The sequence below is a fragment of the Calypte anna genome, chromosome 1, assembly GCF_003957555.1.
Source record: "Calypte anna isolate BGI_N300 chromosome 1, bCalAnn1_v1.p, whole genome shotgun sequence".
NCBI classification, from domain to species: Eukaryota; Metazoa; Chordata; class Aves; order Apodiformes; family Trochilidae; genus Calypte; species Calypte anna.
Window position 1 is genome coordinate 77569827 of NC_044244.1, and position 66087 is coordinate 77635913.

At 43.1% G+C, this 66087-nt stretch overlaps 2 protein-coding genes across 3 annotated transcripts; both read right to left on the reverse strand.

Annotated features, from left to right (window-relative positions):
• Positions 1 to 22315: 22315 nt before the first annotated feature.
• NFKBIZ (NFKB inhibitor zeta) lies at positions 22316 to 30631 on the reverse strand. 2 transcript variants are annotated; one of them, XM_030469174.1, is made up of 12 exons: positions 30340 to 30631; positions 29751 to 29890; positions 28825 to 28861; positions 28612 to 28715; positions 27718 to 28481; positions 27173 to 27278; positions 26700 to 26846; positions 26291 to 26354; positions 25551 to 25720; positions 24811 to 24921; positions 24529 to 24696; positions 22316 to 23831 (listed from the first exon to the last, which is right to left on the reverse strand). In XM_030469174.1, the coding sequence occupies exons 1-12, from the start codon at positions 30569 to 30571 to the stop codon at positions 23778 to 23780; spliced, it is 2097 nt and encodes a 698-aa protein (XP_030325034.1). In that variant the 5' UTR covers positions 30572 to 30631; the 3' UTR covers positions 22316 to 23777. The 2 variants fall into 2 exon arrangements, with proteins under 2 accessions (XP_030325034.1, XP_030325035.1); XM_030469175.1 differs by having other exon boundaries at positions 30401 to 30499.
• Positions 30632 to 45762: 15131 nt separating this feature from the next.
• On the reverse strand, positions 45763 to 60159 carry NXPE3 (neurexophilin and PC-esterase domain family member 3). Its single transcript, XM_030466277.1, has 4 exons — positions 59386 to 60159; positions 57026 to 57099; positions 51415 to 51621; positions 45763 to 50519 (listed from the first exon to the last, which is right to left on the reverse strand). The coding sequence occupies exons 1-4, from the start codon at positions 59847 to 59849 to the stop codon at positions 49969 to 49971; spliced, it is 1296 nt and encodes a 431-aa protein (XP_030322137.1). The 5' UTR covers positions 59850 to 60159; the 3' UTR covers positions 45763 to 49968.
• Positions 60160 to 66087: the final 5928 nt, after the last annotated feature.

Genomic DNA, 66087 nt, shown 5'->3' on the forward strand with positions numbered 1-66087 from the left:
TGCTGATATGGAGAAATGAGTCAATACAAAAACTAACAAGAAAAAGATATCAATACAAAAATTAACCCAAAGTTGCACACTATGTTTTCAGGGAAGCAAATGTGAAGACCTGAGTTTTAATCATTGTATTTTTGTTCAGCAAATAAATAAGCAGTTTCTTCCCCTTCAGTCTAAAACTTTATGAAACATCATGTCAGACACAGTAGCATCTCTTCCTCAATAATTAACTGTACAAATACATAGATATCATAGAATACTTCAAGTTGGAAGGAACCTTTCAGGTTACCTCATCCAACCCTGCTGCAACGAGTGGGAACATCTTCAACTAGATTAAGTTGCTCAGATATATGTAAGTATATATCAACATACTACCCTAGATATGCATGGAGCTTGGATTTATATACTGTATAATGTTACCTGCTCTTAGTTTCTTTGCCATTCCACCTGTTATCTAGAATCCAGATATGAAACCGATGACATGTCATTTCTGCCAATAACAGCATCCACCATAGAGCACAGAAATGGTTTCTTCATAATTCCTGAGAAGTTGGGGTTTTGTACCCTTGGCCAGATACTACATGCTGTCCAGCAGCAAACACAGACACAGGACATCAGTTCTGTAAATGGAGATGCAGCAAGTGAACAGTACAGAAACTCCTAAGGCTGCTAGGGATTTCTTCTGATAGGCAAAAATCAGCTACATCTACACCAGGGCAAGAGTGGAAATCATTCATAAAAGACAAAAATTTGGTTTAAAAAAGGAAAATAAAGTCAAACCATGTGCTCTCTGACATCTACATGATCATCCATCACTACTGATTTTGTCAGCATGGAAAGAACCTGGGAGAAGATAACATCTGAGTCACTCAAAACACAAGCTCACAAGCTCACCCTGCAAGACACAGCTGGAACTCACACAGCCTGTGATTCACCCTAGCTAAGCTGAATTTCATCTCCATCCAAATTATCCCAGCACACCAAACACAACCATGATGTGCAGCCAGTGGCAGATCCAACATTGTGACGCGATAAAATGGCCTCCATTGCACCAGTCAGCCAGCTCTGATTTCTGATGCACCTTTCTGAAGCCTCTACACAACCTGTACATGACAGCTTTGCTGCATTTTTCCCCCCCAAAAAAAGGAAAGAAGAAGGCCAGCTGACTAAGCAGGAATCCTGCACCTGGGCCCTGGGGAAGAACAAGAGCAGGAGATCCCTGAACCCTTAGAAAGCCAAGTGAGATTGACAGGATGCACAGCATGCTGCCAGACTGCTCCCTGTCATCCTTCCTGGTGACATAGCTAGAGACATCCAAACTCTCAGCCTCTGCATCTCAGCCAACTCTCAGCTTCTCCTGCAAGAGGAGCCCTGAGAAAGACACATTTCACACAGTGTCAGTGTTGAAGGCAGGGAAATACCCATGATGTTCAACAGGAAAATCACCTGCCTACCAAGAGAAGGATGAATTACCTAGTAGTAGCTCACAAACTATGTGAAACCCTAATTTATTGGTAAAATGCAACAAGTGGCCTGGGTGGTTCATCTCCTAACATGCTCTGCTGTTCAGGTGAGTATCCCTGACATCATTTGCAATGTGAAGAAGTGCCAGCTCATCAGCAGCAGGAGGGATGCAGATTCTTGAAGTATGGTCTTACTCTGAAGAGTGACTGCCTTGAAGATACCTTCCCTCTGTGGGCTAAGTCTCTGTGGGGTGAGTCAGAGTGTAGTAGATGCCTTTGGTGACTGAGATATGGTTTTGCATGGCTAGATCTGTGCTGCATTCTGTGTCCTGAGCTCAGAGCACAGCCATGGCTGGGGGGTAAGACCACCAACCCACAGACAGACTCACACCCAATGATCCATGTGACACAGCAAAAGCTATGCCTCATGTACAGAGCCTTTCATTTCCAACTGCTGTGTATTTGAAGTACCTCCTTCTATTGCCTCCAGATGCTTTTTACCTTGTAATATTAAAGACAGAAGCAGCCACAAAAAGCACACCATTAAAATGCAAGAGACCCAATTTCTGCTTTGCACAACTCTAGGAAATCATAATAATACGTCACCAGGATTTCTTAATATGCTAGATGTTTGGTCCTCAAATGAGAGAGGCATCAGGTGAGGAAACAAGCTCACTCATTTTCTTCACCGGGCATGTGCCTTGTCACATAACGATGTCACCATGGATTACAAAATTTACTCTGAAGCATCAGGTTTTTGTCCCTTCCAGACCCACTGCATGTGGCCTGAAACAAGATGTTAGTGTCACAAAAACATGTCACATTAAAGGTCACTCAGCAGAGAAGGGAAAATGAGAGTTCTCTACTACTGTGGTTGGTTTTGACTTGGATGTCCTTCACACTTTTCCCCAGAAGAGGTGGTGGTGGGATTCTCCAGCTGACTTTTGCTGCCAAGGCAAGCCCTGTCTGCCATGCTTTTCCCCAAAGGCAACAGAGCTAAGACAGAGAAAAAAAACCTGTAAATCAGAAAAAAAAAATGCTTGTCAACCCTGTTTTACCACATAACTCAAATACCTGAAAATGCTTTGAAAAAAAAAAAATATTCTTACTTTAAAAGAAAAATCTGTAGACTATCCGTTAAGGCTCAAGGAAAACTTGTCAATGTTTGTAATCCTTTGTGAAGTCCCTGAGTATTTTCTGAGAAAATCTACAGATACATGCTATGTGTCTTTAATGTAGCCAAGTTATGAAAATGGGGAACGCTTCAGGTGTCAAGTCAATAATCTCTGTCTTAAGTAAGTTGCCAGAAACAGACTGTAGCTTGAGAATGCCCTCTTATATTTAATTTAAAAGACTTAATTATAGTTTCTCTCCTTTAGAACTTCTGAAAAGGAAGTAAAAAAGAAAAAAAGGGAAAAAAAAAAAAAAGAGAGAGAGAGGTTGAGAGAGGGACATGGGGGATACCCGATACCCTAAAAACAGAGTCAAGAAAGCATTGGTCCAAATTGCCTTTAGACAAACTAATTATCCTTGGTTCAAGCTAACCCTGGGTTAACACTGGGTTGGCAAGATCAGCACTCTCTATGACACCAGTCAGTCTCCACTTACATATCAGAGTGAGGAAAAAGGAGTGGGGAAAAAACCACCATCCTATGTATGGGAACAGATTTTTCTTAAGAAACCAAGAAATATCTGATTATTTAATCTTTCATCTGGCCTTTCTTTTCTTGGTAGCTGTCTTAGAGGACACATTTATGTTATCCACACTTACACCCTGCACTGGAAGCTTAAAAAAATGAAAGCAAGCTTTGATCAGTTCAGGGAATCAGAGGAAATCCAAAGCCCTCACACAACATTCAACAGCAGGTTCCATGGCAGAGCCAGATGCAGTTGCTGAACATGCAGAATTTCACAGCCAGAGAAATATCACCTCCATATCAGAGCTCAGCTTTGGTCAGAGTTCTGTACATAGTGGGGTGCAGATGAGGGGAAGCCCTGTGAATCACAATGGGCACTTTCCCAAGGGCTTCTCAGGAGATTTACAAGTCTAATCCTAATCTTGGTTTACTCAAGCATGGCCACCAGCAGAGCTGCAGGCATGCCACCCCCTCCTGCTCCACCCTGGCAACCCTCAGGTAATCATCCCAGCTCCAGGCCATTCCTTGTCCCCACACACCTGTGTCCCCAGGCTCCAACCCATCACTTACATCTACCTTCAGTGTCTGGGACCCAGCCCCAGCTTTCATTTCTAGGAGCTGGGGGATGCCCACACATCCCCTCACCACCACTCATGACCCATCTTCACAGTCTGTGAGTCAAGCTTTTTCCAGAAAGGCAAAATCATATTTAGCCTCATTTTGCACATGGTGGAAATCTCTTTGTTGGCTCCAGCAGTTAGCACACTGGTGGACCTCTCTGAAGCACCCAAAATGCTTCAACAGGATTTAACCTCTGCTGCCATCTCCTCAGCAGGCCAGCTTGACCAAATCTGCTTAGCTCTCGGGTGATAATTCAGTATCATGCAAAACTGGGGAGAGAGAAACAAATGAGCTCGAGTCCACTGCTTTACTCAAAGAATGGATGATGATGGTGGCCTGCACAAGGGGCCCACCCTGGGCTATGAAAGGCAGGAGGAGAGGGGGAAAATGCCAAACCAGCACTAGCACACCTACAGAAGAGGGAGGGATGGTACCAGGACCAAATGTGTACTGTTTCATCCACAAACTGATCTCCATCAGTAGGTTTCTGTGTGGGAAGGAAATATTGCTTCAAAATACTGGTCAGAAAAAAAATCACCCCAAGAATTAGGGCAAACAAGGCAGAGTGTACAAAACTTTTTCCCTGAAAACCCCATCAGTGTCATTGATAGAATAAATTGCCATCATCATGAGTTTGCTCAGCTCTCCAGACTGGCACTGACAATTTCATTTTTTCAGCAGAATAGTCGTGTTGTAAATTGTTACACTTAAAATGAGAGCCACAGTCACCAGATTAAAATCCATCTAATTAAAACAAACCTAAGTATTTCACACAATATATATGGTAGGGTGATAGTGTGCCAAACATCAAGATACAGAGGGCTTTGGAGCTTATATTGACGTCAGTTTTTTTGCTTCAATCAACATTTACCTCTTAGGTCAATACATTTTTATGTTTGCCATAACAGAAGCTAGAATCAGCATGCTTATCCCTTTAATTATTTAATTTAACTCTTTCAGTGCTTGAAACAACATTTGCAAGGATAAGGAAAAGCTAAATAGAAGCATGGGGTGGCTTTTCGTGGCCTTTCAGTTAAATCCAGAAAAATACTATTGTTATCTGGAGGCACCCACTGTTATCTGGAAGAATCGCCCTGCTCTTTGCCAGGGCTGGCACAAAATACATAACAATATTGCCAGGAATATTAAATACCAGTAATAGCCCACCTGAATAGCCGGGAGACAAATATTCAGTTATTAAAAGTGATGGTAGAGAATTGCCTCACTAAGCCTGGTAGCTCGCTGTTTACCATGGGCTAGTGCCAAAAGAAGAACACAGTTTTACAGCTTTTTAATGCATTGTCTCCATGCATTGAAAAAGCAGTGTGTTTTCAGATAGCCTACAAAAAGCCCTCAGTTTTAATCAACATGAGGTGTTGGAAGTCTGCAGCTATGATTTGATTCAGCCCTGCTGAGATAAGTAGAAAGAATGCTTGGTTTATGCAAGAAGCAAACTGTTTGCTTCCTGTTACCATGCTCCACTTAACATCATTATCCCATGCCAGCTTGAACAAGGGCAGAAAAAACACCTCCTGGCCAAGGATAGATGGTCCCTGCCACATGTGCCACAGCCACTGGTCACGGGTAAACCACAGCCACAGGTACCAAAGACTTCCCTAGCACAGGGTATAGTTTTGTGTCCACAGCCATTCAAGCTTAAAACAGGATGAGAAGAGTACACAGAAATGGTATAAAAATGAGCAGGCACAAAGTCACGTGCCCTGCCAAAGAAAACCACACACACACTCTTATGGTAGGCTTGTTGGCAGACTCTCTCCCCTGCTTTCTCTCATATGTATATGTATACATGCATATATATGTGTATAAAGTCTTCCTTGCAAGCCTAGAATTGCCAAAAATCCCTTGCACTGGCCTTGCTCCAAACTGTTGACAAGACCAACAGTTATTCTGCTACAGCAATAACAGAGAAGAGAGGAAAAGGCATGATGTAGGTAGAGGGAAAGACAGGAGGGGAAGGCAAAGAGGAGGTTTCACCCTTCAGAGGTACTACACACCTTTGAAGGGCGCAACTGAGAGTTTCTAGACATCTCCCTAATGCAGCCTGTTTGAGTTCCCAGGGTGGGAATGCTATCCCCAGTTTCTCTCTGGGATGTGGGCATGAGGTGTTTCAGTGGCTACCCATGTCCAGGACAGAGTCCCAGAGCCAATAATGGGGTATCTCTCATACAGCACCAGTTCTGTACCCCTCTGTGTTCATTCACATCCCAATTACAGCTCTTCAAAGAAGAAGGGAGGAGGAAGGTTAGTGTGCTCCATTGAACACTGAAAATAAAGATTAAAAGAGAAGTAAAGTTTACTACTAGCACACAAAATACAAACACAGTTTTCCTCACTTTCTAGTAACTCACTCCCTTACATGGCAGCAGACAGACAATTAATAGTGTGGCTTCCGTGTTAAATCATGTTGGGGGCTATGGCTTAAACCCACTTTAAAGAAACTAGGCCAATCATTTTATGAGGCGTGGGAATTGTTAAATTGGGTTATCCCTTCTGCTTCATACAATTGTATGAAGACTGATATTGTGAAGAGGTTTTTAATGAAGGCCTTATATAGCTCTAGGTCAGGACATTTGCATTTGTGAAGATTACATTACATTGAAAGCACAGAAGCAAAAGAGCATGAACAAACAGCAGTGTTTTCATCTTTAAAAAAAAAACCCAACACATTCCCTCCGTGGGAATATGGTACGAAAGACTGGGAAACAATGGTTTCTATTTCCAGCTCTGCTGTCAACTTACAGGAGTCTGACCTTAAGCAAATCATTTTACTCTGGAACCTCATTTATCTGCCTCGGGTGTGTAGAGGCTCATTAGTACCCTTACTAATGAGCTTCATATAATCATATGCAAAGCAGAGCATTTTAGTAGATTTTGGAATACTAAGATTTGTATAGGCCTTTGAAATTCAAGATGACACAGATATGTAAAGATCTCCCTCTTGCTCACTCTGTCTCTCACACAGACACTCTCTTCAGGTGATAAAGACAAATTCCATTTTAAAAATTTCAATTCCCAAGCACAATGTAAACTCAAAGTCCAGTTTTGGATGTCTTATTACCTATTTGAAACAAGAGCACTAACATGCCCAGTTTAAAGATATCCAAACAGCAACGAGTTACTGGAACAGTTGGTCTCAAGCAAGCAATAAAAGCCTAAACAAACTTGAACTTTGGATTACATGCCATGTTGAGTTATTGAATTTGACAGGTTAATTTGTTCATTTCTTTGACCTGATTCATACACTCGCTGTATACTTGCAGAACTCCTCCTGTTCAAGTGCAACTTTCATACTTCTTGCCTTGTTGCAGGCTCAACAGTACAGAAACAGTCACCTCCTCTGAGTGAACAATTGCAAGCCTGTGTTCTATTGAACTAATTGGAACAAGTGGAAAAACAATAGCTTTCATCCCTATAGCCCCAAAGCAAAGAATGACTCTCTTCCCAAAAGAGCATCTTAAGTTTTTGTAGCTATCATAATTTGTCTGATAAATTATTTTACCTTTATCTAAAAATCTTGTCCATCCAATGCCCTTTGAACAAGGCACTTGCAAAAAAAGTACCACGATAAAGGCTCTGACTTATTACTTCTCCTCACTGGAAATAACAGGTGCACAGATTTTGGCTAGGAAAGAGTTAATTTTCTTCATCACAGCTGGTATGGTGCTGTATTTTGGATTTGTGGCCAAAACAGTGTTATTAATCCACTAATGTTTTAGCTACTGCTCAGCAGTGCTTACACAGCATCAAGAGCTTTTTTTGCTTCTCAGGCTGTCCTGCCCATGAGAAGTCTAGGGGTGCACCAAAAGTTGCACCCAAGGGACAGGTGACCCAAGGTGACCCAAGGGATATCCCACACCATGCGGTATCATGCTCAGCAATAAAGGCTGTGGAATATAGAGGAAGGGGGGGATATTCTGAGCTACAGGCTTCATCTCCCCAAGTTACTGTTAGGCTTGATGGAACCTAGCTTTCTGGGAGGTGGCTGAACAACTGCCTGCCATGGGAACCAGTGAATTAATTCCTTGTTTTGCTTTGCATATGTGTGAAGCTTTTGCTTTACCTATTAAACTGTCTTTAACTCAACCCACAAGTTTTTACACTTTCACCCTTCTAGTTCTCTCCTCCATCCCACCAGGAGGTGAGTGAGCAACCAAGATGCCCACCAGGGCTCACAGGCAGCATTAGGCTATTTCTTGCAACCTATTTATGTCTGACATAAGGCTGAAGTACACCAGAGCAAACTGGAATTACTTATACTGCTTTAAAAAGATTGAAGAGCAAGGCTGAACATCTTCCAAAATTGAATTTAACTGCTTAATCAGAAAGTGGAAACAAAAACCAAGGGGGCTCTCTAGGAAGTGTGCCAAAAACTGCTTTACAAGCAAACAGCTTGCACAAAGCCACTTCTCACTTGCCTTCTATGTACAGGGGGTGAAAGGCATACTCCACTGATTTCTACTATATTTGGGTTTAAAACAAGGTTCCCTATGAATATTTCTAAACGTTACAGAATGTTGGAAGTTCTCTACTCCACAACAGGGTGTATTAAATCCAGGAATAAAATAACTCTTGCATGCACATGGCTAATTTGGATATCAGGCACTGAGGCCAGACTCAAGTAATCCCCCTCTTATGCTTTCACAGCCTCTTCCCTCTCCCTCACAAAGCCACCAGGGAAGAACCACAACATTTCATGGACTTGAAACTGCCCCTAACACCAAAAAGACCACCATTTGACAGGAGACGAAATGAGGTCCTTATCTCTGATCAGTCTTCTACTCTTTTTTCATTGAACCTACTTGCATTACTTTGCATTTATCATTGGGTAAGGAAAAGGAAAGAAGATTTAAGGCCCAATTTAAGAGAAGCTAGGTAAGGCAAGGAGGTTGGAAGACTTCAATTAGAGCTTCTTTCCACCACCTGACTAGCTTCACTCACCCTTTGCACTTGGAGTAACCCCTATGAAACATGGGAAAAGCCCTCTACACCTTTCTGCAAAACCTCACCTCTCTCTGCATCCCAGATGAGCCACAAGGCTCCCTCAGGATTGCACCACACTGAGAGAAGGTCTCAGACCATCCCCCAGATCCAGCAGGCTGCAGAACTCTTTGAGCCAGCATCACTCTTACCTTGATGGGACAAGTGATCCCCAGTGCAATCCCTTCCCCATGGAATTTGGGGAAAAGGTGACTGCAGAAGAGTAGATGGCTTTCTCCTTCTGTTGTATTCCTCCCTGCACTGCTGCCCATCCATCCCCATGCTGCAGAGCTCATCTCTCTTAATGGCAGGAGTTATTCATGGCACTAAACCTGACAGTGGAAGGGACCAGGAAAAAAAATAATCCCTTAAAAAAACAATAAACGTATATGGGAAATGTTACTGAGGCCATGTAACATCCGGCAGAGCTGAGGAAGTGGCAATGGGCATGAGGAAGGATGGAGCAAAACCCAGCATCTCAACCCATATCCCTGGAGGAGTCAGAGCTGGGATCCATTCCCATAATTTTCTGACATCCCTCCATCCTGCAAAAGCAGGCATCAGAGCTTGAAACCTTGGAGGGGTCAGTGCCAAGCTCTCTTTGGTGAGAGGGTTTTCCCTAAGGTTAGGGTGCTCTGTTCAGAGGAACAGCCTTCAGGGAAAGAAGGTGGATTTTTTCCCCAACCAGGGGCTAGCAGCTTGTCACAGTGGCCCTTCCCAAAACATCCCCATTTATCATTATTGGTCCCCCCCTCACACCAGCACTCAGAAGAAGCTGTGTGCAACTAATGCATGAACGGTGCTGGAAGAGTCACCTGGGCTACTGCCAAGGGAAACAGACAAGCCCCAGGGCCCAGCACCCGAGGGAGAAAGTGATGCTGGCACCCAGAACCTCAGCAGCCTTTCCCACGGAGGGAGAGGGGAGCTGGCAGAGCCCCTGTTGCTCCCCAGTCTGCCCAGTACTGAGCTACCTGCACGATGCATATTTCTCCTGGAAGAGTACACCCTTGCTGTCTACGTGCCACCAAGACAATCATTGATGTATAAAGAAATGTCAAAAGGAAAATGTGTTTAAGGCATGTCATCCCCCAGCCAGCTGTGCCAGAGACACTCCTCATAACTCTAAACTGAATGTGGACCAAAAAAGAGTGGAGAACACATCTCCCCTTTCCCCACTGCAGAAAAAAAAATGTAATTTTCCTTCCAGACAGGGTTAGGGTAGGGCTATCAGAAGTACCTGCACAGCTTGCAATTACCAACACAGTTGTGTTGGCTGGTTCTGGAGCCAGGGCTGACGATGGGGTGTTTCCTGCCTCTCAGGCCCAGACAACTAGCATGCCCACCCACTCCTACCTGAAGGGAAGGCTTGTTCCCTGCTGGGTGCATGAGCTGGCTCTGCATGCATTTGCATGTCTTCTGATAGCGCCTGGAGAGGCGTTCTTCCAAAACCCTCACAGGAGAGGCACTAGGAGGCTAATGTGACGTTATGATGATGAACACCAAACTCAGTCCCCCGACCTCTATCAGTCCTGCAGACGTCCATCACCATGCATGCCTCCTGAGCTTGCACGCAGCTCTGGGACGGGCTGTGCGTGACAGAACACTTTCCCTTGCAGGACAAACAGAGTGTGTTTGCCTCCCATCCCTCCCCACATATTAGCACACACTTTTGCTCAGACAGTTTTGCGAGCGGGGTCACCAACAGAGAGCACCTTGAGGTCTGAGAGCATACTCCTGGTGCCAGCATCCCAGCCAAGCTTCTGCAAGGCCCTAGGACACAGAGGTACTTTGCTGCTCCTCTGAATGCAGGAAAGGGAGAGGCAAGAGAAGGTTTTAAGTACAATTCTCTGCTCTCCCCACTGCTGAGGATCTCTTCCACTTGCACCAGCGTTCCTACTTCTCCAAAACAAGGTTTAGCTCATCAGGAAGCTGAGGAAAGCTAGAGGGAGAATGGGACATGGGAGAGGAGCAGCAGGGAGAGCCAAGGCCACAGCCTGGCAGGGCAGGGGAAAGCAAGCTGAGCCACGCTTCCAAGAGCTTCCCAGGATCACATCACCTCCCACCTGCTTCCGCCGGCACAGGCAGGGGCCATGCTGCTCATGCTGCCACGGTGCCAAGGAGTATCCCCCCACGCATGCCCCTCCTGCTCCTCATCCAGCACAGTGCATGCCAAGGCAGACAGGCATTGGGCTGCAGCCAGGCACAGATTATTTTGAACTCAATTCTTCCCTCTTCTGCTTGGCAGCCTGGTCTCCACTGTTACAGCTTAGCCATCAATCTCGGCGTCAAAGCCGGTCCTCGCCCCACGGGGTGCCATAAGGCACAAGGGATCTGCAGAAAAGGGTGCCCTACACTAATGCTCTGGGTTTTCCATCAAGCTTGTTGTGTATCATACAATCAAAATGACCAGGTATTTCCAAAACCCAGAAAGGGTAAATACCTGGACCAGGTATTTTTGTGAGGCCCACTTTTCTAGTTAGTATGTCTTGTGAAGAAAAAGAAAAAGACAGCCTTTAACACCACTGGAGAATAGAGTACAGTGGTTGCAGCCTCCACAAGAGCAGAGTGAGAATTTGTCCACCACCACCACGGGTTCCACCAAGCAGTGTTATCAAGTTATGGACCAAAAGAGGCTGGTGGTATTAGACACTGGATATGAGGATGGCTGCAAGATCCACCGAGCTTCTCTGCATTGCCTTCCTCCCGAGGCACCTCCACTTGGAAAGAAGTTTCCAGCCAAGCTGACAGCCTTGGAAGCTGAACTTCTATTTAGCAAGTGAATAGGCCTAACAGAGATTTCCTCACGGCTTTCTGATGAGGACATGACAGTCAGGAACCACACCTAGGGAGGCTCTTTCTGGGCTTGTTGCAGTCTGCAAGGTCTCTGCCAGCCCTGGCCAAGGATGGTGCCTGTTGGGCTGCACTGATCCCTCCACAGCAGCCACCAGGACACTCCCAGGCATCATCAGCCTCCCATTTGCTGACCTACAGCATGGGAAGAGCAGAGCACCATGCTCTTCTCAGGCGCATTTCTTCATAGAGGGACCGATTTCTACATGGGAATTTTGAGAATTGGCTAAGATTTATTCTTAAGTCAACAATTTGTTGTGCAAGCAGCCCTGCAAGATGTAACAGGAGCAGGTAGCTACCGTGGAACTACAAAAGGAGAGTCAGAAAGCTGTGCCCCTTGCTCAAAGATATCACAGCGTTTTTATGACTTATGTCACGACCCTGATGTGTTTCAAAGGGACAAGCCACTGCGCTATATCCTAGTGACCCACGTTAGCACTTTAGTAAGAGGAAGGCCAAAGACAGGCAGATAAGAACATGAGGGGAATGCAAAATAAATAAATAAATGGGGGAGAAAATACAGCTTTCTGTGGGAGACAGTCTCCTCATCACAGGAAGAAGTAGAGGTTTGTTTTAAGTGGGTTTATTTTTTTTTAACATTACAAGTATTTTGTTTTAAAGGAATGGTGTTTCACCTGCAAAACCAGAGTTCATTTTATCTCCACCCACTCCTCATTAATCAACCTCAAAGAGCATTTTTACAATAAAGATATACAATATTAGTTAAACTAATGACTTCCATAGGCAGAATCATTCCCGCAATCTCGCCAAATGCTGGGAGCAAGCAGACAGGTCCTGAGAACTGACAGCACTGACTGGGAAGAAAGTGTCTCTTGAATAAGGATTCCACCACAGAGGACTCCTCAGTCCCAGCAAAAGCCCCCAGCCTCACCAGCTTCCCATCAACAGCATCCATGAGGCACATGACCCAGGCCACAAAAATGTGGCGAAGAAAACACTTCTGGGTGCATAAAGGCATCTCCTGGAAATTTTCCCAGCCAACTTGTGGAAAAGAAATAAAATATTAAAGCAATTGATAGCCCCTGTGTTGAGAGGTAGGTCACAAATCAAGTCAGAGAGGCCATTCTAGATAAAGTCCCACATGCAGGGTGGGCAAGGGGGTGAGCTGCAGGCTCTGGCCAGAATACAGCATAAGGGGAGGAAAAAGGCACAAGGGCTGAGGGACTGCATGAGTGATGGGACCTACTCACAGCAGAGAGAAGCAGGCACTTAACATTGCAGCAATAGGTTGTGATCAGAGCAATTTGAAGAGAAGAATAAGAGGGTAGAAAGGCTCAAGATGTAGGCTCGTGCAAACTGCATGAAGTTCAACAAGGCCAAGTGCAAGATTCTGCACTTGGGCCAAGGTAATCCCATGCATGAATACAGGCTGGTAGGACAAAGGAATGAGGACAGCCCTGAGGAGAAGGACTTAGGTGGTGGACCAGAAGCTTCACATGAGCTGTCAGTGTGCACTTGCAGCTCAGAAAGCCAACTGGGTCCCGGGCTGCATCAAAAGAAGCACAGACAGCAGTTGAGGGAGGGCATTCTCCCCCTCTGCTCTGCTCTTGTGAGGCCCCACCTGGAGTACTGGGTCCAGTTCTGGAGTCCCCAGCACAAGGACACAGAGCTCCTGGAACATGTCCAGAGGAGAGACACTAAAATGATCAGAGGGCTGGAGCACCTCCCCTGTGAAGACAGGCTGAGGAAATTGAGGTTGTTCAGCCTGGAGAAGAGGAGGCTCCAAGGTGAACTTATAGCAGATTTCCAGTATCTGAAGGGAGCCTACAAGAAAGCTGGGGTAGGGCTTTTTGTACTGGTGTGTACTGAGAGGACAAGGGGCAATAGTTTAAAACTTGAAGAGGGAAGATCTAGGTTAGAAATTAGTAAAAAATTGTGTCCTATGAGGGTGTGAGATACTGGTACAGGTTGCCCAGGGAGCTTGGACAGCTGCCCCGTCCCTGAAGTGTTCAAGGCCAGGGTGGATGGGGCTTTGAGCAACCTGGTCTAGTGGGAGGTGTCCCTACCCATGCATGGGAGTTGGAACTAGATGATCCTTAAGGACCCTCCGAGCCCTAGCCATTCCATGATTCTCTGGTATAATAAATAAGTTCTAGGCACGCCAGCAAGTTTTGTCTGTTTCTGGCTTTGATCAGTTTTCCTTCTTCTTCTAGTCCCCCTAAGTTTCAGTTTGCCTTCTCCACAGCCAGCACTTCAATGGTAGCAGACACAATAAGAAATGCATTGGTGATGCCAGAAAGGAAAGCTTAAGCTTAAGCAGTGGGATTTGCACAGGTAGGAAAACAGGGAAAGGAGTAGATGGCCACAACAAGGCTAGGAATGTCCACAACTCTCTGAACTGCAACACAGCACAACATAGAGGGTGGTGACTAGGAAATGAATGCTGTGAGGAGCCTGAGCAGATAACAAAGGCAGATAAATGGGGTGGCAGGATGGAGAAATAGGTTTGATTAGGGCTCAGGTGGAATCAGCCAAGGAAATGAAGCCAGCATCATGAGAGACAGAGGTGGAGAACTCAAGGCAACAGGAGAGGCAGAACCTGATTGCCTGAGCAGAGGCTCAGTGCTCCGAGAAGAAAAGCAGGGGACAGGAAAAGCAAGTACCAGGGCTAGATGTGATGGACTGCATACAGCTGGAGAGAGGCTCTTGAGAGCTGCTGAAGAAAAGAGGCACAAAAGAGGTACCAGCATGAGAAAAGCTGTTGTTTGGCAGAAAAAGGGTGGGACAAAGTTGCCAAGTGTGTCCCACCAAAGTAACTGGAACACCAGAAACAAAAATATACAAACCACTAACAAAACAGTAAGTGAGACTGGGAAAACTGCACAGGCAGAGGAATGGGAGCATGTGTAAAAGCAGAAAGAGAGAAGACAGAACAAAAGAAATCCACCAACACCCTCCAGTCCCAAAAAGGAGGTGTGACATAGGCTGTGGAGGAACAAGGTAGCAGGGAGGATGAGCCAGGAGGATTGCAGTAAGACCATAAAGGCTCACAGAAAAGGATGGAGCTGATGCTCTACAGTATCAACACAAGGAGACAGGGAGGGAGGGGCAAGGAGAGATGAGAGATTGGCTCAAGCAAGCTGAAAGCAAAGCTAATGGACTTAACAAAGGTACAGAGGAGTCTCCACCAATATGGCAATGCTAATTAAGAGGATGTGGCACCAAGATAGGATGGCAGCAAGTAATTAAAGGTTGGTAAAAGGCAGTAATTTAAGGCTAATAAGAGGCAGCAATTTATCAGGAGCCAACAAGAGTAAAGAGTCCAGGAACAATACAATCAACAATGGAGTAAAAGCAAACAGGCAGAGCAAGAACCAGAGCTACCAGCATGATAAGAAGGACAAGGACACAGCAGCATATAAAGTCTGCACACAAATGGAGAACAACTGATGGAGGCCCAGATGGAGCTACTGGGCCTACTCCCTCTCTTTATTCAAATCTTCCCTGAACACCCATCTGCACCAGGAGGCCTTTGAGGAAGACACCAAGCCAGTGACCAGAGAATTCACATCCTTTTGAAGTAGGGCCCCTGCTGTATTTGTCTCTGCACCTGGTGTCTAGACCAAGAGCTCTTCAGGGCAGAGGCCATCACAAGATCCACAACACACTTGGGGTGGACAGGGTGGGAACAGCCACAAGGTGGGCAGGGAGGCATTTCCAGGGCATGGCAGCCACCAGTAGATCCCTGAAGGTGTCATTACTGGGCCTGCAGAGCACAGGCAAAATTAAGAGGGGGCAAGAGGGCTTAAGAGATGCAGCCCCAGCTAAGGGGGAAGAACCAGGCACCTCCATGAAGAGCAAAGGACTCACAGGAGAGAGGAGCCCAAGCATCAGCTGGGAAGCAGGAGGGCAGAAGGAAAAGGCTGCCTTGCCCAGAGCTCTTGCTGCACCTCTCCAGCACCTTCCTAGAAAGCACATCAAGATTATTAGCCACGTTCCTGGTCCATCAAGCCGGGACTAAGAGGGCACAGCTGTCATGGTCCCTGCAGCAAGGATGCCTCTTCACTTGGCTCACAGCCAAGGACCAAAGCCAAGCAGCTGGAATTATGCACTCATCCCCCCCATTGCTATCTGCACCCCAGCTTGAAAATCCCCACCCTGCCCTCAAACAGCTCCAAAGGACGTCAGTGCCCAGTGACTGCACACTGGTGGCCGGGTTTGCTCCAGCTCTCCCTCCTGTCTGCCCTCCTCGGGCTCAGCCACAGCCACCACAGCCCAGCCTCTGCTTACAGCTGGGGACATGAGGGGTGGAGAGAAAAAAAGGTCTGCCACAAAACCAAGAGAAGAGCCTTGAGACACCGATGCAAAGAGCGTGAGAAAGAGGCTAACGACATTCATGTTCAGCAGGAGACAGATAAACCACTACAATAATAAAATTTCATTATGACAGCTAAGGCAGAAGAAACAAAAAATCTTCTTTGTTTACTGTGTCTGTAATAAAGTACAAAGGTATCTGTCTTTGCACTACTGGTTGCACAGGCAGGTTTCAGCCCTGGGTGAGGGCTGGAAGCTGCTTTACACACCGTATGCCACTTTCCAGGCAGATCAGCCTTTTGCAGATTTAATTCAGCCTTCTGTACCACCAGGTGTATACAAAATGACTTTCCTGGGGTCCTTCTCCTTACAGGAACAAGGACAGAGGACTGCAAGGTTTACTAGTTCACATTAAAACCATAAATCTGGATGTCATCAAGAGAAATGGGGTGGACATTCGGGCTCTCACAGACAGCTGAGAACTCTGCTTCATCCTTATTTGGCATGGGAGAGTCAACACTGGCATTCATTCTCAGGACAGAAAATCATTAGAAACTTGACTTTTATTCCCTGTAGAGCTTTGTTTTTCACTACAGGTCTTTACTAGTGCATTCAATTTGCAAATCCAAGGGAAAAGTATGGGAAAAGTTTCTATTTTTAACAAAAGAAAGAAAAACTTCTGAAGTAATGAACTACTGGATAAAAAGATTAATCTTCTTGAAAGAGTTTTGCTGCCTTATGTACTCCCACACAATAAGTTTTACATACTTGCATTTTGCATGCATATATACATACAATTCTCCTACAGAGTACAAAAATAAATTGATCCATATTATAAACTTACTCTACATATGCATGTTTTTTTATTCACAGACATGTGTGAGAAAGTTTGAGAAAATTAAAAAACATACCAGCCTGTGACTAGGGCCAAGGGCAGGGACAAAGATGGATAAAAGCTGTATATTCTAGGTAGCAAAGCATGTCTCCTATCTGCTCGCTATTAAAGACACTTTTCTTTTCCCTTGCTCTATTATTTTTGTTAAGAGAAGTCCATTTACCCTGAATATTGGAGCAGCTGACCCAGTGGCATAGTTACCTCCTGGTGAGTCATCCATGTCCTGAGCTGAATCTTGCCACTCCCATCCCAGTTGGAAGATTTATTTTATACAGCTCCCTCAGAGCATTTTTTGTGATGTCTAAAGCACCATTGAAAGTTTATACCAGTAAGTCAGATGGTTATTTCTCAGTCTGAATGATCTTCCTTCTTTTTTAAGAAGTCCATTAATAAAGAAGCATGTTTCATAACCAGCTTTTTACTATTTTGGTTCACTTTAAAAAGGCATTCATAGTTTTGCCTTAGATGCTCACAAAATGCAGTGAGACTAGAAATGTGGGTCTAGCTCAGAGCTCCCTGCAGTCATAGGATCCTCAAGTTGCTTTAGTGTACCTTTTCTTAGTCTGAGCCTGCTTTTTCTCTTCCTCTTCCAGCAATCATGGCTGAGAAAGATTACATTTTTCAGGGGAAAAGAGTCTGCAGCTCATTTTGGAGGTTTTGTCCAATGGCTGTGAACAGCCTGGCAACTCTATCAGAGAGCGAAAGCAGCATCGCAGGCAGGATCTCTGAAATGAGTGTGCAAAAGACATGAACTAAACATGAATGATTTAGCAAAGTATCATGGGTGACCTACGGATCAGTCACCTGCTGAATTCAGTAAATTTAGAAAGAACAGGCAGTCTAGAAGTATAATTGCAAGCCTGCACTACCTTTGGATGGAGCTCTTGCAGTTTTCCAAGTACCTTCAGATGAGCTTCTCTGCCTCTGGTTTCTTATCTAGCTGATGGGATTATGATTATTACTGGCTTTTGAAGCCACCTGGGAATCTACTGATGAATAATGATAATAGCACACTACTATCTTGATGGTTTTACTCAAATTACTCCTAAAACACTTCCCCTCAGAATGTACCTGGACTGCTACTAGTGACTCAGTTCTTACTCCTACACAGTGCATCCAACTGCATCACATTGCAAAGGACAAGGTCATAAGTAGCACCTTAAACATCCCTCAAGATCTTTCTCATTGTTGTGACCTCAGACTTCCAGTTCTTTTTAGAGAAACCCCAAATTTATTGGCATTGCATACTGGGCTTGTTTTAGAAGAGTGAAAGTCCTTGGGCAAGGACCTGTGGTCTGCCAGGGAATAATAACAAGGTATACCTGCTTAGTTCTGCAGGGCTTATTGGCTGGCCACAAACAGCAATGTCTGTTTAGTCCCAGGTTCTCTTTTATGACCAGCTTGAGTTTGAAGCTTACAAGGAAGCTCTGGGCCTTTCCAGAAAGGCCTCAAGAACCACATGTGCAATGACCAAAGGCCATACCAAGGAGCCACAGACTGAAACGATGCAACTTCTACCTCTCTCCCAAGTCAAATCCATGGAAAGAGATCAGCACTGCTGAAGAAATCTTTTACCTGGGGCCTGAAAAGCAGCAACAGGCAGCCAACATGCAGCATTTGATACCATAAGATACCAGAGTACCAAATGGCACCTATTGTGTTACCAAAAGGTCATAAAGATGACCGAGACCATCAGGACAGAGCTACAAGATTTCATTAAGCATGTACAAAAGCACCTATGCACTACATGCACAGGAAGATATTTTACTCAGACACTTTGGTCAGACTCATAGCCCAGACAAGTTTACAGAAGAAATGGGCGCCTTCTTTCAATTGCCTGTTCCAAAGCACCACCTTGCTCATCTTTCTCTCAGATTCTCAAACTAGAAAGGGGAAAGGAGAAATTTCACCAGAAACTAAGAGGAAACCCATATGTAAAATACATGTTGGTTAGTGCAGCAATGACTTTCTCAAACCAGCCTACATTGCTTTTTCAGAGATAAGAGTAAGATTTCCAAGTAAAACAAAGACTTACTGAATCAACCTCATAACAACAAGAGCTGAAAACAAATATATACTAAATAAACACAGTGTAAGATATATTACCAGCTCTCAAATCCAACTATTTGTGAAGAGACAACCTCTGGTGTAGCATCTCTGCACTAATGCAGTTCCCAATTTCATCAGTGCTACCTTGAGTGTTTTGCTACTGGTGATAGGTTCTAAAGAAATGCAGTAAGATTAGACACTGGTTCATTAGCCAGCAGCTTTCAGCTTGGAAATTTTTCCAAGAAACAGAGCTGCCCATATGGGCTTTGTGTATGGATGAGTATTCCCAAATAGCAAGGCCACCTGTCAAGAACAACTTCATTTATGGGCCAATTCTGCCTCATTTAGAAGCAGAAATATCAGCAGTTCATCCCCTGAAGCAAACTAAAACTTTCTCCTCTTGAATCAGTGTTTCACCTTCTAGAAGAAATTCAAAGAGTCTAAGATAGTCTTCCTCTCAAAACAGCAGAATTCTGCCAAGCGAGTCCTCACTGCAGTCCCTAGGTCAGTGGGGCAGGGAGATGGGATGCTGCCCAAGAGGTGCCCTGACATCTTGGGGTGCCTCTGCCTTTTGAAACACAGGCACAGGCCAGCACCTGCACCAGCAATGCTGGCCCATGTCTTATCTAATGAAAAGTGAAAAGTAGGACTATTGGAGGCTGGATAACAACTAATTTGATGAGAAGCCACTTGTATGACTCTCCCAAGCCACCAGTATCTCAGGCCAAGACCACCAGCAAATACTCAAAGAAGGGAAATTAAAAAAACAAGCAGAATGTTTTGAATGCACTGAAAGACCAGGTCAGATTTTTGGATACTTAATCACAGGAACCTGTTATCTTCCCATGTTCACTGCACTTCAAACGTTCTCAGCTCTTCCCTTACACAGGAGAGCATATATATTTTTAAAAGGTAACCAGATAAGCAAACTGTCAGGCCAGAAGAACAAGCAGTTCATGTCATTTCTTTGCAGAGGACTCTACCACACCCAACTGCTCCAAGAAGGCATTTCCTGGATATGTTTTCTTTTCCTGATAAAAATATAAAATGAGCAATAAATGTGAGAAATGTACTTTTTCCATCCCCAGAAGCAGAACATATTTCTTGTAAATTGTGGATTGCCACCTTCTGCAACTCCAGCCAGATGAGTAGCCCACAAAGATCAAAAAGCAACCCTTTTCTGAGGTTTGGCTTACTTAGACAAACAAATCAGAAACATCCTGGGAACAAAGCTCCATGTGTCTTAATATCCCTACTCAGACCCAAGCCAGAGTCTCTTCTGCCTCTACTCCAATCAGAGAAATAAATGGTGTGCCTGCATCCACATCAATAAAAGCTATTCAGCATTTTACCAGCACCATAAGCTTTCAGGTAAATACTACTAGGCTGCTAAATATCTAGCATCACTAGCCCTTCAGTAACAAGGGATTGCTCCTAATAACTAGTTGTATCATGTCAGATACACCAGAACTTCCCAGTATCAGAGGAGAGAAACATGAGTTAGTCACACTCAGAGTAAGGATGCTTTCTTGAGAAATCACCTATTGAGTTCTTGAGACAACAGAATAAGGCTGCAGGCAAATTAAATTAGTTTCAAACACTTCAGCTTCCCATCAGCAGTCTTCTAAATTGGAGTGCCAGGAGTGCCCCTTCCAGAAGGGCAGAGGAGCTGCTGAATGCACCATATCACTCAATAAATGCCTCTCACCAGCAGCACCTACATCATGCTCCAGCATTGACTGAATACATGTTTATACTTTGCCACCTTTACAAGCCCAAAGGTCCTTTTATCCATTTGTGAGATGACTCAGTCACCACCACCCAAAAAGGAGTGCCAGGCAGTCAGACCAGGCTGATCTGAACGGCCAGAACATCTCAGCAACAATCCTTTTTTCTGTGAAAATGGAAATGAAGTGGAAACAGTGCTATCAGGCTCCTCATACAAATAAAGACCTAAGTCAGGGTCACTTGGAGCAGAAGTAAGCACCTTCAACACAATTACCTGTTCATATAAAGATGCCATTTTTATCTTTACATACTCTAACTGGAAATTCCATTTCCAGTCTCCATCATCATTTCCCATTCTCATCTACTAATCAACATGCAGTCTCTTCAATCACTTTACATCAGGCACCAAAAGCCATTTTTGAGACTTCTGGGGATGAGTTTCTACACAGAGAAGGAGCAGAGGGAAAGGGTCTGCAAGCACTCAACTGGCCGCAAGATCATTTTCCTACATTTTCTTCTCATGAATGGTGCACCCAGCATCAGTGGAGCCAGGCTGAACTCATGAACCACTAAAAAGTCTAACCACACCAATTTGAGTAAAGGTTAAAAACTTGTCTGGTATAAGGTCTGCAAGAGCAGCACCCACCCATCAGCAAGTCCCCAGGGAAGAGCAGAGAGCAGGGCAAGCCTGCAGTACAGCACTTTGCCTTCCAGCAAAGAGAAGGCTGCCTCACATGGTCAATCTCTTTAGTAACTCTCCAGAAGCACAAACATTTTAAGTATGCACTCAGGCCCTCCCCACATCAGCAGATGTCTTGGTTTCTAGCTGCATTCTTCAACTATCTCAGTGAGTCAGATCTTGTTGCCTGTTGAGTACTTGGTACCTGTGTTAAGAGCCTCCAGGTATCACACTGGAAGTCACAGTGAGCAGTTAGTTCATCCTGATCCTGTTTCTCAGGCCTGACATGGCTCTGCACACTTGTTATGCCCACTGTCACCCATTGCTTTCACAGATGCAGGGTCCTAGTTTGCTCTGCTGCACCCTGCAAGGAAGCTCCTCCACACCTCCAGGTTCCTTCCAATCCTAAAACACTTTAGTCTGAGGGGACACCCTAACAACACACAGCAGGACAGCAGAGGTGGACCATTGGTCTATATAGCAGCATATATATATATATGTATATATATATATAAGCACTATATAGAAGCACTTGTATTCTTTCAGTTTCTTTCCTACAGATCCTAATGCCTCATTTCCTTTTCTTGACTTGCCATCTCACCAGTTCAGTGCTCAGCAAGGACAGTGCTCCTGAACAGTCAGGGCCATCTCAGAGCACATCTTATTTGTGAAGGAAAAGGATTATTTCACTCTGTGCATAACCTCATCTCATCATGCATTCACCTGGACTCCTTGTACCTGAGCTGTAAGCACCAAGGAGAGGCAGTCATGGGCAAATCATGACATTCATCCCTACTATCATAGTTTCAAATCCACAGGGACAAGTGTTCATGCAACAACCTGCAATTTGGACAACCAGGTGACTATTAACTCTATTTGGGGCACATCTAGTAAATACACAGGCAATGCAACTGCATGGTGCGCGATCCAAAACACCCAAGCAACAGGTTTAAAATCATCATCAGATGAAAGCAAGCATAAACAGCAGAACAAATAGACTTCACTTCATTCTTACACAGATCTTCACCAGACTCTCAGTATTACCATGTTAAATTAATCTTCAGCTCAAGCTTGATCTCATCATCATTACTTGTATGACAGAAAGTATCCACCAAAATTTAATTAGCATGTTTATTCAAACACAAGTTACATGAGACCCTTCAAGAAATACACTGCAACTAGGCCTCCACATAGACTTTTTTCACTTATCTTGTCTACAAGACATACTTTGTCAAAACAGCACAGTTAGACTAATGGTTATGGCAAAGAATTGCATGTGATGCAGAAACATTAAGATCAAAGACCATAACAGAGAACATATTACTGCATTACAGCTCAGCATGGATCATTCAGAAAGTGATCAGAGGAGGACATTTTCTCCAATAGAACACAAGTATACAGCATCATTAGTATGCATTCTGCATTAATACCCATAATTATTAAAAACCAGAAAAAAAATAACTTCAGATATTACTTGGCTAGCCACTATACCTATAAGGTAAAACCATAAATGGACTAACTCAGCTTAGGAGGTGAAAACACATTAAGTCTCTAGAACTGACTAGAGCCCAATTCAGCAAACTACTTATGCATGTGCTTAAGTCTTACTGACACTAGTGAGGCTAACACATATTGAAGTATTATATTTAACACGGAGAGATATCAGCATGCATCCACAGTTAAGTACATGCTAAATACTTTCACTGAATCAGGATCATATTTCTTAAAAGTACCACAGTATATACACTATAAAAGCTATGATCTTTCCCCCTCCATCTATTGTCCCATCAAAAGAAAACACCTCTACTGGGTATGAGAAAAACTGATACAGTGCTGGAGCAGCATGGCTTTTCATGCTTTAATAACTCCAAAAGCACACACACAGTGCTAGGAACTATCGCTCTTAACTCGACAATTTTGTCTTCAGTCTTTCAAACCAGAATTTACCCGACTTGCACCAGTATAGTATTAAAATGCTATATGCAATTTGCAACTTCAAAATCAAGGAACTCATTTCTTCAGTTCATTCCCCAAGCAATCAATAGATTTAGGACTATACAGCTGTACAATAATGCCAGTGACTATATACAATCTTGCACAAGATACTGGAAAGGAAGCTACTAAGTTACATAAATAAATGTTCAACTTAAAAAATATTTCTCTTGCACTTAATATTTAAGTGTTATTAAAAACACAACAACAAACTCTGCAATGTTGACACTTCTCAGCCCCCTCTAAACAAAAGAATTTCCTGTAGAATAGTCCTTGCCCAGAAGTTATCTGTATGGCTGTTGAAATAAAATCAGTCTTGGTGTAGCTATGAAATCCAGGTATAACCAGGCAATTGTTCCACATGCCTGGCAGAGTAAAACATTCTTTTTTGCTCAGAGGAATTTGATTGTTGGGTTTGGTTTTTGTTTTTGTTTTCTCTTCTATAACCCACTATATGATAGTGAACAAAACACTTTTGTTTCATAGAAACAACTAACATTTGCCCTCACCAGACAAATGGTCTATTTACAGATACATTAGGACTGCCTGACTGACAGTGAGTGTGAGTTGCTGAACTCCAAGAAACATGGAGCTTAAAACGGCGACATTCTCTGCTGAACCGCCTTCCCTTTTAGGATACGTCTTATCTGGAGAAGAGAAAAAGACAAACCTTGAGTATTCATCATCCTGCAGTGAGTCATGGTCTTAAAAAAACCCAAAAACAAACAAGAAAACAAAACCCCAAACCCTAGATCTGCATTCCTCCTTTATCTAAGCCAAGGGTCTAAGTTCAGCTGCGCTGGAACTGATCCAATTTTACAGCAGTCAAACCAATTAAAGGCAAGAGAATTACTCAGTTACTTCAGTTATTAGCTTCTTAGATTAAGAATGATCTTTTTCACCATGTATCTGCACAGGCCATAGGAAAAAGGATTTTCTGTTATTCAGCCCCAAGAACTGCCATTAATAATTATGACAAGAGCAACAAAAGGCATGCTCCCAGGCCACACTGCAAGAGAGAAGGGAAATTACCTCCAAGATGTTGCAAGGTTACAAAGGGAAGGCCTAGCTTGACAGAAAAAAACTTCTGAGGCAGAAAAAATAAAAACTACAAGTGAAACCTGTGACTTCAGGTCTCTGCATATCCTGCCTGATCCTAGTGTAAGTCCAAAAGATCCATGAATAAAATGGCATTTTCTAAATCTTTCCCTTAAAAACTGCAATTCTTAACCTGAAATAAACTTCTGGAGAGGAATACAGCTTTTGTCTAGACAAGGATGGATGGATGCAGAGCAGAGGGTTGTGTGGTTTTGGGGGTTTTTTTGGGGTTTTTTGTTTTTTTACCTGTTCTCCTACAAGGCCATCAGGAACCAGATGAACTGGCTGCTCATTCTCCAAGTTTCTGGCACTTGGATCAGCTCCCTTTCGCATGAGGAGGCGCACAGCATCCAGCTGGCTGACCCGATACTGCAGGCTGGCAGCCACGTGCAGGGCTGTGTTGCCATTGTAAGCCTGGAGATGACAAAGCAACTCCATGAAGGAAAGGGGCACCGAGTCTCAGGACGTTTGCTGTGCCACACAGCACACATCCTGGATTATATGTGCATTCCAGAAAATCCACTGTACCTTTGCATTGACAAAAGAGAGGCAGTTGGGCAGCTCCAAAAAGAGACGGATGAGCTCCAGGTTCGCTTCTTCTGCTGCCAAGTGTAAAGCTGAGCGACCGCTTTTGCGATCCTATCAAAGAAGAAACCATCAGTCCTCTCTACAGGTGCATCCCCATCTCCAGGGTGAGTATGCAGACAAGTAAACCAAAGCAGAGCAACTGCGCTGAACCCACATATTTGAAATATAATTCATTGAAAGTCAATCTGAATACATATTTTATGATGAATATTTAACAAACAATGGGCCAGATCCTATTTGGCAGTAAGATTACACAGCCAAAATATCACGTTATAACCAAGAAATCATCCAGCCCAACACAGACCTAAACTGAACAGGGAAATGTTTTTTAATTTAAGTTCAAGAACAAAGTATCATCAGCACCCTATTACTACAGATACCTGAAAGTGCTCTATATTCTCACTTTTAAGACAGAGCCAGCTGCAACCAGTATAGTATTCTTAACACAGACAGTCACCTCCCTCTTTCTCCATTTGCATTGGTTCATTTGCATTGTTAATACCATGTTCTGAATAAATGGAATATTCTCCTTCCACTTGGATAAATTCAGCTGTAGGGAAGCTTTCAAATTAGTCTGCTTCCTTTGTAATAAAGCCAAGCTGTCCATGGGAGAAAGGGACATTCCCTCTGGAGTGCACATTCTCTCTGGATCTGGCACTTCACAGAGCCACTGTACTTACCTTTGCTTCAACAGATGCTCCCATTTGTATTAGAGTCTTGATAGTTTCTACTAGGCTCTTGTTTCTCAGTAGAAGCTCCTGGACCTCAGGGGAATGAGGTGGCCGACTGTTTTGCAGCTCATGAAGCACAGCATTATGAGCCAGAACAGCACAGTGCAATGCTGTCAAACCTTAACAATTAAAAAAACACACAAAAAAACCCCATCATTAACAAACACAAAGAAGTATTGACCGGCTGTTTTTGAAGGGTGCATAAAGGAGCATCTCCTTTCAAGCTCAGGGAAGTGTTCCACATTCATAAGACACAGTGTTTACTCTTAAATGGCTCTAGATTTGGGTTGTCTATGGCCAAAAGAGTTAAGTAGCAACATAATGTAAGCTCTTAGCCAGCAGATAATAAAAGCATGAATTTGTGGATCAAATACAACAGCTCTTTAGTGACAGATACTAGCTTTGGTATCCACCTATGTATCACTGGCACTCCCAAATCTTCAGATCTTTAACAACAGTCTATTAACACCTACACTCTCCATGCCAAACAGCAATCACATGCAAGATTGAAGAGGTTCTGATAGGCACAGACTAACCATGTTTTTATCTGTAACTTCAAATGTAATTGTAAAACTTAATCTGCCAAAGATATAGGTCATTTTATTGCTTCTCAACCCAGGATAACATTCACCATCAGCAGTCATAAAACAACATCCAGTAACTCTGTAAATTATAAACTAACTACTCACCATCATAGTTTGTTGCCTCAAGGTCCACATACTGATTGCTTCCCATGGCTCCCTTTTGGATTGCCTACAAAAGTGGGAACAGGAATGCATTTAGGTCTTACCCAAACCACACATCGCTTCCTCAAGTTTGTATGCAGTCTTATTGGAAGTTCCAATAAATAATGGCATTAAGAGGAGACTTAATTGTTCTCATATACTAGATGATTCCACCAAATTACTCTAAAATACTGGTGAGAACTTTAATGTGAAACTCAGTCTGATTTGAAGCCATCACTGTAGAGCCCTGCAACAGGCTCACCAGGCTACGCAGAAACATAAGGGGAGAAGTGGGGCTTTCAGACTTTTCCAAGACAAATTCTGACTATAAAACATTATGGAAAAGGCAGAACTACGCCTGTCTGGCTCTTACCTGAAGGACCTGAGCATGCCCCTTCTCAGCACAAACATGCAATGGTGTTCTGCCCCAGCAGTCTGTGGTGTTGACTTGAGCCCCCAAGCTAACCAAGTCCTGCACAATGAGATGCTGATTGGCAGCCACAGCAACCTGGAAAGCACTCTGCAAACATGGAGAAGAAAATTTAAACTATTAGTCATCTGATCTCTAACAGGAAAAAGCAGCTAAAACAAATAAGAGGCCTAGCTACTTGGTATTATTTAAGCAGTGATTATGAATGCCAGGAAGCCAGGACAAATGAAGCAGAGCACATAGTTTTAACAGCTCAAGGTGATTCCAAGAAGCATTAATAGCTCAAGGTCAATATTAGCATGCAGGCTAAATCTCAGGGTTAATATTAAATAAGCATTTCACCACATCTTCCTCAAGGTTCAGACACAGAGCACTGAGGTACACAAAGCAGGTGCAAAGATTTTTGAGAACCTCACCTGGCCGTTGTGCTCTTTAATATCCAGCATGTGCAGAGCTGCCATCTTCCTCGCCAGAACATACGAGAGAGCTCGGCGGCCCTGGGCAACTGCGATGTGAAGGAAGCTGTGGGAAAGAGGGGAAGCACAAGTTACACCACCATACAAACCAGAGCTCAAGTCATCGCAAAGATCCAAACATAGGGGAGTGGTGGCACGCTGCCAGCTTCAGACCTCCTCTGAGTCACTAAGACGGGAACACAGAAAGATTCTTCAGATGGCAACTTAAATTAGAATCCTTTTCTCCCCCCATTGACTGGCTAAAAGTCTAGCAATCAGTACATGAAACTGCACAACACAAACACCTTATCTATTCAGCAAGCTGCATCTGTGTTCATCACAGCCCACCAGCAAGATCACTCATTTCATCTCGTTAGGAGAACTGCACTCGTGAGACAAGCAGTGCTAATGACCAGCTTCCATGACAACCCCACGGGTCCACCAAAACCTGAACAGAAAATATTCCCCAACCTTCCACATCAGAAACAGAGATAAACAGCACTCACGTGTCTCCGTCCGAATCTTTTGCAAGGAACTGGTCTTGAGAGATGTTTGCCAGTTTGTTTTCCTCCTGCTCCACTTGCCATTGAAAAAACGACTTGCCCAGCTGGGTTGTGCTTCTGGCAATGTTTTGGTCAGGGAGAGAGACATTCAAATGAGCCAAAGAGATGCTGCGCTCCAGACTACCACAGATGTTATTGGAAAGCAAGTTGAAGTTGGGAGCATGGGTGCTAACATCAGCCTGGGGATGGGCACTGGTTAGAGGCTGGAGGGGAGCAGAGAGGCCCTCTGAACCTTCAGAGTCATTCAAGAGTGAGGAGAAGCTCTGCGACGGGCAGTACTGCAGTTCGTGGCTCTCAAAGGTATTCTGCTGGTAGCCAGGAGACTGGTCATTGGCAGCAAACGGCCTGTACTCCAGGGAGGGGTCCGAAGGGTAGCTCTGTGACAAATCCTGGTTCTGAGATGGAGGGAACTGGTAATGCTGAGGCGGGTCAAGCACATGCTGGGAGGTGTGATCTTGGAACGCCGGGTACTTCTGGGATGGGGAGAAAGCCTGTGTTCCTGGGCTATCCTGGTACTGCTCACCAGGTGAGCTGTGACTGGAGACAGTGTGCAACCAGCTAACCTGCACTGTGTTCAGAGAAACAGGGCTTGACTCGTTCTTGATGTTTATAATGTTCTGAAGAAGATCGGAATTGCTGTCATGCTTCGGGTCGTTTTTATGTGTCTCCTCCATGTTATCCATAGAAGTCGGTGTCTGGGGTGGTGTCTGTTGGGGGTGGGGGGAAAGGAATCAAAACAAGCCCCAGAAAGTTAGAGATGTAATTCTATCCGACAGTTTCTATCACACAAAGCAAACTGAAAAATAAAAGGAATGCAAAAAATCACTCTAAGCTTACCAGGAGGTGTGGGTGAACATTAGCTTGGCGTTTGAAAGAAGGTCCATCAGAAACAAGCTCAGAAGCCTTTCTTTTTCCACTGTGACCCAGTATGTTCTTCAGCTCTGCCAGAAAAAAAATAAATTTAGAATCCATTTGGAGGTTACTTTTAAAATCGACTTTAAAAATCTTATTGCAATGTATTAAAAAAAAAAAAAAAGGTTTTTTTTTTACCTGCATATGGCTCGTAGTTCACCAATCCTCCTTGTGCCTTTTGAGAAAAATTCAGATGACTCCATTATTATAATGTAATTTCAGAGAAAAAAAACCAAAAAAACCGCAGAGATTTGCTGCTATAAACATAGACTATACCATAGAGTATTTGTAGTATGTGATTGTCAAACCCTAATTTAATTGCTTTTCATTCAGCTTAGAAAATAGAAAGACCTTCATGGGACTTACACAAAACCCACCATTTTTCCTAATAGCTTTTAACCTCTCTGTTGCAATACAGCAAAATTAAAGAAAACCTAGAGAAAGACATTATTCCTAAAGTCTAGATTTTTATTTTTTAACATAAACCAGCCACTTTTTTACTTATTCAGTGCTGTGAACTTTTCTATGCAAAAGAATTTTCCTATGACAACTCTTATTTAGGAAGCTCACCAACAGACACTTAAAAACGCTATTCTAAGGGAAGATTCCCTTTGATCTTCCCAGAAATTCCTGTATTTCTTTCAATCTTTTCAGACCGGAGGGGTCTGCCTTCACAGCGAGTGCTCCACACAGAGGAGCTCAATAGCATGACAAACAATTCTGAAATGATTCCCCAACTTTGAGGGAATGACCTCATGCAGGCTTAACAGGGAGTTTCTGCAATTTCATAACACAAACATATCTTCATCCAAACTCCCTTTAGAAAATAAAGCTTAGTAGGAACATTTTTAAGCGCCTCCTCCTGCTGTAAATCCTTTCACTGATTTCTTCCTATCTCCGAGCTTCCATTACCTAGCAAAAGGAAAAATATTGACTTCATCTGCATCAGATAAAGCAGCAAGCTCATTCCTAGCATTATCGCATGCCTCTTTTTTTTTTTTTTTCTTTGCCATCTTCAGTAACCATAAAAAGGCACTATGTCAGTACAGAAAAACTCTGGTTACCTTGCCTTCCTCCGTGGTGGGGCCCGAGGACATCTGCTTGCTGCTCCTGAAGTGCAGCAGGAGCTCTTTCACAGAGTTCTTCACACGGACCCCCTGGAAAGGTCCTCGGTGTTGCTTTCCGCCCCCCATGTGTTGCTCAACTGTTGGAAACAAGAAAACAAAAGTCGATTTTAAGCCGCTGACGTCCTTTTCAACATAAAAAAAAACCGTGGAAAGCGACTTAAACCCCCGACTTAACGGAGAAAAGCCGAGGCAATGCTCTCCGCATCCCCTTCTCCGTCTCACAAGCGCACGGCTGACCTCGCCGCCCCTCCCACCCCCCAAAACACACACCCGGTGGGATACCCCCCCCCCGCCCCGGGCCGCTCCCGAGGCTGGAAACACGCCGGTGTAGGACAACTGCCGCCTTTCACCGCTTCAGGGGTTTTTAAGCCCAAAATTAACCCTCCAGCGGATTCCTCCCCCGTCGGGGACAGCACGGGAACCGCGGTTCGGCGCCCTCCCCCCGCCTCCCCACTGCCGCGGCTCCCCCTTCCCTTTCTCCCCCCAAGGCGCAGTGGGTCGGTACCGCCGCCCCGGCACGCCGTACCTTGCAGCGCGGGGCGGGCACTGCCCCGGGGGTCCCTCCGGCCGCCGCCGCGGCTGCTCACCGAGAGGTCTGAGTCGGAGCCCGGTGAGCCCGGGGCAGAGTGAGCCGGCGAGCAGCTGCCCTCGCTGGAGTGGGGCGAGGCCCCGTAGAAATAGGCGAGGTTAATGGGGCTGCTGAGGGCGCCGCCGTCCCCGCCATCGGGCGCCGCGTCTCGGCTGCTCTCCACGATCATGGCGGTGCCGCGGGGCGGCGGGCGGCGGCGGGAGGCGACGAGCGGCGGAGCGCGAGCGGGCACTGCCAGGGCTGGGCGGGCGACAGTGGCGAGTGGGGGGCGGCAGCACCGGCAGCGGCTCTTATAGCGGCTCCGCCCCCCCCCCTCCCACCTCCTCCCCTCCAGAACCGCGCAGCCGGAGCGGGCGGGGCTGCGCTTCCCGTAAGGGCGGTGGGAGGTGGCCGCACCCGAGGTGGGGCAGGGCTCGGTGCCCGTCCCGCCTGGGGTCCCAGCACGCCGCGGGAGCGGGGCAGGGTGAGGAGCAGGGAAGGGCTGGCGGTATCGCCCAGCTCTTCCGGCCCGGGAACTGAGCAGTGCCGGGGTAGTAGTGGGATTGGGGTGGGATGGGGTTGCGACGATGGAAGTGTTTAAGGAGAGATTGAATGGGGCTTTGATCAACCTGGTCTAGTGAGAGGTGTCCCTGCCCTTGTAGGATAGGTTAGAGCTACGTGATGTTTAAGGTCGCTTCCAACTGAAACACTTTTATGACTCTTTGAATGGGGATGGAGTTGTGGTGGGATGGGGTTGCGTTTGGGAGGGATGGGGATGATGAGGTGGAACGGGATGCCACCTCACACCCTGTCCACTCAAGTTGTTCCTGGAGGCCTCCCGTAGGTTTTCCAGCCGCTGCTTGCAATGCACGAATCACCAGTTTTCCACCTTCTGCAGTTGCAGAGGTGGAAGCCATGAGCATCACCCCCAGCCCCCCTTGTCACTGCTTGATTCAGGCTCTCACTCCCACACACAGCTCCCTCTCATCCCAAGCCCGATGGCACAGGAGCCTTCTACCCTGCTCCTGCCAGGCCTCCTTTCAGAGGACATGGGCTTGGGAGGACTGGGAATTTTTGGTCATGTGTGCCAAGTGGGCAGCATCCAGAGAGAAGGGGAACGTGAGTGGTTACTCATGACAGAGGTGAGTAATATCTTTTCAACTCTTACCAGAGTGTGTAGCACGCAGGGGGCAGACAGGAGTTATTTTGTTTTTAGGTTTGCACCATGCTGTGGTGACAAGACCTCTCGGTTGAGGGCAGCAAGGGAGAAGCGGGTAAGGAATACAACGCCGAAACGAAAAGTGGGCGAAATGGTGTGCCTGAGATTACTGTTAAAAACACAGCTGAGTTATTACCAATATTCGCAGGGGAGACGTTTCAGATTTCTACTTTTCAAGCGAGTATTTCTTTCTTTTTTTTCCACTGAGGTCACCATCTTGTAAAATACAACCGTGTATTTTTATTTTTTTTTTTTTTGTGCACAGGGTTGCAACTAGGAATTTTTTAGAACTACTGTTGCCCAAAAAATCCCATGTAGTAAAACAACACAGTATTTCTAAAGTGTAATATGCAAATTGGAGTTCTATAATTTACATTCTTATACCTGTTTTAACTGCGTTAAAAAGCATGGGACAGGTGCAACATGAAATTATATTAACCAGCCCATGAGGAGGGAGGAGGGAATTACTTTATATTATTCAAATATTTCTTCCACTGTCAAATTAAGGAAGGGTTTCACTGGAAATTAAGCTAGGCAGTCTTCTACTCTAAAGTCTACTGCTTTATGCCATAGATTGAATTTATGCTGTCACAGTAAAATTTGCAAATGTAACCCATGAAATGAAATCATGTGCCAAGCAGTGCCAGAAATAGCACAGTGTAATACAGGTCTAAAACTCACTTGCTCCCTAATCAGCAGCTATCCCCCAAGCTCACCTTCTCCCTCATTTAACAAATCTCTTAATGCAAGTGAGAATTTGTGAGATGAGGCCGTATGTTTTAAGGAGGTGGTTCTCTGTTACTTAGATCTCACTTACAATGCCTTAGGTAGACACTTTTAGGAATTTCCCTGTTGAAAAGCACTCCTTTAGCCCCTGTATGATCTTTACACTCTCGGTGGCTGCTGGGAGGGCACAGAACCCAGCTCTCAGAATGCAGATCCCACTGAGCAGCCTTCGCAGTCATATTGCTGCCAGGTAGCCAGGAAAGTGAGTAGCAATAAGCTAACCAGGAAGGTCTCACACTGCAGCAGAAAATGGGTCCTGTCCTAACAAGCAAATGGTAATGTGAATCTGAGAGTCTATAGCCCACAAAAATAGATTTGGTACCGTAGTGTTGCAATGCCCTGAAAAATGTCAAGATTAATAGTAGATTTCAAAGCAGAAAGGGATTCTCTCATTATAGTCATACTGTGTTGAAGAAGGTCACTTAACTACACATAGGCAGGGACAGACAGCGCCTTTATCCTTGATTTTCACTAATGATTTCAGGATGGATTTAATTGAAGATTAGTCTCTGTGTATGAGTGAGAACTATTCTATAAAATGATTTAACAGGATATTTGTCTTAAAGAGGGTGTGGAATTACTTTTTCTCTTTTATTCCGAAGTTTCTGCTCTACTGAAGGCTGAATTGCTGACTTGGTCTCATTTTACCCAGCAAAATCCACTTTGGGCAGCACTCTGATACCTATAGTCATACTTGTTTAATCAACAACATCTTATTTATCAGGTCTTCTGGCATAAATCTGCTCCCAGTCAAAGCAGATTAAGACAAGTCTAACTCCACCGAGCTGTGGAACAAAAGGCTCTTTCAAAAATACACACACCCATGGGTTGCACAAGATGAGCTGGCTCCCAGCAGCCTTATACTCTCAAAGTGCTTCCATGCAAGTTACTGGTAAATTATTGCCACATCTACAAATCATAATTATTAATGCCGCAGACCTTGAGCATTTGTTTTTTGGCTCAAACACTACGTAACATCTGTGGTGACCCAAACCCTCTGAGGCGTCTTCAGCCCAAGAAAGTTCCTCCTGGGCAGGGTGGTGACCAAAAGAGCTTGTCACCTCTTCTCCTGACAGAAAACCTGGCGCAGCCTGTACAGACCAGCAACAAACTGGGGACAAGAGGAGTCAGCTGGAGAGGCATTGCAGGGCTGTGGTATCCAGCTGGTTTCGCTTTGCTTTGGCTGGGCTGTAACGCAGCACAACCCATCAGCCTCCCTAGCAGGAGAAGCCTACAAGGTAGCAGGGTAAAGGATGCTTCAAGCTCCCTCCCAGCGCTGCCCTTCCAGGTTTTTATTGCACCACCTCCATTTCCTGGGATGTATCAATAATGCCAACTAGCGGCCAGTATTGGCAACATTTTTGCACCTGCAAATAGTGGGATGTGCTTAGCTTAGTGTCTCAGACAACTGCAAAAATTAAAAAAAATAAAAATTAAAAAAAAAATCATGTGTTTCTTAAAACTCTTTCTCCTTCCCTCACTCCTGAACACAGCTGGGATAAGTAGCATGGAATTCAAGCTAATCAGTCTCTGTTTAAGTTGCATTGATATACTTGCTTACTAAACCAGCTTTGATTGCTGTCTTTGAGTGTGCAGGTTGAGCTATTTTGAAGGGATCTGAAAATTCAGTCAAGAATAATACAAAATCTTGTTGTCTTGAAGCTTGCAGGTGCTCGGCAAGAGTCACACTGCAAAAGCCAATAAGTTTGAAAGCCAGCACCTTGGGCTTTCACTATCGACTGAACATCTCAGCTAATCACAGTCATGTGTCTTCCTTTTGCTGCCCTGTTCAGAGCCAGACCCAAGAAGAGATGCACTGTGATGAGCTCCCTCTGCTTGAGGTCTCCAGTAATTATTACCTCATTACACAGAAACAGCTAAGCCACTGGCCTGTGTAAAACCCAAACCAAGATGCCTGCTCAGTGTTTGGGGTTTTTTCCCATTAAAACAGGCTTCCATGTTTTCTACACCCTTTTCAATTGTAACCATGAGATTTTCTCTCATATCTGGGCCCTCTTACTGGAGCAGCATTTCAGTAACAATAGCACAAATTCAGACAGAGGGAGAAATTCTGCCTCCCATCTTTCAGCCATTCTGATGTATCCTTTCTCACATGAGGTTTGCCACCCAAGCTGCAGCACCATGGGCCAGGGGAATGTTGGGCTGTCCTGTGGGGTGGCAGCATGGCAGCTGAAAGGAAACCTCCAGCAGAACTGCCTGTGGTCAGCACAGCAAAGCCCACACTTAGCATAAGGGACAAGGGGGATAACAGGAAGACAAGGTTGATGGCTGAGCTTGGAAAAATCTGGGCTGCAAAGTGTGAGCTTGCAAAGACATCCTCCCAACACTGAATGCCACCCCCTATAGCTTCATGTGTAAGTGATCCCTGCCAATATCATCCCTGATGTAACTAGTTTCTACCTCTGTATGGTCAAATGATGTGGCCCCACAGTTGATCCTCACATCCTGGTTCCAGGATTGATAACAATGTTATCTGTTCTGGGATCTCTGGTGAGAGAAACTAGCCCCTTGGGTGAAGAACGAGCATGGTTTGCTCCAGGGATGCTCCCTAGAGGCATCATGAGCAAGACTCTATCAGTGTTCTCCCTCTGTGCTAGCTTACTCTCCAAAAAGCATCCTACATCTTCTTTTCATTCATAAAATTCCCTTGAAGTTGTAACTCCAAGTCACACATGCAACAGATGACAAAAAAACCCAAAACCAAAACAAAACCAAAAAAAACAGAAAAATAAACAGATGTGTTCTCAGTAGGCCATGTGGGGCTCAGAAGAGACCAAAGCTGAGAAAGGGTTTTTGGTCTCTAAGGAAAGGGCTACTATTTACAGCACCAGTGTGTTTGCACTGCTTTGTCCCTAGGGCACATGCTTGGGTGAATGCTTTAGAAGATGTAGGCTTTAAATAAAATGCCTAAATAAATTAAACACAGAAAGTGGAGCTTTGCCTCCTTTGTAGACTAGCACATAGTCACTCTGCTAGGCATGCTGTCCCTCCTAACTGCAAGTAAGGAGTGTGGCAGAGCCACAGAGTTCTGCAGCTATGGCAGCAGAATAAACATCTCTCTTCCATCTGTCTCTAAGCATCAGCCTGGGACAAGGGTCAGCCTCTGGGTAAAGGTGGCAAAGAACAAACTACCAGTAACAAGAACTTCGTTTTGCAACACGTTTCCGGAGCAGCAGCATCTCTGTGATATTTCTCAAACTGACAATAAAAATGAAAATTTACAACCCAGTTGATTAATGCCATTTGCTGTATAGATGTCAAATGCTCCTTGTTCTCCAATGGGAGTAATTAGGCTCCTGATGCAGACTGTGATTCAAGGTGTGCGAACACCTCTGCCACACCTCCATACACTTGCAGCATTTCCACACAGCACACGAGCCCCAGGTCATCCAGCAAAATGCTCAGTCTGCTTTTAGATTGGCATTGAGAAAACCAGAGGTAAAAGCTTAGTAACTGTTCCCCTCCTAGAGACTGCTCAGGATCAATACCTGTGTTTGCTTTAATGCTTCAGGAGAGCACATGTCAGCAGGCTGGAAATGGTCCATGACAGTTGTGCTCTAAAAACAAGTACAGAGGAGTCCGTGTTTCTTTCCTCTTAGCTATGCTTGTATTGCTACATTCTTCCCAGACTTTGGTTTCTGAGACTGGTGTTCTGGGATTAACCTGAACTTCAAAAAGAGGCATGTATAATTCTTCATATTAAAGGAAAGCTCAGACTATTTATTTAACATACATCTTTTGGGGCTTGCTCCTTTGATCCAACAAAATCTCAAAATTCTTCTTTTTTCCTCTCAGGTTGTTTGATATTTAAAAAAAAATTTTAAAATAAATTAAAAAACAAAAGTAGATCCTAAGTAAATTCCTAAGTAGGCCCTTTACATACACACCGTGTATATAAAGCAGCTGAAATCAATACACAGGAAAAGAAACCCCAAACCCAGCAAGTGTTACAAAGCTGACTAAGTGGATGTGATTTCTGTACAAGTTTACCTGTACTTACACCTTGTTTTTGTGGACATTCCACATACTCAGTCCCTGGTTAGTCATGTTTTCTCATAAGCATAGATATCTCATGAGTTCATTGGTGCTGTGCAGAAGGAACACAGCTAAGAAATACAGGCAGCACTGATGTCACAGTGGATAAACAAGGAGCAGGAAGCCATTTCCCCATAGCAAGAGGCAACGTCACATGTCACCTGTGAAGGAACACTCTGTGTACAGAGATGGGGTAAATGGTGTGTGCTCTTTTGTCAAAATAGTTTTCTTGTTAGAATGCTCCAGTTTAGAAAGAGAGGTAGCACAGTTTCTCAGTGCTGTTGAAGAGTCTCAGTGGAGGCTTAAAGGGGAAAGCAGCAGTTTTCCTTGAGGCTCATGCTGAAGACGTTTTCCCCCCAGCTCAGGCAAATAAACCTGGGGCAAAATCTATCATTCTGAAACTATATACATGCAGTTTTCTTCTGTCAGATACATCAGTCTGTGCTCTAGAAGACTTCTGTCTCTGTCTTCCTACCTTCCACAAACAAAAGCCACCTATAAAGAAACCCAAAACACTTTTTTACAGAGACTGCAGACCTGTCCCAATGCAGCACCACTACTCAACTTTCTAGTACAGGGACAAGAGGAAAAACTTCATTATCACAGTCAAACTGAGAAAAATAAGATTTTTTTTCAAACTGCAATCTACCCAGGACTCTGTTTTGCTAGTCTTGCTAGTTCACATGTAGTGATAGGCAACCTATTCAAGGTAGAAGTTGCCACAAATCCAGGCTTCCCAAACCTGTGTTTTCCACTCAAAAACATTATCCAGGAAGATTTTGAAAATGTACCCACTTCCTGGACATGGCAAACCATTCATATCTGCTGGACAGCAGATCTGACTGGGCTGACCAGTCCACAAATCCCATGCATAGCATCAGCGCCCATGCAGATCATCTGTGCTGTTGTTGCATGGCAGGATCAACACCTGCAGGAAGCCTCATCACTGATTTGCACAATCCTACACAGCCTGTGAGCACACCATCACCTCAAGGGTGCAGACTGGCATGCGGGAAACAAGACAACGATAGTAAAGAACACTTTTACCATGTGAACATTGCAAAGATCATTGTAGCAAATGCCCTCATCTTACATCTTGATTTTATCTCACTGTCTTTTCCAGTTTATAGAGCCTAACTGCCTTCATTTCAGGCTTCCAGTCACTAGAGAAATCTCAGCTTTCGAAACACATGACTGGCTGACCTTAGGAAAGTCCTGAAATTCATCTATAGAGCTGTTCACCATTAGTCAGGCAAAAAAAACCAAAACACATTAATATACAGGAAATTTTCTCATTTAAAAAAGCACCTAAACCAAGGCAGCCAAAGAATTTTATTGTGGTAGGGGAAATGGTGGGCTCATTCCAAGCAGCTGTACAGAAATTTTCCTGGTTATAAACTGCATGTACTAGGGCACATTTTACCTTCAGTTAAATGTGTGCTGGGATGACAGGGACAGCATTGCCCTATCTATGGGTCAGACTTTGCCACCACATAAGTCTCAGCCACAAATGTCTCATGTCTACCTAAAGGGTATTAACAGAAATGGAAAGGAGGCCAATACTGAGCTCAGCTCAGCCAGTTGCTATGCGCTGAGAAGGAAATCCACGACAGTAATGACAAATTTACAGTAACATGTAAATCTTGCACGAGTTAGCATAAAACATCAAGAAAGCTGGAAATAAACCCTTTGATTTGGTGGGGCACAGTGCAAAGCTCTGTTCCCAGGCGTTGGCTCCCTCCTCCAGTTCTCAGCTGGGAAAAGACAGCGACCAAAGGCAGACGTATCCTGTCTGACAGGACGCTGCTCTTCAGAGAAGCTAGCCCATGGATGTTTAAGTTTCCTTTTAATTTCCTGCCAATTTCTTAAGAAGAAAGCAAGAGGAAAGGCAGGTCTTTCTTCTACCTTGCACGTTCTGTCTCAGGAGGAGCTTGTGACTGGGAACACGGAAAAAATCACAGCAGGAGTTTCTCAGTGGCACTGTCAGGACTGAGTTCTGCTGCCCCTGGAAGCCCCCAGGCCACTCATGCTGCTGCAGAAAGCAGAGCCAAAGGGAGGGATATGACTGTGCCTCCTACCCCACTCTTCCAGACAGTCCAGGGGTGGCAAGGGGAGCTTCCCTGTGCCCAGGAAGCTTCCCAGTGCTCTGGATGATGATGATGACAATATCCCAAGCACTGCCTCCAGGGCAGTGGCAGGGCAGGGTGCAGGGCTGAGGTTGCTCAGCTGCCCCAGGCAGCCCAGGGCTCTGCTGGAGCTTGGCCCTGGGGGCAGAGGGCATTTCCTCCCCACACACACCTTCCTCCTATCCACTGCCATTAAATCCAATAGGAAACACGTGGCTTGCTCTAACAAAAGTCAATAAGAAGTCTAACTAGCCCAAAATAAATCACTTGCCTCAGGAACTTCTGTTGTATTTGGAGCAGAAATGTCCCTAGGTGACATTTGTCCCTATCCAATAGTCACCCACTCTGGCTGAGGAAGATCCCAGGGTATCACCCTTTTGCTGCTCCCTGTGCGCCCCCAGGCAAGTCACAATGTCCCAGATGAAAATACCTGGCTTTCACCTAAAGTGCTTTGCAAGCTGCCCATCCACAAGTCTCTGATGACACCATGGTTCAAACATGCTCTAAGATTTTGATGGTCTAAAAACCCAGAGCACATTTCAGTCTCCACAAGAAGCTGAGTGCTGAGCTGCCTTCCCTGCTTACCAGCTACAGGCACGGGTAATGAACGGAGGTGCTGCATAATCAACCTCATGTGGTAAGCCAGAGAAACCCTCAGCAGGTGATGAAAAGAAGTTTATGGTTTGGTTCACTAAACCCCTTAGCATAACAAATTTAGAGTGAAGTTTGAGTTTATTAAACTTAGTTCTTTTCATTCCCACAGATCTTTTTACTAAATTACGAGAAAATAGGAGTAAATTTCTGTTTTCATATATGTTTCACAACATATATGTTGTCTCATGCTGCACCATGACAGTTTTCTCCTGTCCTGTGGAAACTAGTAGTCTTGTATGCTAATAATGCAATTCCCAAATTACTGACGAGCTGCTGGGAAAGAAACTGTAATCAGGATTATACAAAACACCTGCTTCCACAATGTCACTTCCATTCAGTGCACTCAAAGCTTAGTTTCCCATCCATACAAACTCTGGAAAGCTACTGCATCTTCCCCTGAAGCAAAAACATTGTTTCAGAGAGATAATTGACCCAAACAGCTAAGCTATTTAGGGATATTTTGTCCCTAGACCCACTGTGGGCTATCAAAAATCCACCATTCACTGTGGTTTCGTCACCTGTGGTTATTGTTTTATCTTCCCAAGAGCCAGCCATTCTTCCATACCTGACCCCAAAACACACACACAATTACATCATAAGCCATTTGCAAGGCTCTTAGAACTAAAAAAAAAAAAAAAAAAAAAAAGAGAAAACAATATTCCAGGTTTTAAACAATAAAGTAAATAAAATAGTGTACCTGCATGTCAGAGGAGTGAAGTCAGAATTAGCTCTATGGAAAGCAAGCCAGGTCTTTGCACCACACTTGGTAACTGATCACCCCTTATGGCCACATCTTTGTGAATGACTGAAAAGTTCCCCTGAGGTATAATAATATGAAAAAGAGAAGCAGCAGGAAGGAAACTTTTTTTCTCCCCCCCCCTACCTCCCTCACTGAAGCCCTGCTTACTTTCTGGAAGGAAGCAAAAAAGAAAAAAAAGAAAAAAAAAAGACACCCTAACAACTGCCCACTCCATCCTCCCCCGCCCCCCAAGTTCATTACAGCTCTAGAGTCTGAGTAACCATGTGGCTCTTTTTGTTGCATTGGGTCACACACCACTTATCTTTCAGCCCTAGTTAACCGGAGGGGGATGTTGTGACATGCGAGAGGAAACAGCAGGGTGGAGGAGGAGGGTGGTGTGAGCATGGTTCCTTGGACTTTTTCTGTGTGGTGGAATTTCCCAGGCGGGGTAAGCCCTGGCGGGGACATTCCCCTGCCAAAGAGGCTGGCAGGAAACCCCGAGCTGGCGTAATGCTGCCAAAAAAGGGTCTGAAAGACTCTGATGTGAGTTTCGTGGCAAGAACAATGAAAAGGGGCTGTACAACAAGGGCAAACAGAAAACTGCCCTGTAACACATTGTGTGGTTTCTTTCCTGACAGAGTCAGAGTCTCCTTCTTGCCCACCTTGTGCCTGCACAAGCAGTCAAGCTGTGTTTTTATGCCTTGGCACTACAGGGTAGCCCAAACAAGCATAGCTGTGCCATAGGAAGTAAGAGAAGTGCAACGTCCCACAGATGATAAACAGCTCCAGCCTCTGTGAGGAGAAGCGGGACAAACACTGCTCCTTGGCAACCATCTGGATTTCAGTGGATTTGGCCTCAGAAAGAAGGGAATGATTTTCATGAAGGCTAGAGTCACTTAGGGTGACATCTTCATACAGTCAGAAGACCAAATAAAATGGGGAGTAGCTGTAAAAAAAAAAAAAAAAAAAAAAAAGAAGAAGAAAAAAAATTACTCTCTTTTATCAGAGATGTAAAACAGTCACCTGCCCCAGTAGATACAATAACCTTCAACATGGAAGGAGTTTCCAAGACTTCCCTAAGAGGAAAATAGGTCTACCTGAATCACACTCCCTTTACTTCTCTTTTCAGCAGCAGCACATGCCAGGATCACCACACTTACCAAACATGGCAAGCAAAGACAAGACAGGACAGCCAAATCTTCCCATGGCAAACAACCCCCCTGTCCTTAGTGCCTTTTGTTACCCCTTCCCAAGTGCAGTTGACACACTTGGTTCCCAGCAGCTGACACCAAAAAGGCAATGCACTGAACCCCGTACTCCACAACCCATTGCAACCCCACTGCCTCCTGCATTGGAATGTAGATATTAAAAACAAGCAAGCAAGCAAACAAAGAAACAAACAAAGAAACAAACAAGCAAACCAGGCCCTCAGACTTTACCTCCAACCTCGCCTTGCTTCAGCAAGCTGCAGGAGGGAGGTAGAAGAGAACATCTCCTTTCCAAAGGTGATCATTTTGAAACCTTCCCCCTGCGGGCAGGAAATGGTGTGTGGGCTCCACCTTCCTGTTTGCAGCTGTATTATATCACTGGAACATGTGCAACTGATAATCTTGATGGGCTCAGTACTTTTCCTTGAAATAAGGGTGGTTTGTTCCAGCTGGGGCTGGTATTTGATTGTTTGCTAGTCAAAGGCCTGTCGTGCCCTCACTTACGTCTAAGGCAGAGCAGGGCAGTGCCCAGCCCGACTTTTTCCCTGCTCTCTTTACAGCAACCACCCAGCAAAGCCACAAGGGACCCACATCTGGGTTCCTTTATGAGGTACCAAGAGCTCCATTTGCAGAGAGGGGAGGCTGCAGCCCCAGAGGGCCATGAATGCCCCTACATCAAGGGCAGTAAGAGCAACACCTGGAGCAACCCTGGGCTTATTTGGCTTCTCCAGCCCTGTCTCCTCTGGTGTTCCTGACTCTTGAATCAAGCCAGCTCAGGTGTTTTAGCTCCAGGAGCCACGGGAGACACTTGTCATCGACTGTGAGGGCAATGGATGTGACAAGAAAGAAACTGAGGCACAGAAGGGCAGAGTGACAGCACCGCAGCCAAGCAGCTGACATGTGGCAGGATGATAAGGAGTTCAGACAGAAATCAAAGTACCTACTTGTAGAATATCTATTGCACAAAAGAATGGTGACAACAGAAAGAAATTTGTTGGTTTAGAGAACCTAGGTTTCAAACAGCAGATGTGAGATAGTTGGAACTGGAAGATACAAATATATTGGACACATTTTACAACAACATAAAATAATGGCAATATCTGTTTGTTACTGGAGCTCGTGAATTTTTTATCATTGGATTTTTAAGGCAGTATCTTTTTTCCATAAAATTTCTTTTTCTCTACTTTTACTTATCAAAGGCAAAAGCAAGACATAGCATAAGTAAATAATAAGAATACAAATACACAGGGCAAAATGTTAAAAGTGGAACAGAAAAAAAATAAACTGTTAAAAGGAAGAAAGAGTTAAAGACAGAAATATCTGTCTTGCTAGCAGCAAGGGACAGTTCCCTGAGAGAAGCTGATTCAGGCAGACAGAGGGCAGGTGGGACTGGAAGGCATGACTCACCAGTCCAGGGAAAACCAGAGGGTAGGAGGGAGTGGAAAGAATTAGGCATAGGATGGCAAGGAGCAAAAAACCCATGATTTTTCATGGTTCTTTTACTGCAAGTACTTTTGCCATGCCTCTCACCTGTGGGACTCCCAGTGGGCACATCCCACCTGGAAGAACTTAAGTGAGATCCTTCCAAACTGCCATGCCACAGCTGAGCAAGACTGCTTGTCACATAACTACTCTCAAACACTGAATATAACCTGCAGTGGAGATTTAGAAGAATGAAAAGCAAGAGCCCTGTATCAAGCTGAACTAAAAAATAACAGGTTAATACACAGGGCCCATGCATGAGGCCAGCGGGTGAAAAGCACATCTCTTTTCAGAGCAAGGAAAGGGAGGGAATAACAAGCTGAAGTGCTGCACAAAATTTTTCATGGGTGGCTGGTACTAGGGGTTACTGACTGCCATAGCATGGTCTTGCTGCCAGACAGCAGTCTGCTAAACTTGCCATGCTGCAGAAAGAAGTGACTTGAGATGGACTGTTGTATCCCAGCACAGCTTATTCCTCTGGATCCCTTTGTGACATAGGAAAAAAATTAACCAGAGGTAACATTTAAGGTAACATTTAGAGTGAAAAAAAAATCACCCTCTGAAGGCGAGTCTTAAGCCAGTGCATTAGTGTCTCTGTCATCAACTATATTTCGTTCTAAAACGTACTCCAAGTAAAAGAGTTTCATCCAGTGGTGTTCATACCATTTGTTTTCAAAAGGCAACTCCCCAGGAGTCAGAAAACAAACCACCACCAAGACTATTACATTGTGGCTTGTGTTTTTTCATTTGAGAGTCACATCCCAGGCTCTTTTGCAGTGCCTCAAAGCCCTCTACTGGCCACGTTCATTAAGGATTCACTAATCCATGAAGCCCACATACCCTGACACAGGCAGGATGTGGATGAGGGCATGTGGCACTTTCACTTGGCTTTAGGGATGTGCTCACTCTGCGACTGGGGTCACTTAGGGATGTCGCTCACTCTTCATCCTCTAGCGTCCTCCCACAAATCCTCATTTCCCTTCCAGGCACAGAAGCTCCTGCGCAATTCACAGTGACAGACTGGCAGAGCAGACCTGCTTATTTCACTGCAAAAAGGGTTATGAAATATGCCCACAAGGGGCTAGTAACACCAAAAGGGAGGAGGAAACAGTAATTTGGACAGGATTTTAGAGTCACTGTGAGGAAACACTAATTTGGACAGGATTTTAGAGTCATTGCCCAGCTATGAGCTGGGCTGCCTTATGTGAAAGTTTAGATCTGAGTGACAAGTACCACATGAATTAACACGAATCAAAGATTCAGGGACATAATAAAACATTTCCTCAATTTTGGTCCTGTACTCTTAGTAAGACAGCTAATGCTGGAACACCTTGCTAAAGGGGCATGCAGTGCTAAATCATGGATGGGCACATTCCATCCATGGAATCCACATCCATTCCAACTGGATCAGAAACCACGCAGACTTGGCTCTTGGCCTGTCCCAGTGAGCCTCCTGTCCCCTGTCTGGCAATGCAAGGCTCAAGCCCCTTCCCTGCCAAGCACCTGTGCCACCTCAGGCAAGTTACTTCCCTTCTCTGTCACCACAGGCTCTGAACACCACATGACAGAAGCCTGCCTGTGTGCTCACTCCTCCTTGTTCTGGTTATAAAGGCTTGGGGTTTGTCTTAATTTGTTCCTCACCTGTGTTATCTGTCACATCTACAAACACATGAAAATCCCAATATACATTGATCCAAACAGCTGTAAGCAGGAAGTCTGGAACAGTACCTGACACAAGGAGTAGAGGAAGAGGTGGGAAAAGAAGAACTGTTCCTTTTTTTTTTTTTTTTTACACATTTGAAGAAAATATGCATATGCATATTTCAGTGTGCTGTATCAGAGGAGTGACTCTGTCCCCCTTTGGAAACCTCCGTGGTGATTAAATCCCCAGTTTTCTTCCTCTCCCTGGTGTCACAGAACACACTGTGTTCTTTGCACGCTGTCCTTCCTTCAACTCCGTCCTACCCTTTTCCTTCCCTTTTTTTCCTTACCCCTCACTCTCATTTCCCGTTAAGCATGCCAGGGGCCTGTTCTCACACCACACCAAAAAGTAGCTCACCCCTTACAGAGTCTCTCCTCTATTTTTGGCTGTGTAAGGCTGACACAGGTGGGACACAACTTCAGTTTCCAGAGCAAACTGCTGGCAGTGAGGTACTTCGCCCTGCTACCTGGTGTGTCTGTCAGTTGGCAGTGGCAAGATTGGGATGAGGCATGAAGTCAGCACCCTAAATAAAACCACTGGCCTACCCTGCCTCCTTCAGTGGTCACGACTGAATGAGGGGGAAGAGAAGGAAGGGAAAAAACCCAAAACAAACCAAAACAATCCAAAACCAAACCAAACACAAACAAAAAACCCAAAAATAAAACCAACCCCCCCCCCAAAAAAACCAAAAACAAACAAACAAAAAAAAAAACCCAAACAAACCTAAACACTGAGCAATACTGCCTCAGTGTGCTCTTTTCTGGTTTCCTGGAACTTGCACTCCAGGGATTTTTCCCAAGTTAAACACAGTATTTTTGGCTACACATACAGGAAATTAGCACACAGGGCAACGCACCCTGCTTACTTCTTCCCCAGCTGTCAATCCTGGCTGCAACTTAACCCCAAGCCAACCCTGAAGCCATCCTCCAACTCCTCCATCCTAGCCCTCCAACCATCCCAAAGGCTCTGATCTGCTCCCCACAGCCACTCTCTCCCTCTCCCTCTTGACCCTGCAAACACAGCTCTTGCCCTGGCTTGACACCAGGCACACTGCAGGATGCCCTTGAATGCATCCACTGACTTACAGCACCTATCTCCCCTTCATAGAATCATAGAATGGGCTGGGTTGGAAGGGACCTCAGAGATCATCGAGTGCAACCCTTGAACCACTGCTGCGGTTACCAGCCCATGGCACTGAGTGCCACATCCAGTCTCTTTTTAAATACCTCCAGGGATGGAGAATCCACTACTTCAGTAGTGATTTTATTTCCATTACTCGAAATAAAACCTGTTCATAAGATACAAAAGCAATGGCCACACTGCATCCCCTCTGTTCTTCACGTTATTTTAAATGAAATGGCTTAAGGATTACCATTGAGAGAGTTGGGTTGCAAAATCCCTCTAAGGAGGAAGTTTAGATTAGGTACAAACTTTTATTATGTGTCAGGCTGATACATCAAAAGCAGGAAACATCAGCATGTTCAGTGCTACATCTCATGCCAGGCTTCTGCACAGATCACTCCCCTCCAAATATACATTATCACTAAAAGAAAAACCTTTTTGGAGCTATTTTAACATGTAAATCATAGTGTGGAACTTCTACCCAACACACTGCAAAAATGTTATGTTAAGTGAACAACTAAGCAGCTACAAAATACAAAGTATCTGGGGTTATGGCAAACAAGATAAACTGAGACTAGATCAGATCGAACAGTTTAAGTAAACTTCCTTCTTTACTAGGAACTTTTTATTCTGACCTCTTTTGGCTGTTTAAATTTTTTTCTGACCACATCAGGAAATAAAATACATTAGTGCCTTCTTCATATTGTTAGCATTTCAATAATATAATAGGAAAAAACCCACAAACACACACATAACAAAAACAAAAAACAAAACCACACAACCAAAAAGTACTTTGAAAACAAGTTCTTTGTCTAATATACAGTCCTTCACCACTACCAAAAGCTAACAAGAGCCTTCCAAATAGTCAAAATACGTAAATTAGTAGAAACTAAATATCAGGTGATCTAGACTTGATGAGTTAGGGCTTTATAAATTAAACATAGCTGTGACTTCAGTTTTTTGCTGTCGTTTAAACTGTCATAGGTGAACAATGCTTTAATTCACACTTCTGCAACAAAAATAAAATCCCAGTACAGTGCCCTCACCCTTCCCAGACAACAACTTCAAACCTAGGTTTTTTTCACATATACATGAAATTCTCACCATTAGTACATAAAAAGCCACATAGACTTCTAAGTAAGCCAAATTCCCGTTTTTAAATGCTTACCTCTAACAAGTAAACCAATGAAAAACAACAACATAGTCTCATAAAGCAGAGCTGCAATAGTGCTGTGTAGCAGGTGAAATCAGAAGCAACTGAAAATGTGAAAAAAGAGAAACATTCTTTTTGCCAGCATTTCAACTAACATTTTTACTAAATTTCTAGAATGAAGGAATCAGTCTAACATGATATTTATTAGAAACAAGGTAGTCAAAATATCAGGTGCATAAAATCAGTATATCAGTCTACTCTGCAAAATGGAGTTTATTTCTTTTATGACTAAATTGCTCTGAAATCTTCTGATAAATGTAAAAATGAGATTTGAGTGGGCTGGAGTTTGAATAAAGAAATTAAAAAGGAAAAAAAATCTTTATTGAACACCAATCAAAAGGCTCAGGAAAAGAATGAAAATATTCCAAACAATGAAACTTCTTTCATTCAGGTGGAGAAAACTGAAAGAAAAGGAAGACAGGGCTTCGAAAAGTCTTGTGAAATAAAGGAAGATACTTAACTGACAACTGAGAAATTCCTTTCCAGTCCTGTTTCATGTTAAATAACTTTAAAAATAATCAACCTCAACCTCAGTCTCTGTTCAAATCCATTTAGAAGTTTAAAGGTTTAAAGAAACCAATTTAAAAATATTTTATTGCTTCTGTGTTTCCATATACAGTAAATACACAACTGGTAACAAGTCAAGAATACAAATAAAAAATCATTACAGTTCAACAGAATGGCATTTAAAGACATAGTGTCCCCAGTCTCAATCTTTAACATGAGTAAATCCTCAGTTTCTCCCTTTCTCCTCCCTGCCTATTCCTGAGCTAAAAAAAAAAACAAAAAACCAAAAAAACAACAAAAAAAAAACCCCTGGTCCTCATTCCAAATCAATTGGCAAGTTTCCTCCTGTTCATTACCTAAAAGTTAGTTAATCTGCTATTAAAATATTAATTAATCTAAAAGGGTGAGATTCCACCAGAAGATAAGACATCTTTGCAGTAGCAGTCCTGTTCTCTCTCCCTCAATTGTCAAAACATTAAAAAAGATATGTTCTTCTCTACTGGTTCTTGGTAGCTCACAGCAATATAAAGCTATTGTAGAAGAGCAGTGGTTAGCACATCAACATTAAGAGAAGAAACATGCCATCACAACACTTTCACATATGGTATGACTTTATGAGGAAAACTGAATGCTTAGTCCACAAATTAAATAGTTTCCTTCAAAGTAAAAGTTTGAAGTCTTATTTTCATTAACATTATTTGGATAGATTTGTTATTCACTATGAAAGCCTTATACTCTACCTGTTTTAAAAAACACACATGGAAAAGATGAAAGGTCATTTTGCATTATGGTGGTTTACCTTCCCAGACCTGAACTGGTGTGGTCTCTTTTTAGCAAAGCATAAATTTCCATTAACACATTAAAGAAATAGTTGCCTAAAGCTAATGTATGGACAGACACTATGCGAGGCAGCTTTCAGTAGGAATTGGCAAACTGGACGTCCTTAATTCTGATCTGAGAAGCTAAGAATAAATGCTATTTCAGTGTATGCAACTCCTCCTGTCATTTTGAACCATTTTTAAATTGTTAAGATTATAGATGGATAATACAGACAACTTTTACATGCTAAAAGCATTTACATTTGTTTTTAGAATAGTTCTCAGTTGTCCTTCAAAATGAACAAAATAAAAACCACTGTCCCTCTAGCTGGCAGCATTAGCATTCTGGGGCTCCAACAATAAAAGCATAATTTTCCTGACATAGCAGCAAATCCAGCAAAAAGAAAACCATTTTTAATCTGAAGGTTTTTCTCTGCTCTGTGCAATCTACCAATGTTCCTTATTAATCTTCTCAGTTTGCTCAAGAAGACTCAACTTTTGTATTTTCCTTGAGCATGATGCGCTGCTTCAGAAGCACTTCATTGCTGTTCTGCTGTTCTGTTCATTGCTGTTCCCAGTGAAGTCACTGGTAAATACTACCTTTGACCTAAGTGGGACTAGAAATAAGCAATGTAGAACACCTCTCTGCTGTTTAATTTGGGAGCTGAATTTAATCAAAATTTTGATTTAAAGGGTAAAACTAGTTATAATCATAGACAGGCTCAATCAAATCAGCAGTGGGAAACTCCACGCTAAGAGGCCCAAGAGCCACCAGCTTTCACACCTGCAAAACAGCAAATATCTACCAAGCATCTGTACAAAGGGCAACTCTGCCTGTGGTTTGCTTTTGGGTGCAATTTTTCTGGCCCTTTTATATTAGCAGCTGTGAAGCCTATGAATGAGTAATAAAAGAGCCAAACACAACCAGGGGATCATCGCATGGACTTGACACTGGTGTGGTGCTGGTTGCTGCTACCCAGTGCCAAAAGTCATCAAAGGAATTCAGGTCACTTGGCTTCTCCATACAGACACAATATATGAGTAACATAGAGGAGTAATTATCAGAAGCCCAGCTTTGCAGGTGTGTAATGGAACAGCTTTAACTTCTAGGGAACAAAACCACTTTCATTAATAAATGCTTCAATCTTCAAGTAGGCAAGCCTGCAACTTGAACTTGCAGAAACTGCCTGACACAGTGCCTTCACTGAAGTCATAATATACACATTTCTCCATTACAGCTCAATCAAGCAGTAGACAGTGTATCACAGCTCAGGAGAGATTCAGTAGTACAGGAAACCAAACTAAAATATTGTCCATTTGCATTATTTAGCAGCTATCTGTAAACACCAAGAGAGCCTAACTAGTGTGCTCTATTAAATTTCAGCAAATTCTATAGGACTTAATACTACAAGTATTGTGACTGTGCTTCCTTGACTGATACTAGTGATTATGGTACAATCTCTTCATATTTCTGACAAGAGCAGCCACTGTGCTTCTCTGACACAGAACCAGAGGGGATGTCCCTCGAACTATGAAATACTGACAGAAAGGCCACTCCCAAAATCTTTCACAGATTTCACACACAGTTCTGAGCAGCAAGACCCTGGCAACAGTATCAGTGTCATATGGGTAAATTAAGCATACAATGCATACAACTAGTAAAGCTAATAACCCACATAATTTCTTATTGAATCCTGTCACTTTAATTTAAGGTGCTTTTTAGTAATCTCAGATATGAATGATAAGGTTGAATGGAGTCAACCTTGCAGAAAGATATGGCCTGAACAGTCAGCTCCTCTAAACCACCATTCACAGCTACCCAGAGTTAAGGCCACCCCACTTATGCTTCATGCAAGTACAATAAACAGAGGTCTTCCACACCATCCAACATAATTCAGACAGGGCAAGCCCCCTGCAGCCACGACAAGAGATTGGCATCAGGATACCCACTTGTGCTAAGTTTGCAGAGGGCACACATAAGATAAAAATGCATCTATTTGATTCTTAACAATCACTTCATTTGGGTGCAAGTTATGCGGCAAGTAATGAGCCAGAGACATCTCCCATGCATCCACAAAGTGCACAGCAATTCCTGAGAACATTTTCCTCATGACAGAATCGAGCTGAAAGGAATACCAGTCACTGTTAAAGAGGCTCACTTCTGGCCCCAGGGCCTGAACGTTAGCAGTCCTGATGACGATTAAAGTCTTGGGGCTGCGGTCCAGCAGTCGAATAATTGATCTCCGAATGTTCCTCAGCCGCCGGATGTACACTTCCACGGGGAAAGTGCTGAAGTGGGACCATATAGTTATGGCTATCACCGTGTTTCTCCCCCCCACGATGCCATCCAACTCATTGGCAATGTACCGCAGCTCGCTGCTGAAGACTGTGGAGAAGCGAATGGGCGGCCCGTGGCAGCGGAACTTCAGCAGGATGTTGTGCTTCAGGTCCACAGACATGAAAGGTCCCACGTTCTTAGGGCTCCCCAGGTTAAATTCCATGAGATCTGAAACACCAAGAGCACGCATCAGTGGGAGGCAGCATAGGAGGCTAAAACCAACAGCAATGTGCTAGTATCACAGAGCAAAAGTAGCAGCAGACAGGGAAATCTTAACATGATTTTAGGAACTCTAAGATGAAACAGACAATGAGTCTTAGCTGTGTATTTCAGAGTGGAGTTTATGAGTGTTGAAATTTACAAGAGCACACTTCAGCTTCACAAGACTGTGAGCTTTTCCAAGCTTCACAAATTGCTTTCTCTCTCTTGTGAAAAAGGAATTTTCCAAACAGACCACTTCAGTCATTGTTACCCTGTGAAACCAGTGCTCAGAGTGATCCCTTTGGCAACTTCAGAACTCTGTTATAAAGATTACTTCAATTTGGAGGCATTAAGTCTCAAAGTCTGTGCTGCAACACAGTTTAACTGATTTAGGAGGATGGGATGAGGGAGGAATATCAAATCAGCTACCAAAATCTTGTTTATTTAAAATAAGGGAAATACATGAAAGAGCCTAAAATCTACCAATAGTAACAGAATTTGCTGCTTCATTCTGAAGTCACTCATGTGCCTTACAAAGGCACCCTAAGTGACATCTGCTGTGCAGATGGGTGGGTGGCCACATTAACTCAGAGCTATAGCTGCAGAACTCACTGGTTAAATGTTCTACAAGGTCAACTTTGCAGATATCTTGTGGCCCTATTTGCACGGCCAACATGTTTCCAGTGCCTGCTCAAAGACTTGACAAACTGGCTTTCTGCCAGATTTCCAGTGATGTTTTTTCCTTTCCATTTGCTTTGTTCTGGCATTGAATAACAAACTCTGTATCTAAGATGTGAAAAATAAAGCTTTGTAAGGACCTTTCAGGACAAAGCCAACAGGCAAAAAAAAAAAAAAAAATAACCTGGAACAAATGCTGTCAGATATTCAAACCACTGCCTTATGGTAGAGTCGCCAAACAAGTGGATTACTTTTCCTTGTAAGCACTTGGTTATATCATCTGACTGGTTAAAATGATGTATCCATTGTGTTCTGGACCTCCACTGGTCTTCATAATAAAAGCCAGAAGGGGAAACTGTGGGATCTTCAGCTCCGTCCGTTCTGCTTGAATCTGGAAGAAAAAAAAGTTATTTGCAATTAACACACAACAAAATTAGCCTCCATAACCTTCACAGATATATAGCCAGTGATGTAGAACATCTACCTTAGTGTAAGGCAAAAGAGTACAATGTATCACATAGATAAAAACCCTTGATGCATCATACCTCTGTAAGCCCAAGGATTTGATACCTTTCTTATTTAGCAAAACCTGCAACTACTGACAGAGGTGGGTCAACAGTTATAGTTTAGCTTGGCTTAAATTTCCAGAATCACAGAATACGCTGGGTTATAAAGGTCCCTGCAGTGACCAGGGACATCTTTAACTAGATCAGCTTGCCTAGAGCTCCATCAAGCCTGACCTTGAATATCTCCAGGAATGACACCTCCACCACCTCTCTGGACAACCTTTTCCAGTGTTTCACCACCCTCACAGTTAAGAACTTCTTAATGCCTACTCTAAATCTACCCTGCTCTAGTTTAAGACCACTGCCCCTCATCCTATCGCTACGTGCCCCTGTAAACAGTACCTCCTCAAGGGAGGGTACGGTACCATGTACGACCATGTAAAAACCAGCAAGCACCTGACACCTGTCACACTCAGGCAGCAGTGCCCGGCGCCGGATGCTCACAAAAAGCCTCAGTGCCCGGCGGCGGATGCTCGCAAAAGGCCTCAGCGGAGCGGAGGGCGGGTCGGGCTGCAGGGGCGCTCCCGGGTGCCCGTGGTGCTGGGGGAGCCGCCCGTGAGCGGGGCGATGCTGCCCCCTGGCGGCCCCAGACGGGAACAGCCCCTGCGCCGCGGAGCGGGGACACAGCCCTGGAGCACGGGGATTAAGGGCTCCGGCGCCAGGGAATGGCACAATTGGAATTCTTCAACGGGAGTTTTGAACGAGCCCTGTGAATGCATGAAGTACCAGCCTCTCGTTCCAGGGATTTCATATTTCGCTCTGCTATCTAGCCCCTGCCCCTTGTACTGCTGGAATAGGCAGTACAAACGACACCCGGGAAGCTCCGTTTGGCAGGGCTTGGGAAGTTGAATGAGACGCTGCAAGCAAGGGCCAGAGATTACAGGAAAAGAAGGTGCAACCCCGTATCAGTCAAATATTGCCATATTTTTCACAGAATCAGACTCACAGAATGGTTTGGTTGGAAGAGACCTTAAAGATCATCTAGTTCCAATCCCACTGCCATGGGCAGGGATACCTCCCACTACACCAGGTTGCTCAAAGCCCCATCCAACCTGAACACTTTCAGGAAGGGGGCAGCCACAAATTCCCTGAACAACCTGTTACAGTGTCTCACCCACCCTCACACTAAAGAACTCCTTCCTAATGTCTTATCTAAATCATAGAACCACAGAACTGTCATGGTTGGAAAAGACCTCTAAGATCACCACATACAATCTAAATCTACCCTCTCTCATCTTAAAACTGTCATCCCTCATCTGATCACTACAGGGCCTTGCAAAAAAGTCCCTCTCCAGCTTTCCTGCGGGCCCCCCCTCAGGTACTGGAAGACTGCTACAAGGTCTTCCCTAAACTTTCTCTTCTACAGGTTGAACAATCCCAACTCTCTCAGCCTGTCTTCATAGGAGAGGTGCTCCAGGCCTCCGATCATCTTCACGGCCCTCCTCTGGACTCACTCCAAGAGCTCCATACCTTTCCAACTTACAGACCAGGATGTCATATGGGATAGTGTCAAATGCTTTGCACAAGTCCTGGTAGATGACATCAGTTGCTCTCCCCTTGTCCACCAATGCTGTGACCCCATCATAAAAGGCCAATGAATTTTTCAGGCACAATTATCCCTTCGTGAAGTCATGTTGGTTGCCACCAACCACCTCCACATTTTCCATCTGCCTTAGCAGAGCTTTCAGAAGGGTCTGCTCCATGATCTCACAAAGGTGAGACTGGCTCGTAGTTCCTGGGTCTTCCTTCTTTCTCTTTTTGAAAATGTGGGTTATGTTTCCTGTTTTCCAGTCAGTGGGAACTTCACTTGATTGCTACGACTTCTCAGATAAGACGGAAAGCAGCTTTGCAACTTCATCTGCCAGCACCCTCAGGAGCCACAGATGGATTTTGTTAGGTCCCATGGACATGTGCACATTCAGTTTCTTAAGATGGTCTCAAACCTGATCTTCTCCTCCAGTGGGTGTATTTTCCTTCTCCTAGTCTCTGCTTTTGCCTTCTGCAGCTTGGGTGGTATAGCTAGAGCCATTGTCAGTGGAGACTGAAAAAAGCTGTTGAGTACCTCAGCCTTCTCCCTAGCTGGCATGACTAGGTCTTCTTTTCTTAGTAACCAGTGTGATACAAGTACACTCAGCTCCTGTGGGGTCATCACATGTTCCTCCTTTACTACAAATGTATTCATATACGTACACTGAACAAGCACAGAGCTGTTCCCTGCACAAAACCCAGCTGTGTGGAGCAGCTACGTTCAGGCTATAAACATTTCTGCCCACCTTGGCATGGAGAATCCCCTGTAAGAACACTTCCTGCACTGTCCTAACTCATAGCCATTTGGAAAGCACACAATGACACAGCCAGAATCACCCCAGGGACCAGCCTAAAAAGTACAGGCGATGGAATTCCAGTGCTCAGAAGCATCCTCTGGTAGATGCTTCATTAAAACACAGGTATAGCTAAAATATAATCACTCAAAAAAACCCCAGAGTATAAGCCTCTTTAAACACCCGCTCCTAAAAGTCATTTTTAGCCTCAGTTTCTATACAACATTCTGTGTCTTGCATTAGTAGATAATAACCTCCTTAGACCTCAGAGACACTGCAAAGTGCAAACCACTATTTTGTTTGTCTAATAAAAAGACTATAATAACAAGTACCCCAGGAAAAGCCATTAGAGTATTTTATCTTTGGATGATTCTTTAAATCAGGCAACTGGGGCAATGGAGGAAAAAAAACCAACAAACCAACCAGTAATATTAACTCATCCAATATGTATGATAATGGAATTCTACAAAGAAAATTAAAAAACTCTTCATATGGTCACATAATTAAAAGCTACTTAATAATGTGAATTCACAATTTCAGTTCATTTGTTTCTTTAGTTGATGTAAAAACATTTTCATTTTTTAACTTTTAAATTTATTCTTAAACTAGGCATATATATACATACATATATAAACAGTATACATATATAAATAAACAGTAGACATATATAAATAAACAGTACTAGAACAGCAGTTTGGTGCATCACACTAAACCTAACACCAGCATTTTAAATCTGTGTATAGTAGCATATCCGTTTTGCTCCAGAATTCAGACTGCCATTATTTGGGGATTTTACAGCAGAGAGTAAAAACTCCAGCCTGAATAGTTACAAATTAAGAATATAAATAAAGATTGTGTTTTAGAAAAATAAAGGTTTAAAAATCAACTTGATCTACATTTACCCCCAAACAGAAAGCTATGTGCAAAACCAACAATGGCATAGCAAAGAATTCTAGTGTGCCCTCAGTCCAAACAGATCCATACATCCACAATAATTATATCATTTAATTAAGTTGATTTATTCAGAAACTGTTCTGAAAAGGAACTTCCCTGAGGAATACTGTGCTACTCCTATCAGATCTTTATAACATAGCACTAATCCTCAGCAAATGCAGTGAGGAAGAGGAAGGAAGGAAGGAAGGAAGGAAGGAAGGAAGGAAGGAAGGAAGGAAGGAAGGAAGGAAGGAAGGAAGGAAGGAAGGAAGGAAGGAAGGAAGGAAGGAAGGAAGGAAGGAAGGAAGGAAGGAAGGAAGGAAGGAAGGAAGGAAGGAAGGAAGGAAGGAAGGAAGGAAGGAAGGAAGGAAGGAAGGAAGGAAGGAAGGAAGGAAGGAAGGAAGGAAGGAAGGAAGGAAGGAAGGAAGGAAGGAAGGAAGGAAGGAAGGAAGGAAGGAAGGAAGGAAGGAAGGAAGGAAGGAAGGAAGGAAGGAAGGAAGGAAGGAAGGAAGGAAGGAAGGAAGGAAGGAAGGAGGAAGGAAGGAAAGGAAGGAAGGAAGGAAGGAAGGAAGGAAGGAAGGAAGGAAGGAAGGAAGGAAGGAAGGAAGGAAGGAAGGAAGGAAGGAAGGAAGGAAGGAAGGAAGGAAGGAAAAGAAGGAAAAGAAGGAAAGAAGGAAAAGAAGGAAAAGAAGGAAAAGAAGGAAAAGAAGGAAAAGAAGGAAAAGAAGGAAAAGAAGGAAAAGAAGGAAAAGAAGGAAAAGAAGGAAAAGAAGGAAAAGAAGGAAAAGAAGGAAAAGAAGGAAAAGAAGGAAAAGAAGGAAAAGAAGGAAAAGAAGGAAAAAGAAAGGAAAAGAAGGAAAAGAAGGAAAAGAAGGAAAAGAAGGAAAAGAAGGAAAAGAAGGAAAAGAAGGAAAAGAAGGAAAAGAAGGAAAAGAAGGAAAAGAGGAAAGAAGGAAGAGGAAAAGAAGGAAAAGAAGGAAAAGAAGGAAAAGAAGGAAAAGAAGAAAGAAGGAAAAGAAGGAAAAGAAGGAAGAAGAAAAGGAAAAGAAGGAAAGAAGGAAAGAAGGAAAGAAGGAAAAGAAGGAAAAGGAAGGAAAGAAGGAAAGAGGAAAGAAGGAAAAGAAGGAAAAATTAGAGAAAGAATAAACTAAATGAAATGAAAAGAGAAAAAAAACATCAGACAACAAAAAGCATTTCATCTGAAGGATCTGGAGAAAGACAGGCAGGAAAGGCAGAAAAGCACTGCTGGCCTAATAGCAGCAGCCTATTTTTTGGTGAACAGCAAAACTAAATGAAATGGCTGTTTTCTGTTAAGACTTTATTGCTCAGGCCAGGAACTCTACCTTTAAAGTCTCCTATAACCTTATAAAAAAAAAAAATCTGAAAATCTTTCAATTCAGAAGTAATTCTCTGTATACCACATCTTATTGCAGGCATAAAAAGCATACACATAGATATGAATAAGAGAAATTAAGAGTTTAACTTAATATGGACATCTTTTTTCTGGTATACTGAGTATACCGAACAGAATTAGGTATGATCCACAACTGTAGGTTCAGACACCTTGTGGTAACACAAATGATAATACAAATTGTGAAGATATGTTAGACAAAATTATTTACAAAGAAAAAATTAAGAAACACCACAATTGTTTTTGCTAGTTTCACTTGAGAGTTTGTCAACAGGTATTCTAAGACATTTTGTATCTGAGTAAATGCTAGTTAAAAGAGACACTTTTGGCAAGAAAACAAACCTTTACTTTTTGTCAAAAGCCCCATTTACTTATATAATTTTAGATTACTTATTATTAGTGCTAAACTTAAATTACAGTAACACCCAAAGACCTTCATCTTCTCAATACAAACTTAAAAATTTCTATTACTTGCTAAGAAAACAATCAATTACCTCATACCTGTTAGTTATTTTTAAGTTTAATTATGAATTAGAAACAAGAATCATAGCAAGTTCACTTTACCTGTAAATGCCTTGGGCTTAACAATCACTGAATCAGGTCCACTGGAGAGTATCGGCCTTTTGATATTCACGTCACTTGAACAGAAAGTAATATTTGTAAAATTGACTGTAAAATTTGAAGGTAATATCATTTTTTTCTTAATGCACTTCAAATAAGTACACAGGATTCACACTCTCACTTCCTATAGCTGAATTCGTTCTGTATTAATTTCCTTGAGACCATTATCACTCTTCTGAAGCAGAATTCAAATTGTCATAGATTTTGTGCATTTTACTGCCACAAGCCTATATAAAGCTATCATGCTGTCAGAGGTCTGCAAGAAGTTTTGGAGCATTTCTCACAAAGATGGTAGAGAGAGGGCAGGTAGCAATAGGGCAAAGTGGGAAGGTTTTAAACTGAAAGAGGGTAGATTTAGTTTTGGGATAAGAAAAAAAAAGCTATAATAAGGGTGGTCAGACACTGGCACAGGTTGCCCCCTGTGGATGCCCCCACACTGGCAGTGTTCAAGATCAGGTTGGATGGGGCTTGGAGCAACTGGGTGTAGTGGGAGGTGTCCCTGCCCATGGCAGGGGGGTTGGAACTAAATGATCTTCAAGGTCCTTTCCAGCCCACATGATTTTATAGGAAATTTCCAGTTTGTACTACATGTACTCGGAAACAACCCACTGAAAGAGTATGCTGCTGCAGAATCTCCCAGCTCTGCCCACTCTCTATAAGGGCTTATCAGAGCAGTACCCCTGTACTACTAGCTACTACTTTCAGCCCTCAAAATCCCACAGCTTGCTCCACGGCACACAGTAGAGGTTGTGGTAGTTCAGCATTACCACCAGTTCTAGCTCTGGACTGGGCTAGGTGTCTCCTCCCTCTAGGACATGGTCCTACCAGCTTCTGAGATCTCCAGCAATAAGGTCTCCCAGCAGGACAGTGGTTTGCTGAATAAAGAAACAAAGTTCAGCAACCTAAACATCAGGAGACCTAAGAAGTATTTGTTTGTGGACATCAATGAATTCTTATAATTTTGTGTTGGACACCTATCACTACTGTACAGCTGTGGCAGATGCACAAATTTAATACTAGGCTCTCATTCTGTCTTTTATTATTGTTTTGAAGAGAATCCTTGTCTAATATTTTTACCTATTTATGAAATAAATTCTTTGCCATTTTTCCAAGCCATTTCAGTGAAAGATCTCAGAGTGGAATGAAAGAAAAGAAAAAACCAAAACACCCCCACTCCCCACCAAAAAAAAAAAAAAAAAAAAACAAACCAAAACCAAACAAAAAACCACCAAAACACACACTCCCATTTGAAAACCTCACCAATTAGTATCTGCCCTATTTCACAGATGAACTGCAGGAGGCACAGAAAGTCAAAAGTAGTCTCAGTTAAAAACTTGATAAGAAATAACAGGAAAATAATTCCACTGATACTTACTTTTGATTTCTAGTCTTCAGTTACAAAGATGCACACACACTTTTCCTAACTAAACTATTTGGAGCAGTGGCCATACTGCCAAAATCCTTCCCTTCAACACTTTTTTTGGAGAGCAAGGCAGTAGCCTACAACTATCATTCTGACACTACACTTCCTCTAATTTCAGCTAAGGCAGTTCTATCATATCTACACTTGCACTAAAAGACCTATTTTTTTAAAAATGCTGAACACAGAAAAAAAGGATGACTGTGAAAATTATTTAACCTGACACGTTTTGTAACACAGAGATTATTTCCACTTGCACAGGTATAGTTCAGCAGTTTGTTGCATTTTCTTCATGAGCGACTTAAAATTTTTCCTAAGATTTGAAATTCATACAGAGTGCAACGAGGAATACTTTGCGTTACATATAACATGACTTTTTCTGAGGATAAAACAAGTTGGTATTTTGTGTAAAAAAAACAAACAAAAACAAAAGAGCCCAAACCAACAAAAAACCAAAAAGTAAGTCAGACTTGGCCAAAAGTATAATTACTGCCGAATTATTGGTATTGCAAGCATAGGCATAGAAACAAAATTAAGGCAACATTTTCCCAAACCACAACCACATTTAGACATCATGCTCTTATCAAATTTAGCAGACCCACCATGGCTGAATTCGAAGCACAAAGAGAGAACTACACTCCAAGGTTTTTTAGTTTAAAATTACTATGTTCTTGCACAGCTGAACAGAAGTGAGCATTCAACAACTCTCATCAAACACCAGCTCCTGCAGATACACACTTCCTCTAAGACAATGAGATACACACCTCCTCGAAGACAATGTTATATTTCACCAAAAACATGAAGTTTATCTTTAAAAACAAATTACTTGACTATATATATATATTACTTGAGTATATATATATATATTGAACTATATACTTACCTTTGGAACAAGAGGCTTTCCTCTTGAGTCAGAAGACCTTTTTGATATCCACCTTTGGCATGGCTGATTCGGCTGGCACAGGACAGTTTTCGAGGCTTGTAACAGAACCATGGCTCACCCGTGTAGAGATCTGTGAAGTTACAGACAGGCAGATCTCCAGACAAGCAAACATTGCACTCAGTGGTCTCTGAATGCCTCCCAGACTTAAATGAGCTTTTAAAATAGACCCTATCTGGCCTTTCTTCTCGTAAACGTAGGAGGACTTGGATTGCTTCACTCGGATGGACAAGTGACACAGAAACTTTGACCTCTCCTGGCCAAAGCAAAGTAAAGAAGACTTTGTAAAGGCCATTATGGCAATCTACAACCCTTCCTGTTGCTCCAGCTTTCAGCAGAGGAGAGTGAATTCGTGCCTGCAGATAGTCTCCACCATACTGCTTGGGTTTCCCTTGGAAATCCTTCATACGAACCAGCACTTCCAACTCATCACCCACTCTGAAAAGCGCGCTGGGTTTCACGATCACAAAGTCACTATGTGAGGGGTCTGTGCTTTGTCCAAAGGCAATTTTGCTGTCAAGGGGTTTTGGCCACTGTATTGCAGCAAGCAAAGATTCCTGTTCAGCCTGTTCACTTTTGGACAAAATCTGCTGCTTATAACCACAGTAAGGCTTCCTGGTAGTTTTGGTTGTCTGTGATCGAGAATTGCGGACATTGTCTTCTGTTATCCAATTTGATCCTGAGATTGTGTTATCATCCAGGTGCTGGGGAGGAAAAAGATTACCTGAAGCTGTGCTTTTAAACAATATGAATAATGAGTGCTTTGTCAGAAAACGATCCCAAAAACTAGGTTTTGCTTTACATAGCTTTGAAACTGACCAAAGGAAGCAAGTAGAAGACACAAATCAATTACCTGGACTGTGGTCTTTTTTGAGAAAACAGGTGGGCAACCTGTAGTTATGCTGCTCTAGCAAAGAGGTTTTTCTATAAATCAGGCTAAATATTTCCTGTGACAGTATTCTGGTGTATTCTGCAAATATAAGCAATGTGAAAAAAAAATACAGAAGCTCATATGATTAAATAGTATATTGTAACTCCTGTTTAATTTTCTTACTGCAGGAACATTTTAGTCTTTGGGCACAATGAAGTCTAATAGCTGCCCAATATCATGCAAAGAAAAAAGGTTTCTTTGAGACATTACGCTGCAGTTGAACCTGATGCACTCCCTGCACACGCCCTCTAGAGAACTCTACTGCACGTAGCAGCTGCATTCACTTTTCTGGTCCCACTCATGTTGCTTCTTATCCAATTATCTGAAATGCGAGTTTCTCTGAAATGTACAGATAGAAAGAACTGAAGAAAAGAAAAGAAATGAATGCTTCAAGGGTAACAAATTTATGAACTGGTAGGCAAGCAAAATCATGTACAAAAGCCAGGTCTAAGCAGACAGAAAAAAAAGTGTTTATTTAAAAAATCTATACCCAGCTTCTGCTAGAGCCAAATTCCCAGCATTTACACTAAAGACTTATTTATTGTTATATACCTTTATTGGTCCATCTAAGTATCACCTAGAGCACATGTACATACTAAGCAGTTTCTCCATGCATATTTTATTTCAATTTGCCAGCATACAATGTAATTTGAACAACAAAGAGTTCCTATATACTTTTCTAGAAGAAAGGTAAACCTAACAAGCAATAAATAGGCACAAGCTTTTGAAGCCTGTTATGTAAGAAATTGGTTTTGATCAGCATAAGAGGATAATAACCACACTAGGATCTAGGATGGATACACAGAACCTTTTCTGTTTGATATCCACGTTAACTATAAAACCTGGAATTATAAATTGCTACATTTTAACTATAAAATGTAAATTAACAGGTACATACAGATATACAAAAAGTTATTATCACAACAGAAGCTTTTGCTCCACATTTCTACCCAGGATTTAACAAATTTTCCCTGAAGGCCATCTGAGGTTATTTGTAATTATTCCTATTTTCCATCAAAGTAGGCAAAAATTACAAGATACCACTGCACATTACTTCTATGAATCCAGTAAATTTCAGCCAAAACTGAGAATGATTCTCAGGCACAGTTCTACTTTATATCCTGTCTACATACATTCTTGAATTAAGCCGAGGTTGTTTTTTTTATTTTTGCATAACATCACAGCTCCTTCTTTTTGCTTGCTCATCCATATATGGAACACAGAAAATACAGCATAGAAGTATTTTTAAAAGTCAGCTATATATTTTGATGCATTCAACAAGCTGGTAACCATGCCTCAGTTAGCAAAAATATTTAAGTATTTTCCTAAGGAGAGGTGGAGACAGAGAACACATATGTTTCATTAATTCTTGTGTTTAGTATAAGCTCTCAAGAGCATGCTTCTATATTTCAGTAGCTACTAAATAGTTGGTACTTAAAGAGGGAAGGAGGGAAATGGAAAAAAAAATCCTTAAAAATGAGGAAGAGAGATGGCTATCTAAGGTAGCCTTTAAGTAGACCTATCACTATTTTTAACCTTCTATAAATTTCTTCAGGGATTTTAATCCAGTTTTTCTGTTGGAGATATAGAAGATATCATTTATAGCCTTCTGTGGAGAAAGGCACAGAGAACACCAAGCCAAAAAATCATACATTCACAAAACAGAGCAGAGACAATACTTGATGTCTCTAAAGCAGTCCACCACCTACACAGCCTTTTTACTAATGCACCAGGCCAAAGCTTTTCACTTGTTTGCAGCTGAGGTCCTGGACAAGAGCTGCCACTTCAAAACCAGCATGTCCAGTTTACGACCCAAAAGTAGAACTGATACACCACAAGTATTTCCACAGTCTTCAAGGGAAAAAAAAAATCTCTATAAAGGTAGAACCAGAGCTTTGCCAACTTCCTGAAGGCCAATGCTTTCTGAAACATTCTTGTTCATCTTAATGCCTTCTCCCAAACCCAAACATTGTATTTGTATTATTCTGTATTATTACAGAATTGTAAGTTTATGTGTGAAAGTAAACTACATCACATACACACAGGAGAAAATATTACAGCAATTCCATTGGCCAGTTGTGGCAGGGAAAGTTTCAGTCAATTAATATAGCAAAGATCCTTGCCTGGAAGAGAAAAGCTTTCAAAACAATCTTTCTTTCTTAAGTGCTTTCCAGGCCCATCCCCAAACAAGTGCTCAAGCTCTCTGGTCCCTATGGATACACAGGGTTTGCCCTGAAGCAGATTAATAGCTTAGTCTGTCCCCACTCCGTTCCCTACTCTGCCTTCCATTGGCATTTCAGAATCTCTGGCTGATACATGTTGAGAAGTTGTACTGAGCCCGTGCAGAGCTACAGGTTCTCCAAAATAAAGTTAAACTTCTTTGAGTAGGACAGATAAAGAGCATTCCTCAAGATTTCTCAATATTCTTCATTTATCTTGTGATACACATTATTTTAGCTTTTAATACATTTTCCACATTAAACGACACTTGCCTTGAAATCCTTACTTCCACATAATCTCCATTCAAAGTGGATTTTGAATGCAGTTCCCCAGGGAGGGTTGTTTTTTGGGTTTCGTTGGTTGGTTTTTTTAGTTTGTATGTGGCCAGGTTTGTTGTTGGTTTTGTTTTGTTCTGTTTGGACATTATTAATATTATTATTATTTGCTGCATTTGGAAGTTACCCAGAACTCAAATGTGATCACAAAGTAATTTAATGGATGTCTGCCAAGTAAGGCAGGCAGAACAGAATGGATTACATGTCAATTAAGCACAAGCAAATCCACAAGCTGTTCCTGGTACATGAAAGATGTCACAGAAATCACAGAATCACGGAAATTTAGGGGTTGGAAGAGACCTTGAAAGATCAAGTGCAATCCCCCTGCCAGAGCAGGGTCACCTACAAGATGCCACATAGGAAGTAATCCAGGAGGGTTTTTAATATCTCCAGAGAAGGAGACTCCACAACCTCCCTGGGCAGCCTGTTCCAGAGCTCTGTCACCCTCACAGTAAAAAAGGTTTTATTCTATTTATGTGGAACCTCCTAGGCTCAAGCTTATATCTATCACTGAAAAGAGTCTGACTCCCAGCACTCAGGCTTTATGTATTTACGTATTTATAAACATTAGTGAGGTCACCTCTCATTTTCCTCTCCTCCAGACTCAAGGGACCCAGCTCCCTCAGCTTTTTATGTCATAAAAAGGAAAAAAGGGAACTGTATTTTGAGGAGAATCGAAAGTTTCAGCTCGAACAACTCAGCTTTTGGTAGTCTCACTGCCAACTAAGCAAAAAATGAGATGTAATATTTGCTCTCAAAAATATTCAAGAAGGGTTACAGGATACTTGGTTAGATGTGCAATCAACACTTGCCCTCAGTTAAAGGTAATAATGTTGGCTGCTGACAAAAATTGTTATTATTTTGAGGTCCCTTCCAACCTCTAACATTCTGTGATTTCAATTGCTGATTAAAAGGTAGAACTTCATGTCAAAGTCCAGTATCTTCCACCAGCTGTAACTCGTAGCTTGGCCTGCTACAGTTGAAACAATTGCTGTAAAGCTGCATATGGCACTAGCATTAGAGAAGGAAACATCACAGGAAATCCCCAGGTCACTGTAATCAGGAGGCAGGGGCAAGTTCCTGTTTGCCCAATAGACAGCCTTAATTTGCACAACAGACAATATTTGAAACTGAACAAATACCACTTACTGAAAGGTCATCTTATTTTCAGTGATTTCATACTCCAGGTACTTTAACCCTATTTCTTGTCTAAAACAGGTATGAGACAGTTCACTGTTTTTAATGCCTTATAATATTGAGTGGGCGCTAAATTGCTCTGTGTCCCAAAGTCAGTCCTAAAAAGCCATCACCTGACAAACAAATGTCCCAGCGATAATCCCCTAATAAGATGATGCAATTTTTTTTGTAGGCATTGGTAATAAGGCACCAAGAATAAAAAAAATATTACATAGCTATTTTGTTCAGTTTCAGCTCTTTGATTCCACACATCTTCATCCTTGCAAGAAACTTTCCCTCTCCTGCTACACTCTTTTCCGAGTTCTTTTAAATAAAAGAATGTTCACAACCACTGCTGAAGATGTTCTGTTGCTCTAGAGGCAACTGGACAAATATACAAACTCTCCTGTACCCTAAAGCTATGATGTTGCTCCTCAGCATCAACTTTGTGAAAAATGATTGCACATTGTATCTGTCTGGCTGCATTTGCATGAAAAACAAAACCACAATTCTTCTGGTACTATAATGTGGTGTTCATTTGTGAACATCAAAGGACAAGTTATTCTCTACTAACAACCAAATTAATCAATAAGCAAAAGGACCACACTAACTCAAACCAAAGGTCCATCAAATACAGTATTTTGATTTCCAGTAGTTTCCAACAGAAGGTATGTGGGAAAAGAATACAAGCCAAACATGTTGTGATACTTCCTCCTGAGGACTTCATCCAGTTGCTAGCACTTTATGGCTTTGAGACTCCTTAAATACTAGGGTTGACATCTTTTAAGATTTAGTATCCTCTAATGGATTTTTATTCTAGGAATTCATCCAGACATCTTGAATGTATGCTTTTAGCAGCTGCACAGTTTTACCACAAGGGCTTCTGCATCTTTACTGCAATCCATAAAATAACCACCCCTGCTTCCTTGGAATTCAGCATCTGCTGTTTTTATTTAATGTCTTCACTAGTACTGGAAGGTAACAAACACACTTTCTTTAATTATTGATCCTGTGCCACTTGTAATTTCAGACCTCTCAAACATCTTCCTTGCTCTTATCTGAACCTCTTACAATTCAACTATATACTTTTGGGGATGATAGGATTTTACAGCCTCTCTTTTGGATCATTTCATTTGAGAATCACTACCCAGGAGGATGCTGCACTGGATAGTCGGGCCAGGCAGCCAGCCGAGGGATAGGGTCAGTCGCTGGAACGGCTCCTTGATGCTTTTGTTTGTCTTGGCAGTAGTAAGGGGTCACCAACTAATGCAGTTTGAAAGTGATAAGGAAAATGAATAAATATTCAGGTCAGAGAGAAAAAGGAAAGGAAAGGCAAAGAAAAGTTGCATTGGTACAGGCTGGAGATTAACTAGCTAGCTAACAGACAGCTCTTTAGGAAAGACCTAGGCATTCTGGTGGGCAGCAAACTGACCATGTGTCAACAGCATAGAGTTGTGGCAATGAATTAGTAAAAGCATTCTCAGCTGAGAGAGCATAGTGATAATTCCTTTCCACTTGACCTTGGCAAAGCTATACCTAGAAGACTGTGTCTGGCTCTGGACACCCAGTACCACAGTGACACTGAAAGGACCAGCAAAGAATGCCTGAGATGATTAGGGGACTGAGATAAATGACAGAAATGAGACATTAAGGGCACCAGACTATTCTTTTCTTATGATTTTTAAGTTCAGAGAAGACAAACTGAGGATCTAACTTCAGACTTCTACTAGCTAGAAGGAAGTCAGAGAGGAACTACAGTCTGTAGTACACACTATAAGGACAAAAGGCAACTTCCACCTACATGTAAGAGAAACGTTTCTGGGAGGGAGGGGTGCAGCAGTGCAACACATTGCCCACACAGGTTGTGAAACGTGACCATCACTGAAGACTGTCAGAGTTCAACTTAATGATACACTACACAATCCAAGCTAACTTTGAAGTTAAGACTCTGAAGAGGGCACTTTATTAAATAACTCCAGACAT

What these genes read in the sequence shown, in the direction of transcription:
- NFKBIZ (XM_030469174.1), bottom strand. Translation starts at nt 30,571, where the DNA reads ATGATCGTGGAGAGCAGCCGAGACGCGGCGCCCGATGGCGGGGACGGC. An exon ending in TGAGGCAACAAACTATGATG is followed by an intron (nt 25,721 to 26,290) that starts GTGAGTAGTTAG and finishes TTAATTGTTAAG; the next exon opens with GTTTGACAGCATTGCACTGT. An exon ending in GAGCATCTGTTGAAGCAAAG is followed by an intron (nt 24,922 to 25,550) that starts GTAAGTACAGTG and finishes CTTCTTTGATAG; the next exon opens with GATCGCAAAAGCGGTCGCTC.
- NXPE3 (XM_030466277.1), bottom strand. Translation starts at nt 59,849, where the DNA reads ATGAAGGATTTCCAAGGGAAACCCAAGCAGTATGGTGGAGACTATCTG. An exon ending in TAAGCCCAAGGCATTTACAG is followed by an intron (nt 51,622 to 57,025) that starts GTAAAGTGAACT and finishes TTTTTCTTCCAG; the next exon opens with ATTCAAGCAGAACGGACGGA. An exon ending in TCTGACAGCATTTGTTCCAG is followed by an intron (nt 50,520 to 51,414) that starts GTTATTTTTTTT and finishes TTGGTGTTTCAG; the next exon opens with ATCTCATGGAATTTAACCTG.